This window comes from Muscardinus avellanarius (assembly GCF_963383645.1).
Source record: "Muscardinus avellanarius genome assembly, chromosome: 3".
Taxonomy (NCBI): domain Eukaryota; kingdom Metazoa; phylum Chordata; class Mammalia; order Rodentia; family Gliridae; genus Muscardinus; species Muscardinus avellanarius.
Genome location: NC_137788.1, coordinates 58,445,832 through 58,506,779, shown reverse-complemented (window position 1 = coordinate 58,506,779; position 60,948 = coordinate 58,445,832). Strand labels below are relative to the sequence as shown.

Genomic DNA, 60,948 nt, shown 5'->3' with positions numbered 1-60,948 from the left:
TTGGGATTACAAACGTGCGCCACGACGCCCAGCTGATTATTTTCTTTATAAAATACTCTGCCTCAGATATTTTGTTGTAGTAATAGAAAACTGTCTAGTACACTTTGGACTACATTGTAGGATAGAGGTGGACTACCTGGACACCTCAGAGAGCATGCTGAGATGAGAAGGGAGAAAGTTCTCTATCAGAAGCTTCAAGAATTCACATTCAGTGCAATATGTGGTGAAGAAAAGAGTGTAGAAAAGAGCTGGAAGGAATCAAGTACAAAATAATGCGAGCTTAATTCCCCATCTTTGTGCATTACTGTCTCCATGTAATATTGACTGAATAACATACACTAAGGGAGAAAAATCATAGGGTTTTTTTGTTTTTGCTTTTTAGCCAGAAAGAACCTTAGTGTTGACACTAATGTTCATTAAAAGTATTGAATTCAATACTCTCTGTGAGCTGTGTAATCACTGAACAAAGTGCTGAGCCATCTGCTCAAAATTTAAAAATAAATAAAGGGGGGTTTAGGTTATTTTTCCTAGATTCTTACCTCTATTCTACCCCAAACCATTTGTGTTGCACGGTATGGTGGTACATTGTGGATTTCAGTTTTCTCATCTGAAAAATGGAAATAAGACCAGGTCTTGATGTCTAAACAGTCCCCATGCCTAATAGGCATTTCTTGATCCCTGTGAGGTGTTTAGCAAAATTAACTAGAAAAATATGAATTATTATGTCAATGGGACCTAACCAGCTTAACTGCTGCTCCTTCTGTGACTAATTATCTGATAGGGTACATTTAATAGTCTTGAATCATTAGCCAATTTAATTTAAACGCAATTAATTATATAAATATGAAGTTTCTGCATTTACTTTCACTAAAATATCATGACAAGAAAAAACAGATATAAATCAAGCCAAATGTCCTTGCTTTGAAGCACAAATCATATCTAGTTTTTCATATGGTAATATTGAACTTTATCCAACTCAGCTTTATCATAAATATTTTTAAAATTTTACAGGGCCCACACATATGTGGGAGTTCTGATCATGTGTCTTTCTATTGAAAAAATTGGGGTCTATTTATAATTCTATGATTTATTCCATGATCTATATGGTTTTCTTATGTACCTTAAAAAGTAATATAAAAGTGAGTCTCCTCTTAACTTATACCTAAATAGTCAGTTGTGCACTGAATTTGAATCTACTTGAAGATTTCTTCTTTGTTTTCTCATTTTATTTTATTTTTTTTTGTTTTCTCATTTTAAATAGGAATTTACTGACACACAATGGCAAAAAATGTCTTAGAGAAGTTAGATATCCTGAACATACAAGCAAAAATACTCTTGGACCGAAGAGAAAAGGTTAGTAAAATAAAAGTCAAATTCAGTTAATAAAAATTTGATATTTTAAATGAGAATAATTTTATTTTTTAATGATTTATTAATCTAATGGTATAAACTGATTTGTAAATGGCAAATCTTTATATTGGGTGAAAAAGTCTTCTTAGTGGATAATAAGAATTAATTAAACATGCAAGATGACCTCTAGACAGCAGTTGAACTATATTTTGGTACACATCAAACCTGCTTAAAGAAACCCTAGACTGCCAAATGCTCAGTGTAGCAGCTCTACAGTTCTTACCAATATGTCAAACATATACAAAGTCACTGTGTTGGCATATTAAAAGAAAGAAAACATTTGGGATAGTTACCAAATTAGGAATAATTAAAATGTATAGAAATAACTGAAGTAAGATAAAAAATAATTGGCAAGACTACAGAATTCCAGAAAAATATTAACAGAGAATAGGAGCAATTTAATGATGGTTTTTCTGGGGATTCTTTTAAAATTATATACTATACGATCTTTTAAAACATTTTTAAAATTACAAGTATAAAACATTTTTTGGAGCTGGGCATGGTGATGTACACTTGTAATCCCAGCATTTGAGAAGCTGAGACAGAAGGATTGTGGTTCACAGACAGCCTCAGCTACTTAGTGAGGCCCTTTGCAAATCAGTGAGGCCCTCTTTCAAACTAAAGAATAAAAACTAGGGCTGGGGTGTAGAAAGCCCCTGGGTTCCATCCCCAGTACTGCAAAAAATAAAAATAAAAAGAGACATACACATATACACACATATCTTTACATATAAGTTCACATGTATTTATAACATAAATATCCCACATCTACATATATCTACATATATATATGAAGGTAGATTTTCTTTCTCTCTCCCTCCTCCCTCCCTTCCTTCTTTGCTTCCTTCCATGGCACTTCCGATATCACTTTCCTGAAGATTTTCCTAAATCTCTTTCTCTGTTGTTCCCAATCACTGCATTGCAATCAGTTCCATCAAAACACCTTCCACAACCTGTAGCAACCTGCAGTTCTTATTGGGGAGGGAACCCAGGGACAGTCTATCACTGACTATATTCCTACACCCCTAGCAACTTATTTTATTTTAAATTTTGAGATGGGGCCTTGCTATATTGCCCAGGCTGGCCTCAAACATGCAGTCATCATGCCCCAGGCCTCCCAAGTTGCTGGGATTGTAGGCATGTGACACTTCTTTGACTTATGACTTTCCTTTCACTTTTGTCATCTCTATTTCTCTTCATTATGCCCTGAGAGATTTTTTTAAGGAAAACTTTCAGTTCTTTAATTCCCCCTTCAACCATATCCTTTATCCTTTTCAGTCCATCTGTGCAAGTAATATTTTAACAAAGTCCTCTTTTGATTGATTTCTTACTCATATTTTCAGTTCCCAGGACTAGGAGGTTGGTGTGATTCACTGTGTGTGGCCACAGGACAAAGGGCTGGTTGGAGAGAGATGCGTGCTGTAGGTCCAGTAATGCTATGAATCAGTATGGTCTTTGCTAAAATACTGTATATAGACCTATCCTTAAATTCTGAATTTTGGAGTCAGAATGAAGCTTAGATGATCATCTTCTCAACATCATTTTACAGATGGGAAAGAGCTGCTCAGACCACATGACAAAGAATAGCAGTTGGTGTATGTGGCTCCAGTTTTTAGTCATAATATTTCCCCACTATTGCACACCACATGAATTCTGTGTGCGTGTGTGTGTGTGTGTTTGTGCGTGCGTGTGTGTGTGTGTGTTTCTGTGTATGCAGGTTTAGATTAATTTATGTCCTTTCCAAAATGAATTTTCCATAAGAAAAAAAATTTCCTTTTTCTCTTTGGCTTTGTTGTAGAAGAATAGGCTTCTTAGTGGAATCAGAACAAAGACTTCAGCTCTACCCCTGACCTTTAATTATCACCTGGACTATGAAAGGGCTGGAGCCCCATCCGTTTCTAAGGCAGCATCGAAGACCACTGAAGATAAGTCATGTGACATTAAAAAGTCAAAAAAGTAACTATCATAACCACCTCACACTTTCAGTTTAAAGGTTTAAAACATGGCTTTATTTTTAGATTATGCAATATATATTAAAGGAGAACTTTGTCATTGTATATTGTATAATGCTTATTGTATGTTTATAAGTTAAAATATACTATATTAGTATTCTGAATCTTATAAAATTATTTATTTATGTATTTATTTATTTGGGAGGGACTGGGGATTGAACCGAGGGGCATTCTACTTCTGAGTAACACCCCCAGACCTTTTTATTTTTTATTCAGAGTTCTTGCAAAGTTGCTGAAGCTGGTCTTAAACATACAATCCTCCTGTCTCCACCTCCCAAGCACTGAAACTACAGATGTAAGCCACCACTCCTGGATTAAAATATTTATTATATTTCACTAGTGTAGATGGTAATTGAAATTCTGAATTTTCAAAGAAAAGCTGGACACAATATAATTGGAACTCAATTATATTGTTCCAAATTAATGTCAGGATTTATTTTTTATGAAACCAGAGATTAAACACAGCAGTAGCATTCTACCTCCAAGCTACACTCCCAGATTTTTTTTTTGTTGTTTTTGTTTTGAAACAGGGTCTCACTAGGTTGCTGAGGCTATCCTTCAACCTGCACTCCTCCTGTCTCAGCCTCCCAAGTACTAGGATTATAGGTACACACTACCATACTCAGCTAGATATACTTTTAAATTTAATATATTCAAGAAAAAGCTTAGAACATTAAGTAAGTCAGTACTTAGTGTACTTAGTGTAGGCAGTACTTAGGGTTTAGAACACTAAGGCAGGCAGTTTCTTTGAGTACTTACAACAGCCTGAATACTGATAGGCTGAGACAGGAGGATCGCACGGGTTCGAAGCCAGCCTCAGCTACTTAGTGAGGCTTTCAGCAACTTAGTGAGACCCTGTTTCCAAATAAAATATAAAAAGGTCTGGGAGTATAGCCCGGAGGTAGAAAGCCTCTTGTTCCACCCCCAGTACCACCAAAAATAAAAATAAAATAAAATAAAATAAAATACAAATAAAAACCAGATTGATAATTTAAGAGATCAAATAAAGGCACAATTTTAAAAAAAAATTTTAAATGGAAATCATACTGAGATGTTGCATAGTTTCAGAACACTTAATATGTAAATATGTACTCAATTACATAAATTATAAATTGGTAGAGAGAGAAATAGATGGGAAAATGAGCAAATAAATATTAGAAAAATACCCTTGTTTTGAAGACAGACTGGAATTTTCACATTAAAAAGGTCACCAAGTGCTAGACTTAGAGTAAAATCACTTAATTCCGAAGGAAGAAAAAATATCAAGTCAATTACAAAGGAAGGAAATCAGTTTTAATTTAGTTTTCATCTATGAGACTAGAAAACAGCTAATTATTTTCAACTAGTAATTGAAGAAACCTCTATTTAGATGAGTATATATGAGAACAAAAGAGAGACATGTTTTTTTTATGTCAAAAGCTTTTAAAGTAATTTATGTATTCTTTCTGAGAAAATTACGTGGAAAAGCATTTTGCCCAAATTAAAATTTGAATATGAGTAAATGAGATCTTAAACTATTTCTCTCTCTCTCTCTCTCTCTCTCTCTCTCTCTCTCTCTCTCTCTCTCTCTCTCTGTGTGTGTGTGTGTGTGTTGTTTTACTGGGGTTGAAGCACGGGCACGCTACTATTTTATGTTACATATGGAAACAGGATCTCAGTAAATTGCTGAGGCTGGCCAGCAACCTGTGATCCTCCTGACTCATTTCCCAAATTCTAGAATTATAAGCATGTACCACCATGTTCAGCTCTTCAAACCCAGTGTCTTTTTTTTTTTTTTTTGTAGAAAAAATACTTTAAAGTTATTCCATGATGTCAGAATGAAAGCTCTGGGATTCCATCTCAAAGTCGCTTCCCATAAAACTGCAGAACATTCCAAAGAATTACCAGGGAAGTAACCCAGAGATTTGCAGTTGGGAAAGGGAAGCTTTTAAAGCACTTCCCAGCTCCACTGCCACCAGCATCTCTGCTCTGTACCTCTCTCCTGGTTTCCTCTCTTTGCATGCCTGTGCCATTCCAACGATCCAGCCACGCAGTGCCAGGCAGCAGCTCCTATGATTCTAGCCTGTGCAACTCAAAATCAAGACCTTTATCTATATTTCTTTTAATTCAACTAGATATAATTTCACAGGAAATTTTTCTAAATTTAAGAGCAAAAAAATTAAAAAACGAAGGGTGAGGGGAAACAGGATGATTTTTAAATGCAAAAAGCATAAAATCAATGAAACTAAGAATAGTTATTATTATTATTTTTTTTTTTTCGGTGGTGCTGGGGTTCCTGGAAGCTCTTCTACCTCCGGGCTACACTCCCAGACATATTTTATATTTTTGAAACAAGGTCTCTTACGCCAACGCAGCTGGCTTCGAACCTAGCTATCCTCCTGTCTCCGCCTCCCAAGCGCGGGGATTACAAGCGTGCGCCACCATGCCCGGAGTTTAGTTATTATTTTATACTAGTGAATTGACCCAGGAAATTTATAATTTCAACTTCTTTCTTTTTTATTTATTTGTTTATTTATTTATTTTTTTTTTTGGCGGGTTTGGGGATGGAACCCAGGGGCATTCGACCTCTGAGCTACACTTCCTGCTCTATTTTTTATTCTTTATTTTGAAACAGGGTTTCACTAAATTGCGGAGGGCCTCACTACATAATCTCAACTTCTATTCCTCATTTTCTGTGAGAACCCAGTACTAGGAACACAATTTATATCCCTGGGATCTTATCCCTACCATTTTTTTCTTCTGCTTTTACCCTTCAGTGGGAGACAATCCTTTTTGAGTGTCTTGCATTTCTGTCCATCTGTGGGGCGAGGCACAAACTGCCTGTGGTACAAATTATCTTTAGGAAGATGTCTGTGTAGTTAACAGCCTTGAAAGATAGAGATAGTGCCATCACCTGGAGCAGAGTAGGTTTGTTCACTGAACATTTTATAAGATGCTGATTTCCTAAGCTCGGGGTTCAGTTCCTGCAGTATGACCAACCTGCTCTGTATGCAGGTGTCACCTGGTCCTGTGGAGTTGAGGCTTGGAGAACTGGGACACACGCTAATAATCTGGATACCCCCATTGCCGAATAATAAGTACTCCTTGGAGAGGAAGTTTGGAGGCAGAATGATAGATACTTGGATCCTCCATAAAAAATGGGTGGTAAAAGTAATTTGACTTAATCTTAAATGAGATATAGAATATCCTTATTTGAGGATAATCTTATCCTACAAGTTTATCTGCTTCTAGATAGCAGAATGTATAATTCGGTTATACCTCAACTAAATTAAAAAAATTAATCCAGATTATAAAACTTTTTTTTAAATGACAAGACATTGCTGCTGGGCATGGTGGTGCACATGCTTATAATCCCAGTACTTGGGAAACTGAAACAGGAGGGTCACAGGTTCACAGAGAGTCTCAGCTACCATCTTGGTCAACATTCTCACTGATAAAATCCAAGATAACTGATCACACAACATAGAGGAAGAAGATTTATTTGTTCATAGTGTTTTGGAGATGTCAGAGTTTTAGTCCATGTCAGGCCAGGTTACAACTGCAGACCTTAGGGCATTGCAGTGTGAAGCAGAGAGACACAAGTACAGTCCCTAAGGCCACAACCCCAGGGACCCATCTTCTCTAGCCATACCTCACAATGGATTTATCCACTGATGAGATGACAATCCTCATAATTTAATTGCATCATCTCTGAGCATTAACACTCGAGCTCTTCAGGGGATAATCTATATCTAACCATAACATTCCACCCCTGTTACCTGAAGAGTTCATGCTCATTTCAGAATGCAAAATGCAAAGCTGGGCATGGCGGCGCACGCTTGTAATCCCCGGACTTGGGAGGCAGAGACAGGAGGATCGCGCAGGTTCGAAGCCAGCCACGCGCGCTGGCTGAGGAGATCCTGTTTCCAAATAAAAATGTAAAAATAGGTCTGGGAGTGTAGCCCGGAGATAGAAGGGCTTCCAGGAACCCCAGTACCACCAAAAAAAAAAAAAAAAAAGAATGCAAAATGCATTTATTCCATCCACAAGATTCCCCATAGTCTTAACAGTCCAAAATCTGCCAGTTATGAGCCACTGTAAAATAACAATAAATATCAAAATAAAAAGCAAAACAGGATCAAAATCCAGCAGGGCAAGCATTTAATTCCAAAGCTGCATTTCTGTAATCTGGTGGTGAGATGTGATCTCCAACAGTTTTGGTAGACTTGCTCCTTTGGCCTGGTTGATTACAATGGGCAGTATACTTACTCTTCCGGCCTGGCTCCGTGATTTGCAGCTTAGAATGGTTGTTTCATGTTTCTGACATTTCTAAATCACAGAGTGGTTTCTTTCAACCTTGGCTTCACCCTCAAAGCTTCACAAATTGCCTCATTTGAGTCTGCTTGTAGAGATTCTGACCCTGCCTCACACTGCATAGATTCCCAGGCCTTCATTTGAAATCTAGGGGCAAAACTCCATGACCCCCTTTTCCCAGCAAACCCAGCATTACATGACTGCTAATATCGACCACCAGTAGGAAACATAATTATGTCCTTTCCAATCACTGCTGCTACTGGGCCTGCCTCAATCCTAGCTACTACTTGGCCTGTCTGAATCTTAGCTGCCACCAGACCCTTTTTACTATCTCCAAGCTATACCCCTGGCCTCTATTTTTTTTTATAATATTGGAGATTGTACCTAGGGACATTCTACTCCCAAGATAGAACCCCAGCCTTATTATTTATTTATTTATTTATTTATTTATTTATTTATTTATTATTTTTGTGGGGCATTCTGCCTCTGAGCTACACCCCCAGACCTATTTTTTAGTCTTTTTTATTTTTAAAACAGGGTTTCACTGAGTTGTGAAGGGCCTTGCTAAGTAGCTGAGGCTGTCCACAAACTGCGATCCTCCAGTCTCAGCCTCCTGAATGTTGGGATTACAAGTGCGCACCACCACGCCCAGCTTTTTATTCTTTATTTTAAAACAGAGTCTCACTAAGTTTCAAAGGGGCTCACTAAGTTGCTGAGGCTGGCTGCAAACCTGAGATGCTCCTGTCTCAGCCTCCCAAGTACTGAGATTACAAGCATGTGTCACCATGCCCAGCTCACCAGACCCTTTTCAAACACAGCCACCGTTGTTGGGCCCTTGTTTCTGTGGTTCCCACTTGGCTTGAACTGCCACAACCACATTCCTTTTTTGTTCCCTATGCAAAGCATTAGACCTACCTTCAGCATTTTTCATTTCACAGCACCATTTTTCTAGACCGCAGCTTTACACATGCCTTTTTGTCCACAGTGCATATCTATAAAGTGTTTCTGCTTTACTTTTTGCTTTCTAAATTCACTACACAATTGGCTGAATGTAAACATCAATATCCGTAACATAGTTTGGATACTTTGCTGTTTTGTTTGAGATTTTCTCTGCCAGTTTAATCATTCCGTCATCTCTAAATTTGGCCTCACACAGTTTCAAAACATGGGGCAAAATATCAGTAAGTTCTTGGCCAGACTGTAACATATGTGGTCTCTGCTACATTTCTCTACGGAGTCCTCTTTGCTCTCCAAAGTCACCTGAGCACAGCCTCTATTGAAATGGGGGCGTCTCCTCTGTTATGGCTCTTGTTCAATGGATTTTGACAAATGAAGTCCAGGGACTAGCAAAGGGTATAGAAATATGAATATTTATTTCAAATGAGGGAAATATACAAGATAAAGCAGCTCCTCCCAGCCCTACAAAGTAGGGGGATATCCCAGAAAGAGAGGGATCTCGAAGCTCTTGGAAAGTGGACTTTTAAATCTTACTGAGGGTTTCTATCTGCCCTTTTAGGATGGGTCAGAATCAGATTTTGGATAACCAATGTCTGGTGAAGGCCATGATTCCCAATGTCCACCAGTCTCTCATTTACTTGTTTACCTTCCCCAGTCTCACAGAAGGCATGCAGATAGATGGCCTTTTCCTTTCAGTTCCCAGGTCCTCTGCTCTGCCTTTCTAACCACATCTAACCATACCTTGGCCCTTCAACTTCTTCTCACAAACCAGTTGCAAAGACTCACAAAACACATGGCTAGATTTAGATATAGCAATGATCCTACTCCTCTGATACTAATTTCTGTCAGTCAGCTTTCTCACTATTATAATCCAAGACAACTGACCACACAACTTAGAGAAAGGAAAATTCATTTGCTCACAGTTTTTTGGGCATCTTGGAATTTCTGTCCAGGCTGGGTTATATCTGTGAAGCTCATGGCATAGTGGCAGAAAGCATATATAGAGAGAGCAAGGGCTCTAACTCTCGCATCATGGAGACCTGGAGCAAGAGAGAGTAAGAAAGCAAGGGGATTCGAAGACAAAAGCACAATTCCTAAGGCCACATCCCCAGGGACCCACAGTTCTCTAGCCACACCCACCTGCCTAGGTTACCACTCAGTAAATCCATCATAGTGGATTTATCCACTGATGAGATTTCAATCCTCATGACTTAATTCCATCAACTCTTAGCATTAATACACGAGTCTTCAGGGAACCATCTATAGTTAACCATAACAGCAACTTGGTGAGGCCCTCTGCAATTTAGTAAAACCCTGTTTTGAAATAAAAAAGTAGGGGATGTAACTTAGAAGTAAAATACTCTTAGGTTCATTTCCTAGAACAACAAAAGAAAATGGCAAGGAACTATACAAACTATACAAAAAAGTCAAGATTATTTGAGGCTAGGATTTGTACATAATTCATCTTACATATCAAGTGTGTAACACTTAGTCCTGTGTTCAATATATGACTTATAAATGATGGTAAGAGTGCATTTGGTGCAGGGCCAAAAGCAAAGCTGTCATACCTCAGTACTGTCACAGAAATTTGGCTTTCCTCTTAGAAACACACTGAATCTTATTTTGTGAAATTTAGCTTGTCTTAATACTTCCAAAGAGAGTGGCCAAATGACCATAATTTGAAACATAAAAGAAAAAAAAGTGGTGATATAAGGGCACAATATTAATAATAAGGGAGAAATTATAACCATGGATATAAAATAAAATAAGTAGAATGAATACTTAATGTAACTACACTGCTTTGAAACTTGGCTGTAATAATGGAAGGTCTTTTGAAAAACTATAAGTAGAGAAAATAATCTCAATAAGAAATAGAAAATGTAGACAGATGAATAACTGTAGAAAAATTTGAGAGTAGTCAGATAAATCTTTCATAAAATCACTACTTTGAAGCAGTGTCTAGGGTGAGTTTCTTCAAAGTTTCAAAGAACAATTTAACTGATTTATGAGCACAGACACTGATGAAGCAATTCAGTTATTATTTTTACAAAATTAGCTTTGATCTCAAAGCCTAGCCACAAGAATACAAAACAAATGTTGACCTATATTTCTACAAATCTAAAATAAAATATTAGACTGGGCATGGTGACACGAACTTGTAATCTCAGTTCTTGGGAGGCTGAGACAAGAGGATCGCGGGTTTGTGGCAGTCTCAGCAATTTGTGAGGCCCTCTGCAACTTAGTGAGAAACTGTTTCAAAATAAAATAGGGATGGGGATGTTGTTCAGAGGTACAATACCTCTGGGTTTAATCCCCAGTACTGCAAATAAAATAAAATATTAGTTTATTTCATTTCCTGTTCTCAACTCAGTGATATATAAACAAAAGAGTTTCATGATTTTCATAATTTCACACTGATCACTTGGTATTAAAATCTGTCCAAAGCCAGGCATGGTGATGCATGCCTATAATCCCAGTACTTAGGAGACTGAGACAGGAGGATCACAGGTTCAAAAACAGCCTCCGCAAATAGTAAGATTCTCATCAACCTAGCAAGACTCTGTCTCCAAATAAGAAATAACATCAGTCCAGGGGTGTAGCTCAGAAGTAGAATGCCACTGGGTTCTATCCCAAATACCCCCCCACACAATCTGTTCAAAAGCAGGACATGGTTGTACACACCTATAATCCCAGTGTTTAGGAGGCTGAGACAGAAAGATCATAGGTTCGAGACCAGCCACAGCAACTTAAGTAAGACACTGTTTGGGGTTGTTTTGTTTTGTTTTGTTTTGTGGTACTGGGGTTTCTGGAAACCCTTCTACCTCCGGGCTACACTCCCAGACCTATTTTATATTTTTGAAACAGGGTCTCTTACGCCAGCGCGGCTGGCTTCGAACCTGCGCGATCCTCCTGTCTCCGCCTCCCAAGCGCGGGGATTACAAGCGTGAGCCATCACGCCCGGCTGTAAGACATTGTTTCCAAAAAATGGGGGGGGGGGCGGTGTATTTAGGAGGGTGTAGCTCAGAAATAGAATGCCCCTGATTCAATAACCAATAGCACAAGAAAAAAAAATTTAAAAGGCTGTCTTGCCTGTAGCCATTATATTTTGCATAGCCCAACAAATCTAACAGACATACAACTGAGGAAAGAGCGGTCAGACTCCATCTTCTGGTGGCACCGTCTTTATGAGTGATTCTTTTGATCTTTTCCTAGGCTAGTGATATGTGGTATTATGTTTTCTCACAATGCCCAACTATAGCTAATATAAGTGTTCTTGAAAAAAATATATATATATATATTTTTTTGTGTGTGTGTGGTACTGGGGATTGAACCTAGGGACACTCTACCTCTAAGCTACATCCCCAGCACTATTTTTTTTTTAAATTTTGAAACAGGGTTTTGCTAAGTTGTTGGGGCCTCACTAAATTGCTGAGGTTAATCTTGCTTGAGCCGGAAATCCTCCTGTCTCAGCCTCCCAAGTACTGGAATTATAGGCATATGCTACTATACCTGGTCCTTAACTTTTTTTTTTCTTTTTTTTTGCAGATCTGGGGATGGAACTCAGGGGCATTCTACCTCCGAGCTATACCCCAGCCTCATTTTTTATTCTTTATTTTGAAACAGAGTCTCACTGAGTTACAAAGGGCCTCAATAAGCAGCTGAGGCTGGCTACAAACCCGGATCCTTCTGTCTCAGCCTCCCAAATGCTGGGATTATAAGTGTGTACCACCACGCTCTGCTCCTGAATGTTTTAGTGTAGGTTAGGCTAAGCTATGACATCAGGTAGGTTAGTTGTATTAAATGTAGTGTGTATGCATGTGTGTGTGTGCGTGCATGCGTGCGTGCGTGCGTGCGTGCGTGTGTGTGTGTGTGTGTGTGTGGGTGTGTGTGTTGTGTGTGCTGCTGGGGACTGAACCCAGAACACCATGCATATTAGTTAAGTGCTCTACTGAGCTGCACCTACAGGCCTTAAATGTATCTTTGGCTTACAGTATTCTCAGTTTACTATGGGCTTATTGGGACATGACCTCAACATAAATTGAGGATCATCTGTGTAGCCAGCATCGTGCTCAGGGTGGAACCCCGGACCCACTCTCATTTAAGTTAGAGACAGGATGACACTCTTTCCCACTAGTATACTGCACTGATCTTGAAGTGCTTCCAGTGACATGAAATAAGAATATAAGATAAAATCTAATTTCTAAAGGGACAGATACATTATTTTATGGAGATTAAATTGTTTACTGAGCAGAACAAAGGGAATAAACTGAAAACCTATTATAAATTATAAGATTATGTTCATGTATCAGTTGACATTTATTCAGAGAAAAGGTGATTTGGTTGTTGGGTGAACGTCATATAGTGTATTTATACAAACAAAGATGGCCACACTGTAACTGGGTGATATGATCTTATGGGACCACCATTGTATATGAGGTCTGCTATTGATCAGAACATCACTAAGCAATGCATGAGTATCTAAGAGAGTTCAATAAAAATTTACCAAACAATCATGTGTTCAAGAAACAATTATTACACATGTACTACGTGCCAGTCACTGTTCTGTGTTAGAATACAACCTTAACAGGTGGGCCTGGTGGTGCACACCTTTAATCTCAGTACTTGGGAGGCTGAGACAGGGGGATCACAGGTTCAAGGACAGCATCAGCAAATAGTGGGACTCTCATCAACCTAGCAAGACTCTGTTTCAGAATAAAAATACAATCAGGCTGGGGGTGTAGCTCAAAGTAGAAAATGCCCGTCTCAATCCCCAGTAACACACACATACACAAACACACAAAATGTAACCATAACAAAACAAAGACTCTACCCATAGAGTTTGTATTTTAAGATAAAGTGGAAACACAGGAAAAAAGCCCCCCCCAAAACCAAATAAGTACAAAATATAAATTTACTAGTGAAAAGTGCTATAAAGAAAAATGTAATATGAGCTGGGCGTGGTGGCGCACGCTTGTAATCCCAGCATTTGAGAGGCTGAGACAGGAAGATCGTGGTTTGCAGACAGCTTCAGCTACTTAGTGAGGCCCTCAGCAACTCAGTGAGACCCTGTTTCAATATAAAGAGTTAAAAATAGGGCTGGAGTTGTCCCTCAGAGGTACAATGCCCCTGGGTTCCATTCCTGGTAGTGCAACCAAAAAAAAAAAAAAAAAAAGAAAAATGTAATAAAATAAGGAAATTGAGATTGATGTGGGTGGGGGGTAGTGGCACATGCTTATAATCCCAATGACCGTGAGGCTGAGGCAGTAGGATCACAAGTTCAAGGCCAGACTGGGCCATGTAGTAAGACCTGGTTTCAAAATAAAATAAAAAGAAGAGCTGGGGGTGTAGCTCCGTAGTAGAGTGCTTGCCTAGCATGCATAAGGCCCTGGGACTGAAAAAAGAAAAAAGGGGAAAAAATCAACAGGGATTACTATTTTGGAAATGGGGAACATTTCCAAAGAGGTAGAAAAATTTAGCAAAGACCTAAGAAATAAGAGTAAGCATGCCAACACCTAAGTGGAAAATATTACAGCCCAGAGGGGAGAGCCCATACCAAAGTCCTTAAGGGGACTCGAGTTCCTGTCTCTAAATAAAACAACTAGAAAATTCACTGTGCTCCCACACAGAGGTAAGGAGTAAAGGGGGTATGCAGGAAGACATCTGGAGGCACATTAATGGAAGTTCTTTTCCTTAGAAATATGAGAATTTCAGCGAGAATGGTGGCGCAGGCCTGGAATCTCATTACTTTGGAAACTGAGATAGTAAGATCACAGGTTTGAGGCCAGCCTCAGCCACTTAGCAAGGCTCTCGGCAACTCAGAGAGACCCTGTTTCAAAATAATAATATAAAAAAAGAGCTTGGGCCATGGGTCAGAGGTAGAATGCCTCTGGGCTCAGTATTTCTCAATACAGGAAGAAATTAAAGAAAGAAAGAGAACTAGGGGAAAGTTTTACCCAGCAGTAAGGATTCTGAGTCTGATAGGAAGCAGTTAAAGAGACATGACACCCGCTCTTAGAGTCCACAAGTGTCTCTTGTGGTTGCATTGAAAGTAAAATATTGGGGACAACAGTAATAACAGGGAAGAGAAGGCTAGCGATGTATAGAAGTTTAGATGGAGGATGAAGGGCAGAAGTAATGAGCAGTGAAGTGGTTGGCTTTGGAATACGTTCCAAAGAAGACCCAGTGAGATTTGCTGATAGATTGAGAACCAGGGATGAGAAAAAGAGAAACCAAAGATGTCTGCAAAACTTTTCAGCCTAAGGGCCTGGTTGAATGAAGATGGGAAGCACAGGCGAGGAACAGATTGGGAAGGGGGTGAAAGCCTTTGAATTTGTTTGAGAAGTCTAAGTACATGTGCGTGCAGGAGTGTAGGAAGTGGTATATATAAATCTGGAGTTCAGGGAAGAGTTTGGAGTCTGAAAGACAAATGTGGGGACATTAACCTGGAGATAACACTTAAAGATGTGAAACTGGATGATCTTAACTAAGGAGGAGTATATGAGGGCTGAATCTTGCTTTGCTTCAGTATTTTGAGGTCAGAAATTCCTTTCTTTCTTTCTTTCTTTCTTTCTTTCTTTCTTTCTTTCAGTACTGGGGATGGAACCCAGGGGCATTCTACCTCTGAGCCACACCCCCAGTCCTATTTTTTATTATTTATTTTGAAACAGGGTCTCACTGAGATGCAAAGGACCTCACTAAGTAGATAAGGCTGTCCACGAGCCATGATCCTCCTGTCCTAGCCTCCCAAATGTTGGGATTACAAGTGTGTGCCATGATGCCTGGGTCAGAAATATCTTTAATTACATATACATTAACGTGTGTGTGTGTGTGTGTGTGTGTGTGTGTGTGTGTGTGTGTGGTACTGGGGATTAAACCTAGGAAAATTCTACCTCTGAGCTACATCCTTGTCCCTTTTTTAAAGTTTTACTGATTTTTTGTTTGGAAGCAGAGTCTTGCTAGATTGCAAAGAGTCTCACTACATTGCTGAAGCTGTCCTTGAACCTGTGATCCTCCTGTCTCTGCCTCCCAAGTACTGGGATTACAGGTGTGTGTCACCATGCCTGGCTCCATTAACTTTCTTATATATCACCAGCAGCCAATTGTATTAGTCAGTATTCTCTATAGAGACAGAAATACTAGGATATAAATGATATATGATAGCCGGGCGTGGTGGCGCACACTAGTAATCCCTGCGCTTGGGAGGCAGAGATAGGAGGATCACTCAGGTTCGAAGCCAGCCACGCTGGCTTAAGAGACCCTGTTTCCAAATTTAAAAAGTATAAAAAAATAGGTCTGGGAGTGTAGCCTGGAGGTAGAAGGGTTTCCAGGAACCCCAGTACCACCACCAAAAAGAAAAAAGATATATGATATACAAATTACATATAAATATGTAAAATATATAAATAAAAAGGTATACATAAATAATATGTAATATAGATACATGTATGTATATGGAGAGAGAGAAGAGGGGGGTTGTTAGGGACTCAGATCATGTGATTGTAGAGGCTGAGAAGCCTGACAGGCTTTGTGCAAGCTGGAGAACCTGGTGCTGGTAGCAGAGCTCAGCCCAAGGCCAAAGGCCTTAACACCCAGAGGGTTGCTGTGTAAGCCCTGGAGTAGGGAGGTCAGGGAACCTGAAGCTCTGATGTCCAAGGAGAGGAAAAATCTGAGTGCATCCTAGCTTCTGGAGAGAGGGGAAATTACCTTCTGTCCTGCTTCTACCCCAAACTGAGTAGAGGTGCTTGTTCACACTGAGAGCGGATCCTCCCGCTCCACTGACTCATACAACGATCACCTTAGGAAACACAGACACACCTAGAAAGAATTCTTTACCAGGTTCAAGGCCAGCCCCAGCAACTTAGGGAGACCCTGCTTCAAAATTTAAATAAATATGGAAAGGGCCAGGGGTGTAGCTCAGAGGTAGAACACTCCTAGGTTCAAACCCCAGTCCCTCCCCAAAAATCCTTTATCAGTTCTTCAGGTAAACTTTAATTTCATCAAGCTAACACCTAAAATTAACCATCATACCAGTTAAAGAATCCAGAGGAGGAAAGTTCTGTTTACAATACATAGAAGCTGAGATCCTGTCTTGTTTACTCTTCTAGCATCTGAACTGCCCCTAACTCTGTGTCCCACCACTTTGGTTCAGGTCTGGTGATGTCCCCAATTTCTCATGGAACTAACTTCCAGCATATTCATCAGAAGGGGTTAGTCAGCTATGAATAACAGTATCTGAAGAACCCTTGATCCCAACACAGGAGCAAAGGGTTTCCTGTCACCTCTAATTCAAACGATCATCACTAATCTTTTCAGCTCCTGCTCAGTCTCAATCTTTTACACTTTATCCTATAATAGTATTAACATAACATAGTGATACAATAGCCAAATCTACATAACTAGGACTTTGAATATTTCTCCAAATTTGTTTTTAGATGTGTTTTATGTATCTTTTGATTGTTTTAATTTAGATTAATTTTTATTCCTTCCAGGCATTTTTTAACATGTGATCCTGAACCTGGAAAAAGCAATTTAAAAAAGTTAAATGTAAGAAAAAACTTTGTTCCAACAAATATGAAAACTCAAGAAAGTAAGTCAATAGGTAATGCTTTATCTAACATATTTACTTCTCCTTTGATTTGTTAATGGGTACTTTTAATACTTATTTTATTATTTATTAATATGTGTCTTAAAAATTCGTAATAATTTAAGCTAGGACTGATGGTGCACGCTTGTAATTTCAGTACCTGGGAGGCTGAGAAAGGAGAAGGATAGGTTCAAAGCCAGTCTCAGCAACTTAGTGATGCTGTCAGCAACCTAATGAGACTCTGTCTCCAAATAAGAAATAAAATCAGGCTGGGGGTATAACTAGGAGGTAGAATGCCCTTGGATTCAATCTCCAGTACCCCCCAAAAAAAAGTTTTTGATAATTTGATATCTATGTTGAACACATATGAATGAGCAATAAAGAAGAAATTAACAAAGAGGAGAAATTCTAATTATCACAATGGACAACGTACACAATTTATGAGATATGTTTATGTGACTGTATTTATATGTTTATCTTCTATTTCTTCCTTCTTCTAGAAGAAAAATACCTGAGTTTCATCTCAGCTCAACTCTGAGTCCTTTTGCTATTGTTAAATAAAAATCAAGTCTAAGCTGGACATAATGGTGCACGCTTGTAATCCCAGCATTTGGGAGGCTGAGACAGGAGGAAAGTGGTTCATGGACAGCCTCAGCTACTTAGGCCCTTTGCAACTCAGTGAGACTGTTTCAAATAAAGAATAAAAAAAAATAGGGCTGGGGCTGTAGCTTGAAGACACAGTGCTTTTGGGTTCCGTCCCTACTACCACACACACAAAAAAATGATAATAATAAAAGAAAAAGAAAAATCAAATCTAGACAGCTTGCTGAGCAGAAACTTACAGTCATGATTAGAAATTTTAGGAATTGCTGGGCATGATGGTGCACGCTTGTAATCTCAGTACCTGGGAGGCCGAGACAGGAGGATCTTGAGTTCAAGGCCATCCTTGCAACTTTCAAAATAAAGAAGGAAAATAGGTGTGGGTGTGTAGCTCAGGTGTAAAATGCCCCTGGATTCAATCCTCAGTACTGAAAAAGAAAGAAAGAAAGAAAGAAAGAAAGAAGGAAGGAAGGAAGGAAGGAAGGAAAGAAAGAAAGAAAGAAAGAAAGAAAGAAAGAAAGAAAGAAAGAAAGAAACTAGGAACCAATACTAAAGATCCTCATAAAATTTGAGCATTTTGTGTTGTCTTTGTTTCTTTTTTTTTTTTTGCCTTATCAAACAACCATGTAATGACGCAATTGTCATCCACCTGCTTAACTAAGGTTCTTTGTCTCCACTCTGCCCCATATTATAATCCAAAATCTTAAAAGATTTGTTGACATACATTGTTTGTACTTCCTCGATTTCTTTTCTTTTTCTCTTTTCCTTTTCTTTTCTTTTCTCTCTCTTTTTTTTTTTTTTTTTTCGGTTCTGAGGATGGAAAACCCAGGGGCATTCTACCTCTGAGCTACACCCCCAGCCCTATTTTTTATTCTTTATTTTGAATCAGGGTCTCACTGAGTTGCAAAGGGCCTCACTAAGTAGCTGCGGCTGTTTGCGTGCGATCCTCCAGTCTCAGCCTCCCAAATGCTGGGATTACAAGCGTGCACCACCATGCCCGGCTTCAATTTCATTTTAAAGTACGGTGTGTGCTAAACAAGCATTCCACTGAGCTACATTCTTAACCGGCAACCTCTGTTTTGTTGAGACAGGGTCTTTCTAAGTTGTCCAGGTTGGTCTCAAACGTGTGCTCCTCCTGCCTTAGCCATCTGAGTAGCTGGGATCCCAGTGTCCACCTCAGGCTGCTTCTTCCATTCTTATTCCAACTCCAGCTTATCCGATCTGACGTTCTGCCTTCACTGTTCTGAAACTACACACTGATCAAGATGACCAATGACCAAGTTGCTAAATGCAAAGATGTTGTTTGTCCCTACATTCTTCCACCTCTCAAAACTAATAGAGTTAATTGATTTCTCCCTCCTCCTCCTTTTTAAAAAAATATTTGGTAGTGGGTATTGAACTGAGGGCCATTCTACCTCCTCCAAGCTTCACCCCTAACCCTTAAAAACATTTTTTTTTTAAACGGTTTCACTAAGTTGCAGAGGCTGACCTCCAACCTACAATCCTTGTCTCCGCCTCACAAGTACTGAGATTACAGGCATGTGCCACCACATCCAGTTCACTCCTCCTTCTTAAAACTCTCTTTGAGCACTAAGATCCACATCTGTTTTTTTGCTATTTCATGCATTCACTGTTTATTTTCTTAATTTCTCTTGTCAATTCTTAAAATATTGTGTTTGCTTAGAGCTAATCCTGAACCTGCCCCCATTTCACATATATAATTCCGGTGATCATCTATAGCCTCACGGTTTAAAATATCATAGAGAGACTATTAAATTCTTCATTGCATTCTCAGTCTATTCTGTTTAATATCTCCAGTTAATGGGCTTCTTAAATCGAATGTCTAGAACAAGAGTCAAGATTCCACATCCGGCTCATCAGTCCTGCCTTTCTTCTCCCTCCCTGTCCCCCAGCATCTCTCTGCAGCACAGTGGCCTGCTTTATGCGAACTGGCACAACCCGGAACTTAAGATGCCATCTTTGATCTTCCTTTCCTTCTTTCATTCTTATGCTCTTTCCAGTTTTTGTCTTTCTCATTGAAACAAAGAGAGAGAGAGAGAGAGAGAGAGAGAGAGAGAGAGAGAGAGAGAGAGAGAGATTGAGAGATTACCCAAACCTGAGTTTACTTCCTTATCACAAATATCCTCAGGGCAAACGTGGCTTTGTCTTCTGTGCTTCCATTTCAGAGTTCTTACTGTTACAGTTTGGGAATGTTATGGTTTTGGGGAAACTGTCCCCAGGGACCTCTATTAGGGTCCCAGATACAATTTCTGTCAAACCACAACAAACCCCCAAAAACAGAAAAAAAACAGAAAAACAGAAAAAAGTGCGGGTTCTTATCCTAAGTTAGGGGTAAATACACATTAGCTCGGACTCTTGCTGAAGATTTAAAGAAGTTTATTAAAAAGATAGAAATACAGAAGATAGTTACAGCCCCATGCCAGAATGGCATGGGGGGGGTTTCAAATGAATGCCCCACCAAAGATACAACCCGTGGACTTTTTATACCCATGATCTCCATCTTGTTTACGTAATTCTGACATAGTAAACGTCCCTATAAGGTTCCTCCCCCCAACAAGGTGTGGCAAGGTGTCTCCTTTCACGAAGGTCAACCCCTCCTCCCATCCTAGCTAGATTATCCAAATATTATGTAAATCTGTCTTTAGAATGAGGATGAGACCTTCCCCTCCCAATTTCCCTTCCCCCCCTCCCAAACAGGAAGTACCCCATGGTTCCACACCATTTTCAATATGTTCCACTTATAAATAAAATTTTTAAAAAGGGTGGGGATGGAGAGAGGAAAGGACAAAAATTAGACACAGAGAGAAGGATGAACACATTTGCCTTTCAATATCACACTGGGGCTCGAGCACTTAAACTTGAAAAGTATTTATTTTGTTTTTCTAGAAAATTAACACTGCTGTGAATGTCTAACAAAAAAAATAGAATGAGGATGAGAAAGTCCTAGTTCCCCTCTCCTATAGGCTTGCTAATTACCTTTAGCTAGGTTAATTTACATCATAATAATTGCCTGCTTCTAGGCAGAAACCAAGTCCTTTCACAGATTTGCCCCTCACCCAATTTTTGGAATATATTAATTGTAGCTTTCTCAAATCTTCCTAGGCCATTCCCAATACTGGTGCACTTACCTTCTTCTAAATTTAGAACTAGCAGTCCTTCATTATCTTTTACTCTTTGATGCTCTTTAGGCTTTTAAAAATATTCATCCAAATTTCCAAATTTTTCAGTTACCTTCACCATGAGGGCTGGTATGAATTGTCTGACTCCTCCCCCAATGATAGCCGAAATTCCTAATCCATTTTCCCTTCTGAAAATATAGTGATCTTTTAAATTTCGTTATTCATCTCCTGATTAAAGCTGCCTCTCACTACACTTTGTAGGAAACCTGTTCTCCTTACAAAGACCCTATGTCTTCTGTGTCTCATCCCTCTGCCTAGGTACATGCACTCTTTTTTCTTTTTTTCTTTTCTTTTTTTTTTTTTTTTTTTGCAGTTCTGGGGATAGAACCCAGGGACATCTACCTCTGAGCTATATCCCCATATTCTTCTTTATTCCTTATTTTGAAACAGGGTCTCACTAAGTTGCAGAGGGCTTCACTAAGTAGCTGAGGCTGGCTGCAAACCTGTGATCCTTCTGTTTCAGCCTCCCAAGTACTGGGATTACAAGCGTGCACCATCACACCCAGTGGCACACACACTCTTAATCCTAGGCTTCCCTCCTCATTTGCATGTTTCAGTAAGTGCCATCAGCCAGGAAAGGCTTTCTCTGACTAGCCAATCTAAATTATACCTCCTTCTTGTGTCCTCGATCACCAAAATGTTTATCTTTGTCACAGCATGTATTTTAAGTTATAATTAACCACTCCTTTGTCTTTTTTATTTTCTGTATCACCCACTAACATGTATGAAGAATTGGGCAGAAATCAATTCCAGGGTCCAGTTCCAGTGTCTAGTATATAGGAGGTGATCATTGAATGAATACCAGACTGCACATTAAGTATGTTATATATCTCTTATTTCATTTAATCCTCAAAACATCCTTACAGGGTAATTACTATTATTTCCAATTAACAGATGAGGAAAGTAAGGCTCAAAGAGCTTGCATGATTCTCCTACGGCTACATAACTCACAAAATACATATGGTTTGCATCTAGGGTGACTAACTCCAAAGTCTATGTGTTTGACTTCTATGCTATACTTTGATGAAACACAGGCTATCTGGGCGTGGTGGCACACACTTGCAATTTCAGTACTTGAGAGGCTGAGACAGGAGGATCTCAGGTGCAAGGCCAGCCTCAGCTACTTAGTGAGGTCCTCCACAATTTAGTGAGACCTTGTTTCAAAATAAAGAATAAGAAAATAGGGCTGATTAGGGCTGATGGTATAGTTCAGAGGAAGAATGCCCCTGGGTTCAATCCCCAGTTTTGGGGGAAAGAGAGAGAGAGAGAGAGAGAGAGAGAGAGAGAGAGAGAGAGAGAGAGAGAGAAAAGAAAGAAAGAAAGAAAGAAAGAAAGAAAGAAAGAAAGAAGGAAGGAAGGAAGGAAGGAAGGAAGGAAGGAAGGATAAAGAAAACCCAGGGCTGAGATGTAGCTCAGTGGTAGAGCACTTGCCTAACATATGTTCAATCCCCAGGTCTGCAGAAATAATAGTGACAACCAAGATTTATAAAAGTCATAATTAGCAGTAGAAGAATGCAGGTTGAAGATAATATTTCTCTTTTCAAGGGAATTAACTAAAGAATTTTAAAAACTATGCATGTATGATTCTATTTTGTTTATAAATCCATTTTTCCAAGATGAAAAATGTTGTAATTATGTTGAAATTATGTTGTAATTATGTTGAAAAATGTTGAAATTATGTTTTATTTAGAAAAATTTCAGTTTTAATTAAAATCATTTTAAAATCGATTTAGCTCTAAAAATCAACAGTATTACATGTATAAGCAAATGAGATTATTAAACTCTGTTTTTAACACGCTTACTACTAGTGGAGAAAATGGTTTATTGGCTTTAATTAGAAGTGGTCTAAAAGTATTAAAATATCATTTGTGTTTGGATTTCTTTAGAGCCAGGTGAAGATTATCTAAAATCAAGATTTACTGGACCCTTTCATTATCTTAAGGATACAGCAAAGGTAGACTTAATTTGTATAATTATAATTACTTAATAGAAATTCAAATTAGCCCAAATAATTTTGTTTGCATCTATAAATTCCAAATTCAAATAAATTTTTGAATTCAAAAGCATAAGAATGTAAAGTGATTTTACCTCTGACACTCTATAAAACATTATGTATGAGGTCAACAGAAAAGATAATACATGTTTTCTTAAGATAAAACTGTGTTCATTTTTAAACATTTTATTTAAATGTATAATGGAAAAAATACATATTTAGCCAGGCGTGGTAGCTCTTGCTGAGGCTATCCTTGAACCTATGATTCTTCTGTTTCAGCCCTCAAGTTTCAGGATAACAGGCTTGAGTCACCATGCTCAGCTTAAAAAACAAGTAGTGAGACTCTTATCAACTTGGCAAGACCCTGTTTCAAAATAAAAATAAAATAGATCTGGGTGGATAACTCAGAGGTAGAATGACCCAGGGCTCAATCCCCGTATGCACAAAAATCTCCATATCCCCAAATATGCACCAAAAAGTGCATATTTTAATGTGTAGACATGACCATGTGTTTGAACATGTTATAGTTAAATCACATTACATAATTACAAAAATAGCTACTATATAGGCCGGGCATGGTGGCACATGCTTGTAATCCCCGCGCTTGGGAGGCAGAGACAGGAGGATGGCGCAGGTTCGAAGCCAGCCGCGCACGCTGGCTTAGGAGACCCTGTTTCCAAATAAAAATGTAAAAATAGGTCTGGGAGTGTAGCCCGGAGATAGAAGGGCTTCCAGGAACCCCAGTACCACCAAAAAAAAAAAAAAAAAAAAAAAAAAAAGCTAATATAAACAGGTTTAACCTGTGTTAACGTGTGTGTGTGGTTCCAGTGGTATTCCACATCTGAGCCTTTTTTATTTTTTATTTGTTTTGAAACAAGGTGTCACTAGGTTGCTGAGAGTCTCACTAAGTTTCTGAAACTGGCGGTGAACCTGCGATCCTCCTTTCTCAGCCTCTCAAGTACTGGGATAACGGGTGTGGACTGCCATGCCTGGCTGGCTATTAAGTCTTGATAATCACTGAGAAGAGGTATCATGGGCACACTGAGAAATTACTGACTAGCCTTGGAACTGACCATGCACATAGATTCTATCCATGGGACTACTAGAGAAATTAAGAAAACCACAAAGCAAAGTCACATCCCAGCCCTATTTTATTTTTTCATTTGAAGCAGGGTCTCCCTAAGTTGCTGAGAGACTTGTTAAGTTGCTGAGGCTGTCTTTGAACCGTGATCCTCCTCTTTCAGCCTTTCAAGCGAGGGGATTATAGGCATGGGCCAACACGCCTGGCTTAAAAAGATTATTAACTAAACCACTACTTCATATTTTCTCTTTTGTCCCTGGTTCCTCTTCTGGATAATTTGATAGTTACTTTTATTTGTTTCTTCTATTATTAACGTTTGTAACTTGAGATAATGTATCTATTTTTATTGTTTTCCATCATCTTTAAATAATAATTCCTAATTACCCTTTATAGAAGGAGAAAATTATAGCAGTCTTATCCTCTACTCTTACTCTCCTCCAAACCATGCCTGGCTTGGAGAAATAAACTTTTAAAAATATAAAGGTTGTTTAAGAGACAGAAGAAATAAAAGTCAGTAAAAAGTTGATAGTGTCTATCTCAGAAGAGATTTTTTGAAAATTACATAAAATATAATATTTGCAGATTTTATAAAACCAGGTAAACTGAATGTGGTGAAGCATGCTTATAATCTATAATCTTAGTATTGAGAGACTGAGACAGGAGGGTCACAGATTCATGGCCAACCTCAGCTACTTAGTGAGGCCCTTCACAACTTAGTGAAACTCTGTTTCAAAATAAAGAATACAAAATAGGGCTAGCAGTAAGCTCTGAGGTAGAATGCCCCTGGGTTTGATCCCCAGTACTGGGGGAAGGGGGGGAGGATAGATAGCTGTTAGTTTATCATAACTGTATACTCTGAATGTGAATGAATAATAAGTAAAAATTATTTATTAATACATATATGAAAGAAATAATTTCTTTCTTTTTTTTTCGGTACCGAGGATAGAACCCAGGAATTCTACCTCTGAGGTACACCCAAAGCCCTATTCTTTGTTCTTTATTTTGAAACAGGGTCTCACTGAGTTGCAAAAGGCCTCACTAATTAGCTGATGTTTTTCTGTGAACTGCAATCCTCCTGTCTCAGCCTCCTAAGTGCTGGGATTACAAGCATGTGCCACCACACCCAGCTTGAAAGAAATAATTTCTAAGACAGCTTTTCATTGTTTCCTATGTTTAGGCAGAAAATGCAGAGCCCTTTCAAAGTCAACACTTGCCACATACACAAGGATGTAGAAGATCACTGTGTTCTTCAAACGTTTCTCCTGGACTCAGCAATCAATCTAATGCTAGAAAGGAAAGAGACTCTGCTGTATTTACAGGTATACCAATTGGATGTTTATACTGAAGTAACTGGAAGTTAGTTGCACCTAAGTTTGGAACATAAGCATTTAACTGGGAATAGTGGCTCAAGTCTGTAATTCTAGTACTTGGAAGGCTGAGAAAGGAGTATCACAGGTTCAAGACCATCTCCAGCAAATTAGTGAGACCCTGTTTAGAAAAATAAAATAAAATAAAATAAAATAAAATAAAATAAAATGGGGCTGGGGTATTGCTCAGAGGTAGAATTCCCAGTAACACACACACACACACACACACACACACACACACACACACACAGAGAGAGAGAGAGAGAGAGAGAGAGAGAGAGAGAGAGAGAGAGAGAGAGAGAGAATTCTTTACCAAAGAATGTCTTGGATTGTACTGCCATAATATGCTGTTACTTAATTATCTCTTAAGACTATTACAAATATGATAATAGTCCAGATCTTTTGGTTTGGAATATAAAACCTTTTCAGTCTTGTAGTCTTCTAACTAATGAGTGATTTGATTTGTTCTGGTTTTTATACTCAAAGCATATTTCTTTATGTGACTGATCACATTTCATACTTAATAGAATTTTAGCTGCAATTAAAACAAAATCTGAAAAAAGAAAAAAATCTAATAGTAATTAGCTTAAACAGTGAAAATACTACCTTAAATAACAAAAAGTCCATCAGCAAGGCAATTCCAGGATTGATTAATTCGGGGGCTTAATGTATCATCAACTACCCAGTCCCTCCACCTTTTCTCAGTTGTCTTATAGGTAGATTGTCCTGTTAGCCTTGCTGTACAATAGAATGACTGCTATTTCAAGTAATTGTGTGGATAATATTGTCCACTGAAAAAAAGAACATTTTTTTATTTCTTTGTAAGCATGAAAAAAAAATGTTCCCCCAAAGAAGACGTTCCCTTATGTGTTATTCAGCTTTGTGTCACTGTGACATCCAGAAAAAAAAAAAAAAAAAAAAAAAAAAAAAAAAAACCCTTCAAAGAGGAAAGATAGATTTGGACTCGTGGCTTTAGAGGTTCAGCCCATGGTGGGCCAGCTCTGGTGCTTTAGACCTGCAGTGAGGCAGAACAATATGCTACAAAGGCATGGTAAAGGAGGGATGCTGAGGCTGTCTTCAAACCTGCAATCCTCCTGTCTCAGCCCCCAAGTACTGGGATAGCAAGCGTGTGCCACCATACCTGGCTTATACTTTTTTTAAAAAAGAGATCAAAGTATCAAATTATGATGATTTCTAGGAAAGCTGGAAAGAATAACTATGTGCTTATCCTGGCCAAAATGAATCATAAAAAAGGCGAGCCGGGCGTGGTGGCGCACGCTTGTAATCCCCGTGCTTGGGAGGTGGAGACAGGAGGACCGCGCAGGTTCGAAGCCAGCCGTGCTGGCTTAAGAGACCCTGTTTCCAAATAAAAAATATAAATATAGGTCTGAGAGTGTAGCCCGGAGGTAGAAGGGCTTCCAGGAACCCCAGTACCACCAAAAAAAAAAAAAAGGCAAAAAATAGAGAAGGAAAGTATATTCAATTGAAGGTGTACTGTAGGTTCTTTTATCCTAGACACAAAGAAAACCAGCTATATTATTAATATGAAGCAAAGTGAAAGACTATTCCAGATAGTGCACAATTCCATTTTCTAGGAAGAATGAGCAATACTGAAAGAACCAATGGAAGACATTCTGAAAACACTCCCACTAATCTCTCTCCCTCTCTCTCTCTCCCTCTCTCTCTCCCTCTCTCTCACACACACACACACGCACACACACACACACACTGAACTTGGGTTCCCTCAATGATGAGCTGCAGAAAGATGAGCAACTCTTCCAGTGGGATTTCTTTCCTTATAGCAGGCAGTATTTTCTGAGATTGTGAATATTACTTCAGATGTAGACTTAGGGTTAAAAACCTCCCAGTTTAGCCAGGTGTGGTGGCGCACGCTTTGTAATCCCTGTGCTTGGGAGGCTGAGACAGGAGGATCGCGCAGGTTTGAAGCCAGCCTCAGCTACTTAGTGAGGCTCTCAGCAACTTAGTGAGACCCTGTTTCAAAAAAAATATATATAAAATGGGTCTGGGAGTATAGCTTGGTGGTAGAAAGCCTCTGGGTTCCACCCCCAGTACCACCAAAAAACAAACAAACAAAAAAAACTCCCAGCTTAGAGGAGCAAGTCATGGAAAGCAGACTGACAACAGAAGAAACAGGATATGATTTCCTAGAAGCCATTTTTGGACGTGTGCCCTGAAGATAACTACAGTGCAAAAGTCCATCTATCCAATAGCCCATGGGTCATGAACCTTTTCTTTGACTAGATTTCTCCCCCAACTGAGTTGCTTACCCTAAGAGACAAGGTGAAAATATGAAACTCAGCCTGGTGTGGTGGTGCATGCCTATAATTCCAGTGTTTGGGAGGCTGAGCCAGGAAAATCACAAGTTTGAGGACAGCTTCACCAATATAGGCAGACTCTCAGCAACTCAGTGAGACCCTGTTTCAAAAGCAAAATAAAAGCCGGGCATGATGGGGCAGGCTTGTAATCCCAGCACTTGGGAGGCTGAGACAGGAGGATCTCACAGGTTCGAAGCCAGCCTCAGCTACTTAGTGAGGCTCTCAGCAACCTAGTGAGACCCTTAAAGTATGAAATAGGTCTGGGAGTATAGCCCGGAGGTAGAAAAGCCCTGGGTTCCACCCCCAGTACCACACACACACACACACACACACACACACACACACACACACAGCAAAATAAATGAATGAATAAATAAATAAATAAGGCTGGTGGTATATCTCAGAGGTAGAATGCCCCTGGATTCAACTCTTAAGTACTGAAACAAAACACTTGACATGACATCTCATATGTCAATGGACAGAGTATCTACCACCACCACAACCACTATAGAGTCCTGAAAGGTTTCACTACATATATATGTCACAGAATCACATTTCCCCATGATTTCCCATAGTTATAGCTTCTGTACTAGCCCACTCAGGTAGCTGACAAGCAGAGCTTAAAGGAAAGAAGGTTAATTGGCTCATGGCTCCTAAAGTCAGTCCTTGGCCAGCCAGCTCCCCACTAGGACACAGCAGAGGAGGCAAATGCCTGATTTAGCTCATGGTGCCTAGGAAGAGAGAGAGAGAGAGAGAGAGAGAGAGAGAGAGAGAGAGAGAGAGAGAGAGAGAGAGTGTGTGTGTCCAGGGACCAGGAACAGATTCAGTCCCTGAAGGCCATATCCCCAGCAACCCATCTCCTCCAGCCATGTCCTACCTCCAAACCTGTCTGCATTGAATCTGGGAGGACTTTTTAAATCCAAACTGTAACAATCTCTGAACAGGCAAGATGATTTTTCTAAACCCCAAATCAATTTGCTACTTTCTTGTTCTACTGAAAACCCTCCAAAGGATCTATTGCAACCAAAAAAAAAAAAAAAAGGCCTGACTTCACAGCAGGGCTGTGTGGCCCTATACGATTTGGCTTGCTACCTGTCTCTCTCGTCTCATCTAGTTCCCTTCCCTCCTCTCTCTCGCCAGCCCAGCAACATTGGCCTCTTTGTTCTTTCCGATTACAAGCTGCTCACTTGTTTCCCCTTTGTAGTAGGACATTCCCTAGGTATTTTTTGCCTGTCTGCCTTTTTCCCTTCACTCTGATTTCAGCTCAAGGATCCCTTCCTGAGAGAGGCATGCTATAGCTACCTTAAGGTGAAGTTTCATGCTTAGATTCTCCCATCAAACTTCCAAGCGTTTGAAATTATTTTAGTGTTTGCTTATTGGCTGGCTTACTTGTTTATTGACCATTTCCCCTCTCTAGAACAGAACTTTCCAAGTATACTGTGGTAACTGTTGTGCTTGGAAGGAGTTCTAGGTGTGTTAAAATAGACTCCTCAGCCCTTGGGCTGCTCTGTTGGCCCCAGGGCAGCCTTCCACGGGTAGACTCGGGTATTTATCCTAGTGCACTACATAAATAGTCATAATTGGAATGTTTATCATGATGTGAGAAAGGCTAGGAAGCACTGCAATAGAGTGTAAGCTGATGAGGACAGTAAAAAGCTGAATTTGTTGCTAATGGTGTGTGTGTCTGGGAACACTTTGGAAAGTAGAATGTTGGAGCAGCCGCCAGGCATATTTGTAAGGTTCAGCATATGACTCTTCATGCCAGATGGCAACACCTGCTTGATATCTGCTAACTGACTTCTGTCCACACCAACAATGTTTAACTCTCTGAGGTTTCTAATTGGCTAGTGCTGGCTGGATATAGTGGAGAGATTTTAAATTTTAGGAATAGCTTTCTTCCATAGAAAATCTTTTAAGGGCACATAACTGCTTGATTTGTCTTAGCCAGACAGTAGAGCCTCAACGTGTCTTGCTCAGTTTTAGCCTGTCACTCAAGAATTGCTTACTGAGAGCTAGGCATGGTGGCGCACGCTTGTAATCCCAGTATTTGGGAGGCTGAGAAGGAGGATTGCAGGTTTGTGGCCAACCTCAGCTACTTAGTGAGGCCCTTTGCAATTTAGTGAGACCCTGTTGCAAAATAAAGAGTAAAAAAATAGGTCTGAAGGTATAATTCAGAGTTAGAATGCCCCTGAGTTTAATCCCTAGTACTGTAAAAAGAAAAGAATTGCTTACTTAGTAGCTATGATAGATCAGATGCTTTTCCAAGATTGTTGTTGGGGTGTGTGTGTGTGTCTGTGAGAGAGAGGGGGGGAGGGGGAGGGAGGGAGGGGGAGAGGGAGAGGGAGAGGGAGAGGGAGGGGGGAGGGAGAGGGAGAGGGAGAGGGAGGGGGGGAGGGAGGGGGAGAGGGAGAGGGAGGGGGGGAGGGAGGGGGAGAAGCTGAGACTAAGGGATTGAACCAAGGAACATTCTATCTCTGAACTACACCCCTGGCCCTTTCTTAATTTTTTTTTTTTTTTTTTTTTTTTGTCTTGAAACGGTCTCTCTAGTTTTCTGAGAGTCTCACTAAGTTGTTGAGGCTGATCTCAAACCTTTGATTCTGTCTCAGTTTCCCAAGTACTTGAATTAAAGGTGTGCAGTACCACAATGAGTGCCATGTCATTTTAAGTTATAAAACATTTTCTTCTTTCTTTTTTCTTTTCTTTTTTTTTTTTTTGTGGTACTGGAGACTGAATTCAGAGGCATTTTACCTTTGAGCTAAACCTCCAGCCTGATTTTATTTCTTATTTGAAGCAGGGTCTCACTAGATTGATAAAAGTCTCACTACTTGCTAAGGCTGTTCTCATACCTGCAATCCTGCCGGGCGTGGTGGCGCACGCTTGTAAAACCCGCGCTTGGGAGGCAGAGACAGGAGGATCACGCAGGTTCGAAGCCAGCCCCGCGCGCTGGCTTAGGAGACCCTGTTTCCAAATAAAAATGTAAAAATAGGTCTGGGAGTGTAGCCCGGAGGTAGAAGGGCTTCCAGGAACCCCAGTACCACCAAAAAAAAAAAAAAAACAAAAACAAAAAACAAAAAAAAAAACCTGCCATCCTCCTGTCTCATCCTCCCAATGCTGGAATTACAGGAATGTGCCACCATGCCCAGCTATATAATACATTTTCTTTCTCTTTTCTTCCTTCCTTCCTCCCTTCCTTCCTTCCTTTCTTTCTTTCTTTCTTTTTCTTTCCTTCCTCCTCCTCCTCTTCCTTCTCCTTTGCCTCCTCCTCCTCCTTTTTCTTTTTCTTTTTGTGTGGAACTGTGGATTGAACCCAGGGGCATTCTACCTCTGAGCTACATCCCTAGCCCTGTTTTATTTTTATTTTCAAACAGGGTCTCAATAGATTGATGAGTCCCACTACTTGCTGAGGTTATCCTAGAACCTGTGATCCTCCTGACTCAGCCTCCAAGTATTACAAGTATTACAAGTGTGCACCACCATGCCCAGCTAAGACATTTTCTAAATTCCATAATGTATGTGTCTTTTATGAAAACCTTTTATAATTTCAGCTCAAGTTGAAAACAAAAGTAGGAAATCATCAGATTCTACCAGCCACTTAGAAGATGATACAAATAAAAGGTAATTTATTTTAATTTTAAAAAATATTTTTATTTAGCCGGGTGTGGTGGTGCACGCTTGTTATCCCCGCACTTGGGAGGCAGAGACAGGAGGATCGCATAGGTTCAAAGCCAGCCACGCTGGCTTCAGAGACCCTATTTCAAAATTAATATATATAATTTATATATAAATATATATTTATATATAATATATTTATATATAATATATTTTAATATATTTACATATAATATATTTATATATAATATGTATTTTATATATAAAAATATATTTTTTTATTCAGTTCACTGATGTTGTTAGTAGGTGGAGTTCTACCTTTTATTTTATACTAGACCGGAATGACTTTATTCTGGATTATGATGAACATTTGTTTTCATAGGGCAATCCAGTGAATGATCTAAGACTGTTCAGCTAGTTGGCATCACATCCAGACTCTGAGCAAAGTTAAATGGAGAGAAGGACATGAAAGAATGAATAGACAGCATACAACTATGTAGTAGAGACACAAATTTAATTAGACTATGACATTAATCTAAAAAAACTAGCTTTTTTTTTTTTTTTTTTTTGCAGATCTGGGGATGGAACCCAGGGGCATTCAACTTCCAAGCTATAACCCCTGCCCTATATTTTTATTCTTTATTTTGAAACAGGGTCTCACTAAGTTGCAGAGGACTTCACTAAGTAGCTGAGGCTGTCCACGAAACTTGATCCTCCAGTCTCAGTCTCCCAAATGCTGGGATTACAAGCATGTGCCACCACGCTTGGCTTAGCTTCTTTATTTTTTACATAAAGTTCTGGTTTTACTCACGAGCCACTCAACCTTTGTATAATGGAAAAAAAACTCTCCTATTAATCCAGTGTATTTTAAATCTTGTTTGGAGCAATAATGAACAGCCTCTTCAGGTTTAACTCATCTTTCTTTTTTTTTTTTTTCCAAGACAATATCAGGGACTCCATGAATTTTGTCACAATGAGCAAAAGCTGGCTGACCAAGGCCTTGGTCAGCGCTCTTGTACGGCTGCCAGGGTTGGTGGCCACAGGTCCCCCTCCAGGATGTTATGTGGCTGTGACATCTGTGTTTCATGAACTCATGGTCTATTCTCCCTGAACATGGTCAGGATCCACTTTCGACCCTCACTGGTGTGATAACCCTCGGAGTCTCTGCCATGTCCTCCATCCTCATTTTCTTTAGGCTTTCTGTCCTGAGCCAGTACCAAACCTTTGCTGTGTGTTACCTCAATCCTGCAAAACCAAGCCCCTTGGCAAGGCTGAATTCACTCTCCATGTCCTGTGTGTACCAAGAGAGAGCTGGGATGAAAACTATATCCTCTTTATGCCTAGCCATACTATTTTATTCTTTTAACAGAATTTAGGTCATCTTTTGTTGGTATGAAACTGTACTATGGGATTCTCCCAGACTCTCAACAGAGAATGTATTGAATCCCTCTTTACCTGGGATGCTTTCCTCAGCCTACATACCACACCCTCTCCCCTCCCCAAACCAACAGCCACACTTAGGACTGTCTTGCTTCCACTCATGCTTTGCTGTTTTCTCCTACAAACCAGGATGATTGAACAGTCTATGGGACAGGGCTTGGTAAAGATGTTGGCAGGGAAAAGGGGAGGTAGACAAAATCTGACAAGCTAGTTGGTTGTGGTGGCACATGCTTGTAATCCCAGCATTCGGGAGGCTGAGACAGGAGGATCACAATTCGTGGACAGCCTCAGCTACTTAGCAAGGCCCTTCGCAACTCAGTGAGACCCTGTTTCAAGAAATAAAAATAGATGAAAAATAGGGCTGGGAGTATAGTTTGAAGGTAGAATGCCCCGGGGTTCAATCACTAGTATCACATAAACAAACAAACAAACAAACAAATAAAAAAACTGACAAGCTACAGTCAGCCCTATAAACAGTTCCCTAAACTTTTTCTCATTTTCAGCAGAAAGTCTCCTCCTCTGATGAATAATTTCAGTACACAAGAAAATAAACCCACCAGAAATGATGGATTAAGTAAATATCATTCAGTAGGAAAGAGAAACTTGCTTCCCTTGTGCTTTGAGGACGAATTGAAAAATCCAAATGCCAAGATAATCAATGTTGGCTTATCAAAGCCCAGAACTCCTCAAGTGGTAATATGAATATCTCCTATTATTCAATAAACACTATGAGCTTCTAAGAAGGCTAAAGAGAACATCTGGCTTGAGAGCTATCCTGTTGGGAATCACCCATGACAGCCCTAGGGATACACTGGGACCAGGGTATTGTCACCGATCACAGCTGAGAGTTCTCAGACCTCTCAGAGCTAGACACAGCTTCTACCGCCCTCACTGGAATAATCTTCATAATCCCTACTTTTTCACATTCCTGCTTCTCTGAGTGGAAGATTTTCTTAGGTATATTTGATTGGCAGAGCCTAGGTCACGTGCCTGTGTGCTAACCCCAGAGAGGCTGGCAGAGATAGATTCTGCCTCTAAGGGCACATAGACTTGGAAAGTGGGAAATTCCTGAAGGGTTGAACAGACCAAAAACTATGCCCGATTTCTACTAATGCAACTAAATAGGTATTGTTGTTATCATCAGTGGATTAGAAAACTAGACCTTTTGTTATCCTTCCAGTTATCACAGTCATTAATATACTTTTCATACTAAGAACACTCATACAATGGTCCTAATTTCTTATTTCCTTAACTATATTTTAAAAGACAAGTAGCAATGGTTGATTGTGCAAACTAAGTACTGATACTATGCATATGTCACCAGTTTCTTTGAAGGTTTTTTTTTTTTTTTTTTTTTGTGTGTGTGTGTGTGTGTGTGTGTGTGTGTGTGTGGTGGATGGAACCCACCGCATGGAGGTTGTTGTTTTTAACTAGGGATGGAACCAAGGGACATTCTACCTCCGAGTTACACCCCCAGCCCTATTTTTATTCTATTTAAAAAAAACAACAACAAGGTCTCACTGAGTTGCAAAGGGCCTCACTAAGTAGCAAACTGCAATCCTCCTGTCTCAGCCTCCCAAATGCTGGGATTACAAGTGTGTGCCACCATGCCCTGCTGGGGTTAAATTTTTTTTTTTTTTTACCTAAGGCAAGAAGTGGGGATTATGAAAACTAAAAATAGATATGGGGTGAAATTTTTCAAAAGTAGCTCATACAAACAGATTTTACAATTACTGTGGTAAAGATGGACTATTTTTAAATTAATCTACAACTTTTACTACTTTATTGAGCACACTTATATGCTAAGTATTAATGTACAATAAGTATAACCATTAGAGAGATAATTTTTAAGTTTTTTAAATTATGTACTAAAATATCAAGACATTGCAATTATGGGTTCTAATCAGTTATTTCTCGTAAGATCTTTCACTCACCTTTTTTTTTATATTTTGTTTCTGGAGATGAAAACTTAAGAAATATCAGCCCAATGTTCCGTCCTACCAACTATCTTGTTTCTCATTGACAAGACCTCAAACATTAAAAAAAATTATTTCTTCATGCTCCACTTAATTTCTAAAAGAATTTAAAAGGCCAAAAGTTCAGATCTTATCCCTAAAATCTCTATGGAATATTAAGGAGTATGTCACATACAACTATCTTGTTTTTGTGGATTTGAAAACTATTATTTTTTATACTAAATGCTTTTATGTAGTCCTTTTTTAGAATACTTTATAATTTTGTCTTCTTGCTTAAAAATATATGTAGCTTTGTTAGCTGGGTATTGGTGGCACATGGCTACAACCAACGTACTTGAGAAGCTGAGACAGGCAATCACAGGTTCAAAGTGCCAGAAACTTAGACTGTTTCAAAATAAAATAAATAAATAAAAGGGCTGAGGGTATAGCTCAGAGTTAGAATACCCCTGGGTTCAGTCTCTAGTACCCCCTACACACACACACACACACACACACACACACACACACACACACACACATAGGTATATATATTCTTTCTTGCTTTAATAAATTTATTACTAAGCAATCTTTTCTTTAATCCACAGGAACAAAAGAACACAAACCCTACCATTTTCCATGATATAAAACATATACAAATGTTACTTTTAACAAAAAATAAGTTTTCTCCCAGCCTTTTGAAAAATGAAAAAATTTACCCATGTAAAAGAACAAATCTTGTTTTTGAAAAAAACTGTGCCATCCTCAGATCTTTACTTAATGATCAGTGTGCTACTCTTTCCAAACCCCAAAAACCTAAGTCTCCATCCGGGAGAAAAGATAAACAAGCTGTATCTTGGGAAGTGGACCAAAGAACTATAAGGGATGAATTAAAGAGGAAAATGAACAACCAGATGTTTGAAAACAAATCTTGGAGTACACTTCATAATTTCTCACAGACTTTTTCCTGCCTAACAAAAAAATTTGTGGGTTACCTTGATAAAACCGTTACTCAAGAAAAGAGTGCTAAAACTGACAAATTTGAAAGAGTGTTTTCTACAGTGAAGCCAATGAGCACTCACGACCCCAGTGCCTCACTTACCAAACCTCACTTGAAGCCTGTTAAAAATATACTCCAAGTTCATAAATTAAATGATGTAACACAACTGGATGACTTGTTAAACCTGCAAAATGATTAAATGCCTCCGGCAATATGTACACAGCAAAGCTTTGGTAACAAGAAGCATATAGCCAAATTCCAAGATGATAGAAGAAATTCTTCTCTGAATATTAGTATTCTAAATGGATGATATAAGAAAATAAGGCATAGAAGTTGGAGGTACAAATCAACAGTGGTCTGTTCAAGAGTAATAGGACACAATTAGAATATTGCCAACAAGAGAGACTAGTTCATGGCTTTCTACTATCTCAATTAGAATGATCATACATCACCATTCTTATGAGTAAGTTCTGATTCAAGATGGAAAATGGCATAGACTGACTGGAAATTTGTTGTTGGAAGCCAAATAATATTAGTAACCTTGTTCTATAATTGAATATCAAGTAAGACAAACATGCCATTAATTTAATACATGTGGAATACATAGGACAACATTTTAGAGAACCATGGGAAAAAGTATCACACTAACAATGTATGTAATTAAAAAGACTTTTAATATTTTGAGTAACTTTGTATTTGTTAGAGAGGTTGGAACTTCATTACTATACAATTTTTTAAGTGTTACTTTTTTATAAAATGTTAAATAATTTAAAAGAATAAGTTACTCTTAATAAACTAAATAATTTTGATAGAAAATCCTATAAAATATGGAACATTGAAAATATATTATTACATTGCCATCTTACTGTTTCTCATTAATTTCTCATTGCTCCTCCTCCTCCTCATCCTCGTCCTCTTCCTCCTCTCCCTCTTTTCCTCCCCTCCTCCCACTGGGGACTGAATCCAGGGGTATTTGGCTTTTGAGCTATATCCCCAGCTCTTTTCTATTTTTTATTTTTATTATTATTTTTTTTGGGGGGGGTGGTACTGGGGGTGGAACCCAGAGGCTTTTTACTTCCGGGCTATACTCCCAGACCCATTTTCTATTTTATTTGGAAACAGGGTCTCACTAAGTTGCTGAGAGCCTCACTAAGTAGCTGAGGCTGGCTTCGAACCTGCACGATCCTCCTGTCTCAGCCTCCCAAGTGCGGGGATTACAAGCATGTGCCACCACGCCCGGCTGCTCTTTTTTATTTTGAAACAGGGTCTTGCTAAGTTGCTGAGGCTGGTCTTGATCCTTCTGTCTCAGCCTCCTAAGTACTGGGATCTCAGGCGTGCACCACCACCATACCTTCCTTAGTTTTCTTTCAATGTGTCTATAATATCAGACCACAGTGAACAAGACATTTACTTTCTAGCACTTACAGGTCTGTAGTCTTAAGGTACTGCATTAAACAAGGTGAGTTTTCCTGAGCCAACTAAGCAAAACAGCATCCCATTTAAAGGGGCCTAGCCCCTTCTATCTTGACACATCATGGTCTTGGAGTTGATATAGTGATTAAGTTATATTTTAGACACTTCTAGAAGCAAAATTAACATTATTGACCAATGCTCCTCAGAGAAGCAAAAAAGTCATCATATTGAAGCAATCTCATAAGTGAAAGCAAAATGTTCCTGATAGATGCTAATTGCCTTGCCAGGGGTTGATAGGAACACCCCTGGTTAACCATAAACTTAATGATTATGCACAAAAGGTAAAGGACAGGTGAGGAAAGAACATCCATTCCCTACTTCCCTTGTTTTCCTGTGGACAGTCTTCCCAGTAGTAGCACCCACATCTCCTCCTCAATCCAGTTGACAGCAATCAGCATAAGACTATTAGGAAACTGACTCTCTTCTCTTTTTGTTCTAGTTCAACATGTGTGCGCGTGCTCTTCTCTCTCTCTCTCTCTCTCTCTCTCTCTCTCTCTCTCTCTCTCTCTCTCTCTCTCTCTCTCCATGTATATATTTGGTATTGGTGGATGGAAACCAGAGCATTCTACTTCCAAGCTACACCACCATTCCCCCCACCCCTTTTTGAAAAAAAAAAAAAATCTTACTAGGTTACTGAGAATCTCACCACGTTGTTGAGGCTGTCCTCAAACCTGTGACCCTCCTGCCTCAGTCTCCCAAGTACTGGGATTACAGGTGTGAGCCATTTTGCCTGACATCTTCGAGATTCAAATATTTCTCTGGATAATTGTTGCAGAAATCCTCTGGAATAATTGACTCAACACCAATTAGAGTTGAGAAGGGAAAGTTCATTACACTGAAAGGCCAAAGTTAGAACAACTTCTGTAAAACTGGCCCCAAGCTCCATGTAAGCTCTCATTTTATGGAATTGAGAAGAAGGCAGGGGGGCTTACAGAAGCTGAATCATGACAGTTAGTGATTGCAGGGTCGCTTGAGGAAGTTACGTAAGGGAGGACAAGAGGAGGAAATTCCTGAGCAGGCTATGTAACCTATGTGACCTTGTATAGGGCCAGAGGTGACCCCCTGTGGACATCTTAGCTATAGACAGTTGCCTGAACACATGGTCCTCTGCAGGCCGCTTTTCTGTAGTTACATTCTTTTGCAAGTATTGGGGGAGGGTGGTACCTGGGAGACTGTCATCAACCTAGTGAGACCCTGTTTCAAAATAAAACTAAAGTAGGGCTGAGGGTGTAGTGTGGAGATAGAATGCTCCTGAGTTCAACCCCCAGTACAAAAGCAGAAGAAGAAAAGAAAGAAATCTCAAATGAACAATTTTACCTCTTCCTGGAACAGAGAGCTCCTCACAGCATTGACCATGCAGCCTTGGCTAAAATATCTCTGGAATGGATGGAGCCAATGTTCTCAAGGCCACTTTTAGGCCTTGCTAATTGTGTAGCATAAAGGCACCAGACAGAAGGTGGGTGGTACAATCAAAGTGGATAATTTGACAATAATTGAATAAGGGTTATGGTGTAGAGAAACTATAAAAGTTAATGTGGTACCCCAGAACTATTAAACTCTCCCAGGTCCATAGGGTTGAAGGGAAGAGGGGATTCACAAAACCCAAATACAGAGAGGAGAACATTGTTTAGACCACGACAACATCTCTGGAAGCAGCCGAACAAATAAACACATGAACCTTACTCTTCTCTTGCTGTTTTTTTTTTTTTTTTTAACCTATAGTGTATCTCTTTGGCCAAAACTAATAAAAAAAAAAATCAGGGTTTAAGATAAGGCTAAAACGAGGCATGGTGGTACACACCTTAATTTCAGTACTTGGGAGACGCACAGATTCAAAGCCAGCCTTAGCAACTTAGCAAGGCTCTCAGCAACTTAGACCCTGTTTTCAAATTAAAAAAATAAAGTTAAATAGGTCTTGGGCCTGATCTGTAATTCTGCCATCTTGGTGGCGGTATCTTTGACTTGATCACAATGAATGTTATCATCATCATTCTGAGACCAGATACACTGAAAAGAACCCCATATTTGCTCAGAGAATCCATCTATAATGACAGAAGCATAACCTTTCCATCAGCATACTAATATACCAGGGATCCAATGATCAAGCTGTTTAAACCATACAGGTATATTTAGCACTGGTTCAGGGCCAGTATGTTGAAAGTACTTATCTGCTTTAGTAGGTATGTCTCCATGAGCAAATTCAACTTGTTTCCTTCTACACTTACAGCACTTAAAACCACTCATAACCCTATGAAAGAACTCACCACTTTACAAAGGACACTACACGACCAACAGCATGCCTTTTAATATTACCAACATGCACAGCCATAGTGGGCTTCCTGGATCTATGGCCATGGGCAACACTAACACTGCTGTGTTAGCATGTCTGGTTTTCTCATCTCTTGAGGAGGAACATGGACAATTACATACAAATGCCAATAGATTCTTCTTAAACAAGCTAGACAGATTGTTACTCAATGCAATATATGTGCCCCTCTTCATTGTAAAATGCATGTAGCAGGAGTAAATCCTCACAGACATGCTCCTAATGCCCTTTTTTTTTTTTTTTTTTGGTGGTACTTGGGTTCCTGGAAGTCCTTCTACCTCCGGGCTACACTCCCAGACCTATTTTTACATTTTTATATTTGGAAACAGGGTCTCCTAAGCCAACGCGCGCGGCTGGCTTCGAACCTGCGCGATCCTCCTGTCTCTGCCTCCCAAGCGCGGGGATTACAAGCGTGCGCCACCACGCCCGGCGCTCCTAATGCCCTTTGGGAGGCAGATATTACTCCTTTGTTACAAATATTAGCATATAATAGACACATGTCCAAAATTTCTCTGGACCATACCATTAGCTCAGAGTCCTCTGCAGTGATAATCTCCGCCTTTAGGATTTTGAGAGAATATTAATTAGTGCTCCTTTAATAATGTAATTAAAACAGCCACTTCAACTTGTTCTACAGAATAAGAAGGAATTAAGATTTATTAACATCCAGACCATGAATCCCTCTTTTTTCTTTTCTGAGGAAGAGCCATCTATATAGTACAAAGGAGTATATGGAATAGGGAAATAGCTATTCTTGTTATTAATTATGAAAGCTGTCTCTTTTAGGAATCCCCAGAGTTTTATCATTTTAGCAAAGTCAGCCAGAGCCACTTGAAAGTTTGTATTGATTTGCAACAAGTCTTGAAATTGTTTACTTAATGACAAAAATTATGAGCATAGGGCCAAATCCATACATATATCTTGCTTTCTTCCAGAGATAATTAAATTAGCAATTAAATAAATATAAGATATGAGAACTCAATTTCTCTTATGATGCAAATAAACTCATCCCAAAGGTTTGTTCTCCTGGCTTAAGAATCCCAGAGGAGTCTGAGAAGTGGGGAAAACAAGAAACACTAAAGGTTTTAAGGGTTCTATCCTAGATTAAAGAAGCTTGATTTAACCAATGTTTAAACAGCTATAATTTCTGTTCAGCCTGTGAAGACAGTTTTTGAAGGCTATCAAGATTTGGATCTCCTTCTAGGGTTTTTTTTTTTGTTTGTTTTTGTTTTTTTGGTGGTGGTACTGGGGTTCCTGGAAGCCCTTCTACTTCCGGGCTACACTCCCAGACCTATTTTATACTTTTTTATTTTTGGAAACAGGGTCTCTTAAGCCAGCAAGGCTGGCTTCAAACCTGCGCAATCCTCCTGTCTCCACCTCCCCCATTACAAGCATGCGCCACCACACCCTGCATCCTTCTAGGTTTGAAAGAGATGAGTGAGTGCCAGTTAATATCTCCTAATAATTTTTGAAAATCATTTAATGTCTTTAAAGCATTATGGGAAATGCTAGGTTTTTTTGCAGCTTTATAGTTGTCCTATTAACAGCATATCCCATTTTTTGCAATTTTTTTAGCCTAATTAGAATAATGACCAGGAAAATGGAGTTCAGCATGGGAATCTGAGTTACATAAGATTGCAAAGTTGCAATAATTTTTTCTAGTTCTACACATTTTAGCTTTTGAGTGCTTTGTACAATGTTATCTGGACCTTGATTCTCCAGGCCAATAAGGAAAATAATTTCCATCTATAGTAGGCCAGAACAGGGGCCATTTACTTTTTATTATTTTATTTATTTATTTATTTATTTATTTTATTTTTTGGTACTGGGGATGAAACCCAGGGGCATTATACCTCCGAGCTACACCCTAAGACCTATCTTTTATTCTTTATTTTAAAACAGGGTTTCACTGAGTTGCAAAGGGCCTCACTAAGTAGCTGAGGCTGTCTGTGAACTGATCCTCCTGTTTCATCTCCCAAATGCTGAGATTACAAGTGTGCACCACTACACCCAGCACGTTTACTTTTTATAATGATGGAAACATTTGCCCCTGAATCTGGAAGTCTTATAAATGTGTGTCCATTAATTATCAAAGCTAAGAATGGTTTGTTTTCCAGCCTTTAGAATAGCACTTAAAGCTACCACCTTATCTGTACTACCAAATCCTCCTTTTTTCTGTATATTTTGTTTCTTAAGCAATATATAATTTAGTAAAAGAGTAGCCAGGCGTGGTGGCGCACACTTGTAATCCCTGCGCTTGGGAGGTGGAGACAGGAGGATCGCACAGGTTCGAAGCCAGTCTCGCTGGCTTAAGAGACCCTGTTTCCAAGTAAAATATAAAAAATAGATCTGTGAGTGTAGAGCGGAGGTAGAAGGGTTCCATCCTTAGTACCACCAAAAAACAAAAACAAAACAACGAAAGAAGTAATTGGGCTATATGCTTTCCTTTTTTAAGTCCAAATTAAAGGAATAGAGATCATTATTGCAATCTTTCCCTTGTAATTTTCATTGATGACACCTATATAAACTGTCATGCCTTTTATAGCCAAGTGCCTTTTTAGGATTCCCAAGGAATTTTAAAGTATCAATTACCTTTTGTATTTACATAATTTAAAATTAAATTATGTAATTATTTTTTTAAAAATTAAGACACTAGGCCGGGCGTGGTGGCGCATGCTTGTAATCCTCGTGCTTGGGAGGCGGAGACAGGAGGATTCTGAAGGTTCAAAGCCAGCCTTGTTGTTTTTAGAGACCCTGTTTCCAAATAAAAATATAAAATAGGTCTGGAAGTGTAGCCCAGAGGTAAGAAGGATTTTCAGGAACCCTGGTACCACCAAATAATTAAATAAATAAGACAATAAGCTCTTTGTATATTCTGGATATTAGCCCTCTGTCAAGAGAAATAGCTAGTAAATATCTTCTCCCATTCTGTACACTTTCTCTTTAGATTCTTAATGATTTCCTTTGATGAGCAGAAACTTTTTTAGTTTGATGCCATCCTGCTTGTTAATTCTTGTTTTAATTTCCTGCACTTTGGAGGTCTTGTTGAGGAAGTTACTACCTGTGCCTATATGTTGGAGTGCTGAACCTATGCCCTCCTCTAATAGCTTTACAGTCTCTGGTCTGATTTCTAGGTCTTCCATCCATCTTGAATTGATTCCTGTACAGGGTGAGAGGTAAGGATTTAGTTCCATTTTTCTACAAATGGATAGCCAGTTCTCCCAGTACCATCTGTTGGAAAGGCTGTCTTTTCTCCAGCGTATGTATTTGGCCCCTTTGTCAAAAATCAATTGACTATAAATGTGTGGGTTTGTTTTTGTATCTTCTCTTCTGTGTGCCATTTTTGTGCCAGTACCATACTGTTTTAATTACTATAGCTCTTTGGACTTTACACTAACAAAACAAATAACCCAATAAAAAATGGGCAACTGAATTGAATAGACACTTCACAAAAGAAGAGGTACACATGACCAACAGAAACACGAAAAATGTTAAACATCATTAGCAATCAGAGAGATGCATATCAAAACTATACTGAGATTCCATCTAACCCCAATCAGAGTGGCAAACATAAAGAAATCAAATAACAACAAATGCTGGCAAGGATGTGGGGAAATAGGAACTCTTCTACACTGTTGGTAGGCATGAAAACTAGTTCAGCTGCTATGGAGATCAGTGTGGAGATTCCAGAAAACTGAGAATGGTTCCACTATATTATCTGGCAATACCATTACTGGGCATCTTTCCAATGGGGTTGAAATCAGAGAACTATAGTAATATACGCATACCTATGTTCAAAGCAGCACAATTCACAATAGCCAATATATGGAACCAACCTAGGTGTCCATCAACAGATGAATGGATTACAAAATATGGGAAATACACACCATAGAATTCTACTCAGTGATAAAGATGAACAAAATTGTCATTAGAAGATGGAAAGACCTGGAGAACATTATGTTAAGTGAGATTAGCCAAGCACACAAAGAGAAGAGACATATGTTTTCTCTAATATGCTTGAGTTAGGGAGTCCTTGGAATACTAGAGGGACTCCAGATAATGGAGGAGATTCTCAGTGGAGGCAGGGAGGAAGGTTAGGAAGAAGGCTGAGGTTCATTATATGAAAATAATACCTGCGACTATGTGTATACATGTGACTATAACATTGTTAACCTGGACACTTGGTATTGGGAGGAAGGAAAATGGAGACACAGAAGGGGGGGCACCAAGTACTATGTGAATATATGCCATTGTCAACATGATCTATATTATGATGTGAGACTATAGTGCACCAATAAAAAAAGAAAGGACCTCCATTAAAAATAATACATAAAAATTAAGACACTAAATAAATATTATTAGTGTCCTGAAGACCCATTTTTGCCAAAGAAAAATCTTTAAAAGCAATGAACATTGTATTTGGAATCTCTTACAGAAGACAAATATAATATTAACTACCTAGCAAAAAAAAAACATGTGTTGTTGATTTTAAGGACATTGTGTGTGTGTGTGTGTGTGTGTGTGTGTGTGTGTGTGTGTGTGTGTTACCAGGGATGGAACGCAGGGGCATTCTACCACAGAGTTACACTCCCAGCCCTAATTTTTAATTCTTTATTTTGAAACAGGGTCTCACTGAGTTGCAAAGGGCCTCACTAAGAAGCTGAGGCTGTTCATGAATGGTGATCCTCCTGTGTCACCCTCTCAAATGCTGGGATTACAGGTGTGCGTCACTCTGCCCAGCTTTAAGGACATTTTTTTTACTTTAATCTTATAGACATATCTTAGATTTCTTTAAGTCACGTGAACTTAGAGGCATAAGATCATACGTTATTACTTTTATGAGTACTCATTTATTACATCACTTTGTCTAATACCATATAGACAAACATACTACATTTATAAAACATAACACAACATCAATAGGTAGTGGACAAGAGAGCCACATATATATACATATACTTATATAAATACACACATTGCCCAGAGTGAAGTCAATTCCCACAGACCTGAAAAAAAAAACTACACAGCTTTTTACCTGCACAGTTGGTAATATTTGGTTAGCCTACCCTGGGTGACACTGACCTTATCTGGGTACATGGAGAGCTGTCTGGGACTCTTTGTCCCTGTTCTCAGAGCCTTTCTCACCAGCATGTCGTAGTTTTCCACAGATACTTTTTCTGGACAGGTTCTGACACCCATTCCCCCTCCCTTTTTTTTTTTTTTTTGGTGGTACTGGGGTTCCTGGGAGCCCTTCTACCTGCGGGCTACACTCCCAGACCTATTTTATGTTTTTTTTAAAATTTGGAAACACGGTCTCTTAAGCCAGCGAGGCTGACTCCGAAACAGTGTGGTCCTCCTGTCTCTGCCTCCCAAGCACAGGGATTACAAGCATGCATGCGCCACCATGCCCGGCAGACACCCATACCTTTTTATTTTTTGTTTTCAAACAGGGTCTTGCTAAGTTGCTTAGGCTGGTCTTGAACCTGTAACAAAACAGTGTCTTGCTAAGTTACTGAGGGTCTCACTAACATGCTGAGTCTGTTCTTGAACCAGAAATCCTCCTGTCTCAGCCTCCCAAGTACTGGGATTATAGGCCTGCTCAAACAGCAATGAGCAGGGCACCAAATTTAAGGAGGCACTTACCATCCTGTCTGGCAACAGTAGGATCAACCCTAAAAGTGTCTCCTTAAATTCTGAGCCTTAGATGGCTCTTCTGCCTCACTTTAGTCCCAGCCTGGTTTGAGAGAGCCCATTGGTGTAATTCATGTAAATCAATTCGGAACAGAGTGCTAAGTAGATTTGGGGGTTTATTTAGAAGATATTTAGCCAAAAAAAAAAAAAAAATTAAGGAACTTTTCATAAGCTAAAAGCCTATGGCTTTCACTAATCCCAATGGTTCTACTGCACATGATGCAGGAATAATACCTAATCAAGTTGGATTTATTCTAAATAAATATAATTTTCAAAAAATTAAAGGTGTAATTCTTAAATATAAAACGAACATTTTAAGTTTTATTCAAGTCGTTAATAAAGAGTAAGATGTTAAGCTAGTTTGAATGAAAATATGAAGACAGAATTATTCAGCTAAGGCAATCCCCAAAATGCTAAAGTGATAGCTGGCCATGGTGGAGCAGGCCTAAAATCCCAATGCTTGGGAGGCTGAGATGGGCAGATGACAGGTTCGAGGACAGACTCAGCAATTTAGTGAGACCTTCAGTAACTTAGCAAGACACTGTTTAAAAAAAAAATTAAAATGGCTAGGAGTGTAGCTTGGAAGTAGAATGTCACAAGCTCAATTCCCAGCCCCCCCCAAAAAAAAAGTTAAAGTGAATTTAAAGCTGGTCAGTACCCTATAAGGTAATGAATTGAAAATATAGGGATTATATTTTCTGTTAGACAAAACTCAGTTATATCTCTATACATAGCTTCACGTGCATTGCCATATACAAGAACATTTTTCATTATTGGTTTCCTATAAATTAAGCTCTTCTAAATAACCAAAGGTGCACATCCTTATAATATAGTTAGATATAAATGTCCGCTGAGGAGCTCTCTTATTAATGTTTGAAGCTGATATAGTTGAATCATGAGGGTTATAATCCCAGCATGTATAAAGCCATCGTAATGGATTTACCTGGGTGGTACCAGTAGGCCTGTAGGGTGCGGCTAGAGGAGGGTGCCTAGGGGACGGCTTTGGAGATTATATAAGGGTCCCTCCACACACCCTCCCTCCACCTTCTAGGCCCTGAGACCCGCTGTCCCCAACCTCACATGGGCTGAGCCTGAAACCCTAAGAAAACAAATTTTCTTTTCTCTAAGTGGTCATATATTTAGATTATGGCTGCAGAAATGCTGACAGATACATTTAGTTAATCCATAAGGTATCCATCAGACAATTCCAGTGCTCCACTGAAAGGAAATCCAGCAATCACCTCTCTTACCTCTAAGTACTGTATAGTTTTTTTTTTAATTTTTTTTTCTTTAATTAATTTATTTTTTAAATTGGTGCATTGTAGTCATATATCAATCACATTGGAGTACAAGACTTGAGAGGATATACAAGCACACATCATCCAATTAGCCCTCCTCCAGCCCCCATCCCATTCCCTCCCCCTCCCTCCATCCCACACTTCTTTGGTGATTTACTTTGATACATTTGTTTATGTACCTCCTGCGTTTTAAAGAGGCTCCGTCCTCCAGTATTACATACCCTCTGATTGGTCACATTAGTTGCTTCACTATAGGGCCCTTTCTATAGCTCAACCTCTTCCTGTTGCCCTTTTCCTCCTAGTTATTGCTGATTAAGAGAAGCGTCTGATTTATATTTTCTGCGATATTTCTCTGTGCATGCTGCGTTGCAAGTACCAATCCCACTCTTGATGGTCCCAGTAGTGGCCTGGCTACTCAGTGGACTGATCCAGACCTCGCTGGCTCAAGCAGCGGCCTTGCCTCATGGGAGGCCCCAGTTCTGGTCTTGCTGGCCCCTGAACCGGTCTAACCACTAAGCTGGCTTTGGTCCCGACCTTGGAGGCCGCAGGAGTGAACTTGCCTCACGCCAGGCTCCGATGCTGGCCATTGGCCCCTGCACCGGTCTAACCCCTTGGAAGGATTCCAATCCCGGCCTCGGAGGCCCCAGCACCGGCCTAGCCTCATGGCAGGCTCCAATGCCGGCCTCGTTGGCCCCAGAACCAGCCTAATCACTCGGCAGGCTCCGATCCTGGCCTCGGAGGCCCCAGCACTGGTCATGCCTCAAGGCAGGCTCCGATGCCGGCCTCACTGGCCCCAGCACCGGCCTAACCCCTTGGCAGGCTCCGATCATGGATTTGGAGGCCCCAGTACCGGCCTTGCCTCAAGGCAGGCTCCGATGCCGGCCTCACTGGCCCCAGCACCGGCCTAACCCCTCGGCAGGCTCCGATCCCGGCCTCGGAGGCCCCAACACTGGTAATGCCTCACGGCAGGCTCCGATGGCGGCCTCACTGGCCCCAGCACCGGCCTAACCCCTCAGCAGGCTCCGATCCCGGCCTCGGAGGCCCCAGCACTGGTCATGCCTCACGGCAGGCTCCGCTGCCGGCCTCGTTGGCCCAAGCACCGGCCTAACCCCTCGGCAGGCTCTTATCCTGGCCTCGGAGGCCCCAGTACCGGCCTTGCCTCACGGCAGGCTCCGATGCCGGCCTCGCTGGCCCCAGCACCGGCCTAACCCCTCGGCAGGCTCCGATCCCAGCCTCGGAGGCCCCAGCACTGGTCATGCATCAAGGCAGGCTCCGATGCCGGCCTCGCTGGCCCCAGCACTGGCCTAACCCCTCGGCAGGCTCTTATCCTGGCCTCGGAGGCCCCAGTACCGGCCTTGCCTCAAGGCAGGCTCCGATGCCGACCTCGCTGGCCCCAGCACCAGCCTAACCCCTCAGCAGGCTCTTATCCTGGCCTCGAGGCCCCAGTACCGGCCTTGCCTCGCGGCAGGCTCCGATGCCGGCCTTGCTGGCACCAGCACCGGCCTAACCCCTCGGCAGGCTCTTATCCTGGTCTCGGAGGCCCCAGTACCGGCCTTGCCTCAAGGCAGGCTCCAATGCCGGCCTCGCTGGCCCCAGCACCGGCCTAACCCCTCAGCAGGCTCTTATCCTGGCCTCGAGGCCCCAGTACTGGCCTTGCCTCAAGGCAGGCTCCGATGCTGGCCTCACTGGCCCCAGCACCGGCCTAACCCCTCGGCAGGCTCTTATCCTGGCCTCGGAGGCCCCAGTACCGGCCTTGCCTCAAGGCAGGCTCCGATGCCGACCTTGCTGGCCCCAGCACCAGCCTAACCCCTCAGCAGGCTCTTATCCTGGCCTCGAGGCCCCAGTACCGGCCTTGCCTCGCGGAGGGCTCCGATGCCGGCCTCGCTGGCCCCAGCACTGGCCTAACCCCTCGGCAGGCTCTTATCCTGGCCTCGGAGGCCCCAGTACCGGCCTTGCCTCACGGCAGGCTCCGATGCCGGCCTCGCTGGCCCCAGCACCGGCCTAACCCCTCGGCAGGCTCTTATCCCGGCCTCGGAGGCCCCAGCACTGGTCATGCCTCAAGGCAGGCTCCGATGCCGGCCTCGCTGGCCCCAGCACTGGCCTAACCCCTCGGCAGGCTCTTATCCTGGCCTCGGAGGCCCCAGTACCGGCCTTGCCTCACGGCAGGCTCAGATGCCAGCCTTGCTGGCCCCAGCACTGGCCTAACCCCTCGGCAGGCTCTTATCCTGGCCTCGGAGGCCCCAGTACCGGCCTTGCCTCAAGGCAGGCTCCGATGCCGACCTCGCTGGCCCCAGCACCAGCCTAACCCCTCAGCAGGCTCTTATCCTGGCCTCGAGGCCCCAGTACCGGCCTTGCCTCGCGGCAGGCGCCGATGCCGGCCTTGCTGGCACCAGCACCGGCCTAACCCCTCGGCAGGCTCTTATCCTGGCCTCGGAGGCCCCAGTACCGGCCTTGCCTCAAGGCAGGCTCCGATGCCGGCCTCGCTGGCCCCAGCACCGGCCTAACCCCTCAGCAGGCTCTTATCCTGGCCTAGAGGCCCCAGTACTGGCCTTGCCTCAAGGCATGCTCCGATGCTGGCCTCACTGGCCCCATCACCGGCCTAACCCCTCAGCAGGCTCTTATCCTGGCCTCGGAGGCCCCAGTACCGGCCTTGCCTCACGGCAGGCTCCGATGCCGACCTCGCTGGCCCCAGCACCGGCCTAACCCCTCAGCAGGCTCTTATCCTGGCCTCGAGGCCCCAGTACCGGCCTTGCCTCGCGGCAGGCTCCGATGCCGGCCTCGCTGGCCCCAGCACCGGCCTAACCCCTCGGTAGGCTCCGATCCCGGCCTCGGAGGCCCCAGCACTGGTCATGCCTCAAGGCAGGCTCAGATGCCGGCCTTGCTGGCCCCAGCACGGGCCTAACCCCTCGGCAGGCTCTTATCCTGGCCTCGGAGGCCCCAGTACCGGCCTTGCCTCAAGGCAGGCTCCGATGCCGGCTTCGCTGGCCCCAGCACCAGCCTAACCCCTCAGCAGGCTCTTATCCTGGCCTTGAGGCCCCAGTATCGGCCTTGCCTCAAGGCAGGCTCCGATGCCGGCCTCGCTGGCCCCAGCACCGGCCTAACCCCTCGGCAGGCTCTTATCCTGGTCTCGGAGGCCCAGTACCGGCCTTGCCTCACGGCAGGCTCCGATGCCGGACTCGCTGGCCCCAGCACTGGCCTAACCCCTCGGCAGGCTCTTATCCTGGCCTCGGAGGCCCCAGTACCGGCCTTGCCTCGCGGCAGGCTCCGATGCCAGCCTCGCTGGCCCCAGCACCGGCCTAACCCCTCGGCAGGCTCTTATCCTGGCCTCGGAGGCCCCAGTACCGGCCTTGCCTCGCGGCAGGCGCCGATGCCGGCCTCGCTGGCCCCAGCACCGGCCTAACCCCTCAGCAGGCTCTTATCCTGGCCTCGCTGGCCCCAGCACCGGCCTAACCCCTCAGCAGGCTCTTATCCTGGCCTCGAGGCCCCAGTACTGGCCTTGCCTCAAGGCAGGCTCCGATGCCGGCCTCGCTGGCCCCAGCACCGGCCTAACCCCTCAGCAGGCTCTTATCCTGGCCTTGAGGCCCCAGTACCGGCCTTGCCTCAAGGTAGGCTCCGATGCCGGCCTCGCTGGCCCCAGCACCGGCCTAACCCCTCGGCAGGCTCTTATCCTGGCCTCGGAGGCCCCAGTACCGGCCTTGCCTCACGGCAGGCTCCGATGCCGGACTCACTGGCCCCAGCACTGGCCTAACCCCTCGGCAGGCTCTTATCCTGGCCTCGGAGGCCCCAGTACCGGCCTTGCCTCAAGGCAGGCTCCGATGCCGGCCTTGCTGGCCCCAGCACCGGCCTAACCCCTCAGCAGGCTCTTATCCTGGCCTCGAGGCCCCAGTACTGGCCTTGCCTCATGGCAGGCTCCGATGCCGGCCTCGCTGGCCCCAGCACCGGCCTAACCCCTCGGCAGGCTCTTATCCTGGCCTCGAGGCCCCAGTACCGGCCTTGCCTCATGGCAGGCTCCGATGCCGGCCTCGCTGGCCCCAGCACTAGCCTAACCCCTCGACAGGCTCCGAACCCGGCCTCGGAGGCCCCAGCACTGGTCATGCCTCACGGCAGGCTCCGATGCCGACCTCGCTGGCCCCAGCACCGGCCTAACCCCTTGACAGGCTCTTATCCTGGCCTCGGAGGCCCCAGTACCGGCCTTGCCTCTAGGCAGGCTCCGATGCCGGCCTCACTGGCCCCAGCACCGGCCTAAGCCCTCGGCAGGCTCTGATCCCGGCCTCGGAGGCCCCAGCACTGGTCATGACTCAAGGCAGGCTCCGATGCCGGCTTCACCGGCCCCAGCACCGGCTTAACCCCTCGGCAGGCTCTTATCCTGGCCTCGGAGGCCCAAGTACTGGCCTTGCCTCATGGCAGGCTCTGATGCCAGCCTCGCTGGCCCCAGCACCGGCCTAATCCCTCAGCAGGCTCCGGTCCCGTCCTCGGGGGCCCCAACACTGGCCTTGCCTCACGGCAGGCTCCGATGCCGGCCTCGCTGGCCCCAGCATCGGTCTAACACCTCTGCAGGTTCCAATCCCGGCCATGGAGGCCTCAGTAGTGGCCTTGCCTCACAGCAAGCTCCGATGTCGGCCACTGGCCCTGGCGCCCGCCTAACCACTCAGCAGGTTCTGATCACTGTCTCTGTGGTTATTATTTCAAAGGTTCCAGTTGTAATGTATCAGATCTCTGCCTCCCCCGAATATTGGCCACTGGCATTGCCACTGCCTCCACCGTTTCAAATCCTTCCCAGGCTCTTTTTCCACTCTGAATGTTGTCCAGTGTTCCTAAGCATGCGTGATGGTAGCATTCGACATTTGGTGTAATTTCTCCAAAAAAATAAAGTTGGTAAGATCCGGTTTCTGCTTCTCCTGAATACAAGTCTCCACCACCATCGCGGAGAACTCTTTCAACACCGCATTTCTCCTTGGTCTCCGCTAAACTCTCTCCTTATATGTGATGTCTGAGATTCTTAACAATATAGAGAAATAGCAGTCCTCTTTCACGGCGAATTTTTCCATAAGTTCCAGTGCATTTAGATAAGTTTTGTCTGCATCTCCAGTGTCCTGGCATCCATAACGGCTTTCTTACCACCTCTCTGATATTTTTCTTTATCTTTTTCTGTTCTGGGCCCGGTTTCTCCAGGGGTCTGGCGTGCTACTCGCAGTTCGGCCCGGGGCCCAGAGTCCCGCGACCCGGGCCCCATCTGGCGTGCCCAGCCCGCGACCCCCGCCCAGAACCCAGCGTCTTACTGGGCCTGGTTTCTCCAGGGGTCTGGCGTGCTACGCACAGTTCGGCGGGGGCCCAGAGTCCCGCGACCCGGGCCCCATCTGGCGTGCCCCGCCCGCGACCCCCGCCCAGAACCCAGCGTCTTACTGGGTCCGGTTTCTCCAGGGGTCTGGCGTGCTACGCGCAGTTCGGCCAGGGCCCAGAGTCCCGCGACCCAGGCCCCATCTAGTTTTTTTTTTTAAACATTTCTCATCTGCCTGGAAGCCATTCAGATATTTAATAATACCAGAGACAGCTCATTTTTTTTTTCATTTTTCTTCAGGAGTCAGGTGCCCAGAGTTGGACACAGGTGTGGAGTGACTAAAAGGGTGTTTTATTTCAGTACCCAAAGGGAAAACTAAAACCAGTCCTTGTTAAAGCTGAGGGGACAATATTAACTGTAAATCCTATTTACTGCCTATTTCACTCTAAAGAAAAACCTTTATTGTGAATATTCTCTGCCCAGAAAAGAGCTAGGACTATTCATAGCAATGAGATAACCAGACAGAAGGAAAGGACCAGTCAGACAAGTAGTGTGTAACGCAACCCCAAAGTGGCATTTAATATGCCAACATGCCTATAGAGACAACAGTTCATTTGATTCTAGTACTACCCTTTGTGTGAACAATTTGAGTACAGATCAAAATACGGGCTCTCCATTTCAGACATGAACTACGCGTGTTTAGTGGTTCTAGTTGGTAACTGATGCTTCTGAAGACAGTTATATTTCATTCTTTTGCATTTTTTTCCTCCGAGGATCCTTTCAGTTTTTGTCTTTGTCTCTTTTCTTTCATTGTTTTGTTTGAGACTTCAGGGATATAAAGGGGGTCTGGAAAACCTCTGGAATTGGCTAACAATGTTCAGCAAGGATAGACATGTTCTGAATCTATGTTGCTTGCCATTGTGGCTTCTAGCTACATGTGACTATTAAACACTTAAAAGGCTTCTAGGGCAGGGCTTTGTATACTCTGCACTATTAAAATGTTGGGCCTGGCCGGGCGTGGTGGCGCACGCTTGTAATCCCTGCGCTTGGGAGGCAGAGACGGGAGGATCGCACAGGTTCAAAGCCAGCTGCGCGCACTGGCTTAGGAGACCCTGTTTCCAAATTTTAAAAAATGTAAAAATAGGTCTGGGAGTGTAGCCCAGAGGTAGAAGGGCTTCCAGGAACCCCAGTACCACCAAAAAAAAAAAAAAATGTTGGGCCTGACAATTATTTGTTGTTGAAGGCATCATAAAGAAAAATACATGAATTGTGCTGAGTAGGACCCAGCACCATCATCCCACATAACCTCACCTCTGTTCTCCCAGCCCTCACAATCTTATTTAATTCCTGGGTCTTCCCACATATTTTCACCATGGCCATTCCAAATTTTCCTACTTTGCTCAATTTCTTGACCTCATTACCAGTTCCCAGAACAAGAGCAAAGCAACACCAGTTGCCACTGTCATAGGAGATCACTTCTGTATGTCACTCTGGAGTTTGCTCAAAATTTTTAGTTCCCAGAGGATGATGGAGATTAGTGGTCACCTCTGAATTTCTCCAAGCTGTGAGGAATTCAAAATGGGGTTACCTGTCTACTTGGGCTGAAGGGAAGAAGTATAGTAAAATGAACATTAGATGGAGATGCAAGAGGTCAGGGTTATTTAACTTGTGGTCATTTGAGCAATGGGCAAAACTTTAACCTTTTCAGATCCCCCTATATAATAGAGAAAACTTCAAATTATATTTTTCTGATATTTTAGGTGATCTTTCCATGTTTCATAGCTTTAAGATTCTACCCGTTTTCTTCTTCTATTCTTTTTTTTTTTTTTTTTTTGCAGTCCTAGTGATGGAACCCAGGAGCATTCTACCTCCGAGCTACACCCCAGCCTTATTTTTTATTCTTTAGTTTGAAACAGGGTCTCACTAAGTTGTAAAGGGCTTCACTAAGTAGCTGAGGCTCTCCGAGAACCATGATCCTCCTGTCTTAGCCTCCCAAATGCCAGGATTACAAGTGTGCACCACCATGCCTGGCTTCTATTCAATGTTTTTTGTTGTTGTTGTTTTGTTTTGATTTGTTTTTGTGGTACTAGGGATTGAACCCAGAGGCATTCTACCACTGAACTACACCTTTAAACTTTTTTATTTTTTAGTTTGAAACAGGGTCTTACTAAGTTGTGGAGGGCCTCATGAAATTGCTGAGGCTGGTCGCAAACCCACGATACTCCTGTCTCAGCCTCCCAAGTACTGGGATTATAGGCATGCACCACTACTAAAATAACTGATTTCTTATTTTATTATTTTTTGAGGTAGTAGAGATTGAACCCAGGGGCATTCTACCACTGAGCTATACCCCCAGACTTTTTCATTTTTTAAGTTTGAGACAGTCTCGTTAAGTTGCTGAGGTTACCTTGAACTTGTAATCCTTCTGTCTCATTCTTCTAGATATTGAGATTATAGGAGTGAGACATTGTGACTGGCTCACTATTCAACTTTTAGTCAAAAATTGTTTATTGAGTGCTTCCTATGTGTGATCATTGAGGTACCTGATGGAAATAACAGATTTGCTTTCTGCTTGCAAGTGACTTCATGGAGAAGCTGCTACCTATCCAGATCAGTCAAGCAAAAGGCTGTATCGCTCTATTGCTGGGCTAACCCCCTGGGTACTCGGGATGTGACTAGGTTTCATCTCAGTTCATGATTTCATCCATGCAGCTGTATTGACTGCCCAGTAGAATCAGATTGTATGCAAGCAATTCTGCAGTGAGCACACACAGGCCTAACACAACAAACTGGCTGAAGTCGGATGTCAGCCCTATACTTGCTCATTTGCTTCCTGCTGAGATTCCAGAAGCAAGGCTAGGGTGACCATGTCAGTAGGTAAAATCTTGGAAGATATGGAGAATTTAATTATGGCCAACTTTTACAGAAATATTTCAATATTCTAACTATAGGATGGCCATATTGGCATGTTGCTACTGAATATAAACCCTATATAGAATTGATGAGCCACTGTGAACACACAACTGTTATTTATCAATAGTACTGGCCTCGCCATTGTCACCAGGCAAAGTCTATAGTACCTCCAACACATCTTAGAGATGCCTGCTTGGATTTACATACATAAACCTTCAGTCTTAAGTTTATTTTTCTCTTTTGCCTCTACTCACATTTCTATCCAGGACTTCCCTCTCCTGGGCCATATCATAATTCTTCCCAGGTCTGATTCATCCACTACGCCCTTGTATTAACTTTTTATCTTAATATGTGTTGCTGTTTAGGATCCTACATCATTTCATTCGTCTCAATGCCCTATCTTTCCTAGGAAATAAATCTTATGGTAGTTATTTATTTGTTGTTAAGTGTAGAGAAACAATATTATGCTTCTATAATCCATATTGCACAGAAAACTACTACCCTCCCTTCCTTCCCTCCTTCCTCCCTTCCTTCCTTCCTCATTCCTCTCTTACTTTTCATTAACTACTTAACATAAATATATTGTATATCTACTTTGTGTAAGACATTGTTCCATGTACTCAGAATAGAGCAGTGAGCATAAACAAGTTCTATACTCTTAGGGACATGAATGAAGAAAATAATAAAATGTAAGCTTCATGGCTCTTCACTTGCATTAGCTTTTTCTTGGGTCTCATGAGGGGCCCTAGGAATATATTCACTTGGCTTATATATTTTATAAGTTTTGTAAAATATACAAAGATTGTGTGTGTGTGTGTGTGTGTGTGTGTGTGTGTGTGTGTGTGAGAGAGAGAGAGAGAGAGACAGACAGACAGACAGACAGACAGACAGACAGACATGATGGGGGTTAAACCCAGGAGCATTCTACCTCTGAGCTTCATACCCCAGGCCCTTTTTACTTTTTTATTTTTAAACAGTCTAAGTTAATGTGTTCAGGCCTTGAACCTGCCATATTCCTGTCTTATCCTCCCAAGTACTGGGTTTACAAGTATGCATCACTGTGCCTGGCCAGATATTTTAGATGCAATTGTTAATCTTGATCTTTTCCACTTTATTTTTTCTACCATTATATTTCCCTTCATAGAAAATTATATTTGAGGCCAAGCATGGTGGTGCAATAAATAATCCCAGTACTTGGGAGACTGAGAGGAGGATCACAGGTTCAAGTCCAGCCTCAGTAATTTAGACCCTCTGCTACTCAGCAAGATCTTGTTTAAAAAAAAAAAAAAATAGGACTGGGAGTCTAGTGTAGAGGTAGAATGTAGTAAGGAATAAATCTAATCTGGGTTTAGTAGGAGGTATATGGGTAGTATGTAATCATTTCTGTACAGAAATGAATTATTTAATCTAGGAATTAATTTTAAGAATACCTCCACTAACTACTCTGCTACCTAATCTATGTGAAATATGGTACAAATGCAGAGGATATATAATAAAATCAAACATGCCCCACCGTGGTCAGTGTCAAAAGTCTGTTGCTACTGGATGTGGCAGCGCATACCTGTAATTGCAGTATTTGAGAGACTGAGACAGGAGTAGGCAGGTTCAAAGGTTTTCAACAAGTTTTAGAATAAAATAAAATAGGGCTGGGGATATAGCTCAGAAGTAGAATGCTAGGCGGGCATGGTGGCACATGCTTGTAATCCCAGCATTTGGGAGGCTGAGACCAGAGGATCGTGGTTGACAGACAGCCTCAACTACTTAATGAGGCCCTTTGCAACTAAGTGAGACCCTATTTAAAAATAAAGAATAAGCTGGGCGTGGTGGCGCACGCTTGTAATCCCCACACTTGGGAGGCGGAGACAGGAGGATCGTGCAGGTTCGAAGCCAGCAGTGCTGGCTTAAGAGACCCTGTTTCCAAATAAAAATATAAAATAGGTCTGTGAGTGTAGCCCAGAGGTAGAAGGGCTTCCAGGAACCCCAGTACCACACACACACACAAATAATAATAATAAAATAAAGAATAAAAAATAGGGCTGGGGGTGTAGCTTGGAGGTAGAATGCCCCTGGATTCCATCCCCAGTATGGCAAAAACAAAACAAAACAAAACAAAACCAGAAAAACAGAATGTTCTTGGGTTCAAGCTCTAGAGCTCTAGTACAAAAAAAAAAAAAAAAAAAAAAAGAGTTTGTGGCTAGAAAAGAAACAAAATTTGAAATATACAGATACTAGCTGTGAAACATTCTTGCAATCATCAAATACAACTATGAACAGAGAGATGGGATTTTGTCAATACTAAGTTCTCTCTTGCTGGCAATATGTTCAATAACACTGTGTATGCACTTAAAGATGTACTGAATATTTTTTGTTTTGATGGGAATCATACAAAATAGAATATCGAAATCCCTGTGTTTGCAGAACACGTATTTGCAGCAGTACTTTATCTAGTGAGTCTGGGTGTGAGGATGCATGTTTTATAAGCCCCATTTAATGACAATAAAAATAAACTGTCCAACAACTAGAAGAGAAGAATAAGTTTTTTTTATCTTTATAAGAAATATATTATATAATTACGATCACATACAGAGACAGTCAAATATGTAACCCAAAACAGAAAAAAATACAGAAATGTGTCAGGCACTATTGAACTGTTATGTTAATTTTATGCTGCTTGTGGGACTTTTAAAATGTCTTAGTTCTGATTTTTTTAAGTAGTTATAAATTTTTGTACCTCATTTCCATTCCTATTTTTTCCTTAAAAAGGGCTTACAAACACTTCATGTTTCAAAAAACTCGGACCTACTACTATTTATAGAGCTAATATTTTATTAGGAGGAAACATATAAATATAAAATAGTCATAAACTGGCAAAGCTAAGAAGATAAGACAGGATTAAAGAACAGAAAACACACCAGGAATTAAAACTGTTTAGATAGGTTTGTCAAGAAGACCACTTAAAGAAAAAAACAGAATTTTCACTTGAATTTTACCAGTTTGAGGATTAACCCAGGGTCATTCTACCTCTGAGCTACACCCCCCAGCCCTTTGATTTCAAAAAAATTTTTTAAACAGTCTTGCTAAATTGTTGAGAGTCTCAGTATATTTGTTTTTTTCCCTCCCTCACTCCTTTCTTTTCCTTTCTTTTCTTTCTTTTTTCTTGCAGTATTGGGGACTGAACCCAGAGGCATTCTACTTCTGAATTATATACCCAGCCCAGTTTTTGATTCTTTATTTTGAAACAGGGTCTCACTAAATTGTGGAGTGCCTTACTAAGTAGCTGAGGCTGGCTGCAAATCCGGATCCTTCTGTCTCAGCCTCCCAAGTACTGGATTACAAGTGTGTGCCACCGCACCTGGCTGAGTCTCATTACATTTCTAAGGTTGTCCTTGAACTGCAACCCTCCTGTCCCGGCCTCCCAAGTGCCCGAACTGCAGACTTGTGCCACTTTACCTGGCTTGAATTTTACCAGCTTTAAAAAAAAAAATATGTACCTTTCCTGATCTATGATTAACTTCAGAATAGCACATAGAATTTACTAATCATGTCTTACAGTTGTCCTCTAATCCCTGTGTTCAGTCTTTACCTTTTACTTACTATCTTTAGAGATTTTCATAGTACTAACCAAGCATCCTGAAAAGGTTCCCAAATTGGGTTTGTCTGATATTTTCTTATGATTAGATGGGGTGCACAGTCTGGGGGAAGAACACCACAAAAGCGAATGTCATCCTATCAGGGCATAGTAGTCACCACCAGGGCTTTACTGGTGCTGATAACCTTGATCAGTTGGTAAAGGTGGTGTCCCTTATATTTGTCTATTGGAAAGTTACTATTTTCCTTTTCTCTACTCTATCAGAATATTTATTACAATAACATAGACTGGCACATACTCAAGGGCAACAAATTAAGTCTATCCCTTTGAGGAAGAAATGGTAAGCATTTATGGACATGCGTACTGTGCGTAGTGGTATCTCATTGTGGTCTTACTTTAACTTCCCAAAAGGCAAATCAAGTTGAGCACCTTTTCCTGAATTTGTTTGCCAACCATATTTATTCTTTGGTGAAATAGCTGCTCAGTTATTTATTTTTTATTTGTAATTGTTGCTGATTTTTTTTCTTATTGAGTTATAAGAACTCTATATATTTTGGGTAAATGTTTTATGAAATATATAATTTGTAAGTATTTTCCCTTTATCAGTGGATTACTTTATTCATTCTCTCTCTCTCTCTCTCTCTCTCTCTCTCTCTCTCTCTCTCTCTCTCGTACTGAGGATTGAACCCAGGTGCATTCTAGCTCTGAGCTATACCGCCCAAACCTATTTTATTTTTTATTTAATTTATAATAATAATAATAATAATTATTATTATTATTATTATTATTATGTTGCGGTACTAGGGATGGAACACAGGGGCATTCTACTTCCAAGCTACACCCCCAGCCCTAGTTTTTATTTTTATTTTGAAACAGGGTCTCACTGAGTTGCAAAGGGCCTCACTAAGTAGCCGGGGCTGTCTGTAAACCTGTGATCCTCCTGTCTCTGCCTCCCAAATGCTGGGGTTACAGGCATGCATCACCAGGCCTGGATAACCTATTTTATTTTGAAACAGGATTTCACAAAGTTGCCAAGGGCCTCACAAGTTGCTAAGTCTGGCCACAAACTTGCAATCCTTCTGTCCCAAGTATTGGGATTATAAGTGTGCACCATAACGCCCAGATTACTTTATCATTCTTTTAACAATATCTACAGGAAAACAAAAGTTTTAAATTATGATAAAGTCCAATTTATCATCTTTTTATTTTGTGGAATGTTTTTGGTGTTGTATCTAAAAACTAATTACTAGAAAGTAGTGCCAGCAAAAATGTAGGCCTTAAACCTTCCTCCCACCGTTAATGGTGATATCAATTTGACAATACATAGACCAAGTCCCTTTGGGAGAAATCACAAAACCAGTTAAGAGGTTCCCTCACCCCAGGTGAACACAAAAGCATTTGCACTGAAACCAGTGAGAAAATCTGGCATTTGCTTTTCACAGTCCTTCCCTGATGAGTGTGGCATGATGGGGGTAAAGCCGCAGTTCCTGGCTTCTCCCTCTGGAGAGAGAGAAGACGGAGGCATACTTCAAACTGACTTTGGAGGTGGCTGTCCAAGAGGCTGGTCTGTGTGTGTGTGTGTGTGTGTGTGTGTGTGTGTGTGTGTGTGTGTGTGTGTCTGTCTGTCTGTTACTGGGGGTGGAACCCAGCGGCTTTTCTACTTCCGGGCTATATTCCCAGATCGATTTTATACTTTATTGGGAAACAGAGTCTCACTAAGTTGCTGAGCGCCTCACTCAGTAGCTGAGGCTGGCTTCAAACCTGTATGATTCTCCTGTCTCAGCCTCCCAAGCGCTGGTATTACAAGCGTGCGCCACCACGCCTGGCGATGACTGGACTCTTAAGTGCAAACAGGCAAGCATGCCAAGTCAGTGGCTATTAATAATGAAGGTGATAGTTTGGACTAACATGTGCTGACTCACCGTGATTCCTCTCCCCAGATAAGCACGCAACGTGGTGAAGAAAATCCCAGCTTCTGCCAGAAGAGAAAAGAGCTGGAACACATGCACCCAGTGTTTTGCCCTTTTGTGGGATTGATTTCTGCTTCTACCATCTCAGAGCATGAACAGAATCTAGTGTATTATAGATCTTTGGGGGCCTCTGGAAACAAAGGAGGGCTGATCTTGTTGCTATTCCCCACAGAACAGCAGACAAAGGCCATACACCTTGGCACTCTCTCCTGAGAAAGAGTGAAGTGTATATCCAGTGGCTTTCAAGCCCTGCCTTCCAAGGGACTGGTTTCTGTTTTACTGAATGACTGGTGGAATCCAGTATGTTCTAGAAACCTGGGGGCCACTGAAAACAAAAGAGAGTTGGGTAATTTGCAGAAGTTCCATAGAACCAGTAGTAAGTAGGGCAGACAGACACAAGAGAAAGCAAGTGGTCATAAGCATAATCCTCCCAGCCCGAGTAGAGAAGTACAAGCGGTGCAGAGATGCCCCTCACGCTCCATGCTCTCTGGTTCTCCAGATTCTAAAAGCGTGGTTCAGAGAGAGAACCTGTATGACCTGTGCTTCTTAACTATAATCAAGTGGTACAACACAGCA

At 41.6% G+C, this 60,948-nt stretch overlaps 1 protein-coding gene across 1 annotated transcript; it reads left to right on the top strand.

The window, feature by feature from the left end:
• Positions 1-1,278: 1,278 nt before the first annotated feature.
• Positions 1,279-36,033, top strand: LOC308260110 (uncharacterized protein C1orf141; the record flags this gene model as incomplete). The annotated part of the gene is made up of 7 exons (XM_080691439.1): positions 1,279-1,353; positions 3,209-3,366; positions 25,308-25,486; positions 31,379-31,448; positions 32,384-32,471; positions 35,443-35,517; positions 35,623-36,033. The coding sequence occupies 7 exons, from the start codon at positions 1,279-1,281 to the stop codon at positions 36,031-36,033; spliced, it is 1,056 nt and encodes a 351-aa protein (XP_080547565.1).
• Positions 36,034-60,948: the final 24,915 nt, after the last annotated feature.